The sequence below is a fragment of the Anser cygnoides genome, chromosome 32, assembly GCF_040182565.1.
Source record: "Anser cygnoides isolate HZ-2024a breed goose chromosome 32, Taihu_goose_T2T_genome, whole genome shotgun sequence".
In the NCBI taxonomy this organism is placed as follows: domain Eukaryota; kingdom Metazoa; phylum Chordata; class Aves; order Anseriformes; family Anatidae; genus Anser; species Anser cygnoides.
This window is the reverse complement of record NC_089904.1, coordinates 2345481-2411826: the sequence shown is the minus strand read 5'-3', so window position 1 is coordinate 2411826 and position 66346 is coordinate 2345481. Positions and strand designations below refer to the sequence as shown.

General features: G+C 68.0%; 4 protein-coding genes across 36 annotated transcripts; 3 read left to right on the top strand and 1 right to left on the bottom strand.

The window, feature by feature from the left end:
- Window positions 1–2886: 2886 nt before the first annotated feature.
- On the top strand, window positions 2887–20517 carry SP1 (Sp1 transcription factor). 3 transcript variants are annotated; one of them, XM_066985582.1, is made up of 7 exons: window positions 2887–3042; window positions 4610–4704; window positions 5346–6596; window positions 6678–6879; window positions 15643–15811; window positions 16532–16731; window positions 16846–20517. In XM_066985582.1, exons 1-7 carry the CDS (start codon window positions 3036–3038, stop codon window positions 17163–17165), a joined length of 2244 nt encoding a protein of 747 aa, XP_066841683.1. In that variant the 5' UTR covers window positions 2887–3035; the 3' UTR covers window positions 17166–20517. The 3 variants fall into 3 exon arrangements, with proteins under 3 accessions (XP_066841683.1, XP_066841681.1, XP_066841682.1); XM_066985580.1 differs by having other exon boundaries at window positions 2888–3042; window positions 5346–6879; XM_066985581.1 differs by lacking the exon at window positions 2887–3042 and adding an exon at window positions 4171–4234 and having other exon boundaries at window positions 5346–6879.
- A 1812-nt stretch (window positions 20518–22329) lies between these two features.
- Window positions 22330–30073, top strand: AMHR2 (anti-Mullerian hormone receptor type 2). Its single transcript, XM_066985583.1, is given in 14 exon segments — window positions 22330–22487; window positions 22610–22773; window positions 23355–23526; window positions 24042–24131; window positions 24470–24579; window positions 25301–25525; window positions 26223–26303; window positions 26305–26338; window positions 26428–26588; window positions 27310–27457; window positions 27541–27668; window positions 28622–28784; window positions 29843–29882; window positions 30002–30073. Coding segments are annotated over 12 exon segments (1494 nt in total). The 5' UTR covers window positions 22330–22462; the 3' UTR covers window positions 28778–28784; window positions 29843–29882; window positions 30002–30073.
- Window positions 30074–33923: 3850 nt separating this feature from the next.
- Window positions 33924–50593, top strand: PCBP2 (poly(rC) binding protein 2). Of its 31 annotated transcripts, none has more exons than XM_066985616.1 (17): window positions 33924–34068; window positions 36287–36399; window positions 36798–36821; window positions 36926–36958; window positions 37264–37380; window positions 38793–38924; window positions 39555–39683; window positions 40075–40149; window positions 41980–42066; window positions 42307–42372; window positions 42531–42590; window positions 43328–43369; window positions 44417–44489; window positions 44907–44945; window positions 45818–45870; window positions 46780–46949; window positions 48047–48387. In XM_066985616.1, the coding sequence occupies exons 2-17, from the start codon at window positions 36331–36333 to the stop codon at window positions 48372–48374; spliced, it is 1497 nt and encodes a 498-aa protein (XP_066841717.1). In that variant the 5' UTR covers window positions 33924–34068; window positions 36287–36330; the 3' UTR covers window positions 48375–48387. The 31 variants fall into 31 exon arrangements, with proteins under 31 accessions (XP_066841717.1, XP_066841716.1, XP_066841718.1 ...); XM_066985615.1 differs by having other exon boundaries at window positions 45815–45870; XM_066985636.1 differs by lacking the exon at window positions 48047–48387 and adding an exon at window positions 50000–50593 and having other exon boundaries at window positions 33926–34068; window positions 45815–45870.
- Window positions 50594–51188: 595 nt separating this feature from the next.
- Window positions 51189–64847, bottom strand: MAP3K12 (mitogen-activated protein kinase kinase kinase 12). The gene is given in 17 exon segments (XM_066985689.1): window positions 51189–51329; window positions 52882–53081; window positions 53084–53139; window positions 54397–54467; window positions 55075–55392; window positions 55394–55526; window positions 56130–56267; window positions 57432–57548; window positions 58195–58304; window positions 58852–58960; window positions 59406–59564; window positions 59879–60037; window positions 61633–61824; window positions 62898–63081; window positions 63534–63625; window positions 63627–63693; window positions 63696–64847. Coding segments are annotated over 17 exon segments (3045 nt in total). The 5' UTR covers window positions 64543–64847; the 3' UTR covers window positions 51189–51236.
- Window positions 64848–66346: the final 1499 nt, after the last annotated feature.

Sequence of the window (66346 nt, the reverse complement as noted above, 5' to 3'; positions counted from 1 at the left end):
ACACCGGGGCACGGGGCCAGGCAGCGTCACCGACCCTGGGGACAATGCTCCGGGCAGGCTGGGGACAAACCGGCCACGAAACCCCGCGTTTGTCCCCTCCCCGGCGGCACGGCGCGAGCCAAGGGGAAGGGGGGGGGGAAACTGAGGCACGGGCTGCGTCCCCGAGTGCCACCACCAAGGGGAACGGCGAGAGGGGACGACGTCCCCGTCGGCAGCTGGGACTGGGGGAAAGGAAGAAAAACGGGGTTGAGCCCCCTCTGTGTCGTCCCCCCATCAGCTGTGACTTCAAGGCCACAGCAGGGACCGTGGGGACACGGCGCCACGAAGACCGGCAGAGGGGACAGCCAGCGGGGAAAGGGACACGTTTCAGCCACCTCTGCAGGGAGGGGACAGCCAGTCCCTCTCCCGTCTTGCGAAATCCCTTTTTTTTAATTTATTTATTTATTTATTTCCCCCCTCTTAAACGCTGGGTTTGGAGGGGAAAGGCTCGGCTTTGCCCCTGCCAGGGGGGGAAACTGAGGCAGGGGCGAGCCGCGGCACCTGGGGACGAGGGGAGCGGGGACCCCCGCTGCCGTCCGCGCCTTCCGACCACATCCTCGTTTTTTTTCTGCTGCCATAATTAGCTAATGCGATAATCGCCGCCCCGGTTACACCCAGATGGCAAAGAGGCGAGGGCTGCGCTGGAAAACGTGCGGGACGACGGTGCCACCGAGTCCCCCGTCCCACCGATCCCCCGTCGCCTCCCCTCCCCGCCGCCGGGGTTTTGGGGGGAAAACCCCGCGGATTTGTTAACGTGAGCGGCTCCGTGCCAGGACCGGGGCCGGATGATGGTCCAAAAAAACTCGCGGGCCGTGTTGTTTTGCCTCCTGGGGGGGGTTGCTCCTCCTCGAGCCCCCCCCTCCCCGCGGGCCGTGTTATTTTAATTACTCAGGGGCTCGCAATCCGCCAGCGGGGTCGGTCGGTGCCGCGCGCGCGGCGAGCGCCGGGAGTGGAAAGCAAAAATAAAACAGTTCCGCTTGGAAGCGGGGGTGAGATCATGGGGAGAGACGGCAGAATTTTCCAGCTGCCGGACGAGGGGAACGAGGCAAAAAAAAATTAAAAAATAAATAAATAAAAAGCACAAAAAAGGAGGTCACCGGGAAGGCAGCGCGCTGGGGGACGGCTGGGGGGACAGCGAGGGGCTCGCCCCGAGTGGCGGCGAGGTGACTTCGGGGCTTCCAAAATCGACTTTGGGGCCTCCAAAATCACAAAACCAGCAGCGGGGAAGGGGGCCCCGCGGCACGGCCACCGCCGGGCCGGCGTCACCGCCGCTGTCACCGCCGCACATCAAAGGGACGTGGCCGGCGGGTCGCCGGCCCGCCGAGTCGCAGCGCTGGTTTTGGGGTGGAATCCTGCCTTTTCCTGGCCGCTCTTGAGGGCTTTGATGCCGGGCCCAGGCACTGGGAAGCAAAAAGAGAAGGGAAAAAAAAAAAAAAAAAAAAGGAAATAAAACGTCAGCGCTCGCCCCCCGGTTCTGTCACCTTCCGTGCCCTTCTCCCACCGCCGGGGTGGCTGCGCGGCCATGTCACGGCGGGTGCCTCGGTGCTCGTTGGTGATCAAAAACCTCATTTATTTAATAAACGGGGCTTTTTTTTTTCTTTTTCTTCTTCTTCTTTTTTTTTTTTTTCTGTGAAAGTCCCCAAATTCCACCACCACGCGCTCCCTCGATGCCTTCTGGGCCAGGACAAGGTTTCTCGTGCCAGAGGAGGGGACGCCGAGTTGTCGGGGTGCTGACAAGTCCCCGTCACGACAGGCATGGGCACTGTCACATATTGCGGCACGACTGAAGGACTCGCTGTCGTGACAGGGCTCTGGGGGTGTTTGGGTTTTTGACAGGGCTCTGGAGCTGTTTATATTGTGACAAGGCTCTGGGGGCGCTTGTGTCGTGACAGGGCTCTGGGGGTGTTTGTGTCGTGACAGGGTTTTGGGGGTGTTAACATCATGACAGGGCTTTGGGGTTGTGTCACGACAGGGCTCTGGTGCTGTTAACACTGTGACAAGGCCCCACCAAACCAGGCCCGATGCTGGATGGCAGCTGTCACGACAGGTCTGAGATGGCTTTGCAGCGTTGTGACAAGGGGCTGGGGACGGGACTGCAGCACTGTCGCGACATGGCCCGCGTTACTAAGGCAGCGGGACAGCGGTAGGACCCCCCCGGGGCGCCGCCCGGACCCGGGGGCTGCCGGCCGACGGCACAGCGGCGGCCGCGGCCGGGGCGGAGCCAGCCCTAAAATGGCGGCTGTTCCACCACCTTCCCTGCGTCGCCGAGCCGTCCCTCCAAGGGCGCAGCCAGGCCGCGCGCCCCGCCTCCCGACACCGCCCATTGGCCAGTTTGAGACCGTCCGCCTCTCCCATTGGCCCGCAGCCCGACCGCGGCCGACGCCTCCGAGCGGCGGTAGGCCGCGGCGCCCGTCAGTTTGCGAGCCCGCCTTCTCGGGCGGAGAGCCCCGCGCGGCCGATTGGCCGCCCGCCCCGCCCGTCACGCCCCCGCCCCGCCTCCCCCTCGCCTCCTCCTCGCTATTGGCTGCGCCGCGCGCCCATCACGCCGCCTCGCACGCCGCCGCGGCCGCTCCCATACGGGGTCTCCCTGCGAGCCCGCGCGGCCTCCCATTGGCCGCCCGCTCGGGCCTCCCCCCCTCCCCTCTCCCCATTGGCCACCGCCCTCAACCCCCCCCCCTCCCCCCCGGGGCGGGGCGGCGGGGGCGGCGCGCGGGCCGCCCCCCTCCCCCCGGCCTCCCCCCGGCCTCCCCCTTCCTCCGACCCGCCCTCGCTCCCCATTGGCCCCGGCCGCCGTCGCTCAACCACCCGCGGCGCCCCGCTATTGGCCGGCGGGGCCGCGGGGGCGGGGCGGCGGGGCCGGGGCCGCGGCGCGCGGCTCCCTCCCTCGGCAGCCCCTCGGCGGTCACCGGCGGGGTTAGGCCGCGGCCTCAGCGCGCCGGGCGCGCCCGCCCCCTGCTCCCCGCCCCGCCGCCGCTCGGGCCCGGCCCCCGGCCACCATGAGCGGTAAGGACTGGGCCCGGTGTAGGGGGGCGAGGGGCTCTGCTCCCGCCCGCCCGCTCGGAGGGGCCAAGCGGCGGCCCCGCCCCGCAGCCGGGCCGGGCCGGGCCCCGCCGAGGCCGGGCCTCGCCTCGCCGAGGCCGGGGGGGGGGGGGGGGGTGGGGGGAAAGCCCTGTGCTCGGGGGGAGGGACCCGGGGGAGGGGGGCGGCCTCGGGGGAGGGACCCGCAGGGCCCGGGGGCGGGCGGCGGGGATCGGCTGGGGACGGGGACGAGGGGGGGGGGCGACGAGGGGGGGGGGGGGCGGGGGGGGGCAGCGAGGGAACCCCGGGGGTCGGGGGCGTAACGGGGAGGGGGCACCGGGGGCAGCGAGGGGGGCAGCAGTGGGAGCCCCGGGGGTCGGGGGGGGGCAATGGGGAGGGGGCAACGGGGGGGTGGAGAAGGGGGGGGGGGGAGGACCGGGGGGGTGGGGGGGCAGAGGGGGTCGGGGGGGGCAACGGAGGCAGCGAGGGGGGGCAGCGATGAGAGCCCCGGGTTTGGGGGGGGGGAAACGGGGGGTGGGAGAAGGGGGGGGAAACGGGGTTCGGGGGGGGGGAAGCACCGGGAAGGGGGGGAAGGGGGTTCGGGGGGGGCAGAGGGGGTCGGGAGGGGCAGAGGGGTTCGGGGGGGGGGAGGCGAGGGGGGCAGCGAGGGGGGGGCAGAAACGGGGACCCCGGGGTTTGGGGGGGGGGGGGGCAACCGGGAAGGGGCGCTGGGGTTTGGGAAATAGGGGGGGGGGCACCGGGGAATGGGGCACTGGGGTTTGGGGGGCGGGCAGGGGGGTTCCGGGGGGGCCAGCGGGGATCGGGGGCCGGGGAAGGCAGTAGGGTTTCCGGGGGGGGGGGGGAGCAGCAGTGGCACGGGCTTTTGATGCGGGGGGGGGCACCGGGGAAGAGGACACCGGGGTTTGGGGGGGGGGCACAGCAGGGAGGGGTCGGGGACCGTGCGGGGGGGGGGGGGGGGGATTTTTTAACCGGGGGGGGGGGGAAATATCCTTGGGAAGGGGCGAGGCACGGGGGGGGGGCGTTGTGTAGGGGGGGCGCAGGCGGCGGGTTTGGGGGCAGCGAGGGTGTTGTCGTGGGGGGGGGCGGGGGGGGATCCTGGCCGAAGAGGCTCCCGGAGGATCCCCGGGGCTTGGAGCTGCCCGGGGGAATCCCGGGGGTGGATCCCGGGGGTGGATCCCGGGGGGGGGGGTGGTTGGGGGGCGGGCTCCCGGTCAGCGGGGAAGGGAAAGGGGAGGCTCAGGGCGGCCGGGGGGGGGGGGCCGGGGAGTGCCCCGGGCCGGGAGGGGAGGAGCCGGGGCCTGGAGCCGGGCCGGGGCCGCCGCCTCTTCCTCCTCCTCCTCCTCCTCCCCCCCCCCCCCCCCCCCGCCCCGCTGCCACCTCCCCTTGGCAGCGCCCTCTGCTCGGCGCCCGGCAGCACCCCCGCCCCCTTCCCCGTGCCCCCCCCCCCCTTTCCCCTGTCCCCCCCCCGTGTCCCCCCCCCCCCCCCCCCAGACATGTCTCTAACTCCCGCTGTCGCCTCCCTCCCGCGCAGACCAGGAGAGCCCCGATGAGATGGCTGCGGTGAAGCCCGAGAAGGGCGAAGGCGAGGGCAGCAGCGACGGCAGCACGGCCGGCGGCGAGGGCCAGGTGAGTGCGAGGCCCGACAACGCCGCCGCCGCCTCCTCCGCCACGGCCTCGCGGCTCCGCTCTGCCCCCGGCACAAAGTCCAGGGCCGGGGCCGAGCCGCGCTGCTTGCCCGGCCCAGCCGAGCGTGGCGCCGGCTCCTCTCCCCGGGGAGAGAAGCGGAGGGCGAGCGCCTGCCCCCGGGGATCCTCACGGCGCCCCCAAAAACGTGCCCCACGCACCCCCCCCCCCAACACACACACTCCCAGCGGACACCGCAGCCCCGGCCGGCCCTTCTCCCGGTTGCCCAAGAGCGGTTGCGTGGCCCGGGAGCTGTTTTCCCGCGGGGAGGTTCCCCCGCGCTGGGGCGGAGGAGCCGTCTCCCCGTGCTGTGCGTGCCGGGCTCCCTCCCCTGCCCTCCCTCCCGCGGGGTTTTGCTCTGCGGGTTGGGTCTGTCCCGGCCTGACAGCCCGGCGGCTGGCAGTTGTATTTTTCCGGCTGTGGGTGGGTTTTCTCAGGAAGGAGTGTTTATCTTTTCCAAGTACGCTCCTCCCTGCCTTCTTCTCTCTTTTTTTTTTTTTTCCTTTCCGATTTCTCTTTTTTATTTTCGGCCTGCCCGCGGCGCCGCCTCCCCCGCCCTTAACTCCTCCTCCTCTCCCTCCCAGGAGTCGCAGCCTTCCCCGCTGGCCCTGCTGGCGGCCACCTGCAGCAGGATCGAGTCTCCCAACGAGAACTCCAACGGCTCCCAGGGCCAGCAGGGCGGGAGCGGCGGCGAGCTGGACCTGACGGCCGCCGCCGCCCAGATCGCCCAGTCGGCCAACGGCTGGCAGATCATCTCCGCCGGCTCCAGCACGCCCACCTCCAAGGAGCAGGGCAGCAATGGCGGCAACGGCGGCAACGGCGGCGGCGACGCCTCCTCCAAAAGCCGGCCGGTGAGCGCGGGGCCGTACGTGGTGACGGCCGCCTCCAACCTGCAGAACCAGCAGGTGCTGACGGGGCTGCCGGGCGTCATCCCCAACATCCAGTACCAGGTCATCCCCCAGTTCCAGACCATCGACGGGCAGCAGCTGCAGTTCGCCGCCGCCCCCGCCCAGGTGAACGTGCAGCAGGATGCCTCCGGGCAGCTCCAGATCATCCCCGGCGCCAACCAGCAGATCATCACGAGCCGAGCGGGGACGGGCAACCTGATCGCCATGCCCAACCTGCTGCAGCAGGCCGTCCCCATCCAGGGCGTGGGCCTGGCCAACAGCACCCTCTCGGGGCAAACCCAGTACGTGGCCAACGTCCCCGTGGCCCTCAACGGCAACATCACCCTGCTGCCCGTCAACAGCGTGGCCGCCAGCCTGGCCCCCACCTCGCAGACGGTCACCCTGAGCGGCTCGGGCTCGCCGGACAGCAGCTCGCAGCCGGCTGCCTCGGGCGCCACCGCCGCCGCCGCCATCAGCTCGTCCAACGGCGCCACGTCCCACGCCAGCTCCGGCTCCTTTTTCACCACCGCCAACAGTTACTCGGCCACCACCACCACCAGTAACGTGGGCATCATGAATTTCTCCACCGGCGCCGCCGTGGGGACCAACGTCCAGGCGCAGCCGCCGCAGAGGGCCAGCAGCGTGCCCAGCTCGGACTCCCTGCAGAGCCCGGTCTCGGCGGTGGCGTTGCAGCCGGGGCAGCAGAAGGAGGGCGAGCAGAGCCAGCAGCAGCAGCAGCAGCAGCAGCAGCAGCAGCAGATCCTGATCCAACCGCAGCTGGTCCAAGGCGGGCAGACGATCCAGACCCTGCAGACCGCCCCGCTCTCCGGCCAGACCTTCGCCACCCAAGCCATCTCGCAGGACGCCCTGCAGAACCTGCAGCTCCAGGCCGTGCCCAACTCGGGGCCCATCATCATCCGAACGCCCACGGTGGGGCCCAACGGGCAGGTGAGCTGGCAGACCATCCAGCTCCAGAACCTGCAGGTGCAGAACCCCCAGGCGCAGACAATCACCTTGGCCCCCATGCAGGGAGTTTCGCTGGGCCAGACGGGCAGCACCAGCACCACGCTCACCCCCATCGCCTCCCTCCCCAGCGGCACCGTCACGGTCAACGCCGCCCAGCTCTCCTCCGTGCCGGGCCTCCAGACTATTAACCTCAGTGCCTTGGGAGCTTCTGGGATCCAGGTGCACCAGCTGCCGGGGCTGCCGCTGGCCATCGCCAACGCCGCCGGTAAGTGCTGGCGGCTCGCTGCCTTCCCGTAAGCCACGGGGGGGGGGAAAAACGGGAGGAGAAACCGCGCAGGCCCCAGCGCCGGCGTCGCTGGGGCCGGGATGATCGAGGCGGGGTCGAGCCGGCAGGTGGCCTGGCGCTTGTGCCGGCCCCAGGAAGGAAGCGGCGAGGCTGTGCCGATGGCTCGAAGACCCCGAAAGCGATAGTTTGGGGTAGAATTGGCTTTTTTGGGGGGGGTTGAGCAGGTGCGAGGGGAGCCCGGGGGGCGGCTGGGAGCGGGGAAGGAGAGGAAAGGGGAGGGACGCCGCCAAGCGGCCTCGACGCAGGGCTGAGGGGGAAGAGCAGCGCGGGCTGGTGCGAGGCCCCGGCGGCCCCCCCGGGGGGTCCGGGCAGCGGGGGGGCGGCGTGGGGAGGGCGGGGGGCACGGGGCTGGGCTGCAGGGAGAGCCCCGGCTGCGCGGGACCCGGGGAGAGGCGGCGAGGAACTTCAGCCCCCGCCGCCCTCCTGCAAGCAAACAACCGCGGCAAGGCCCTGGGGAATTGCCTCGAGCGGCCGCTTTATTTTTAGCCTCCAGCTGGGGGCCGGGAGGGAGGGGGGGGGAACGGCGCGTTCCCACCGCTCCCCCCGAAGCTCTCCCCCCATCCCAGACCCCGCGGCTGCCACGTGGAAGCGCCGAGACGGGGCCGAAACCGCGGCCGTGAAGTCTCCGCTCGCTCCTGCGCCGGGCGGGTTCGTTTCTTAGGCTCCTTTTCCTTTTATTTTTTATTTTTTTCCACCGTTCTGGCTGCAGCCGAAAGGCCCGCGGCTGGATTTGGTCCCGGCCGAGAGGCCGCGAGGAGCGTCGCTCGGACCCGCCTGGCGCTCCCCCTCTCGCGAGAGGCGCCGCCGGGTTTTTCCGCGGCGCTATTTGGGGCCGTGGCGGCGGCAGCCCCGGCTCGCGGGCGGCTCTGTCGCGGGCAGCGGCGTGCTGGGGCTGAGCCTCATGGCCCCGAGCCTCACGAGAGCCCCACGGGCTCTGTCCCCGGGACAGGGGGGGGCTCATTTCTTTGCCCCCCCCCCCCCCCCAGGGTTTGCCCGGCTGGTTGTAGGCACTGAGAAGCGCCCGGGCACCTCCCGGTTCCTGTATCCGCGCCTGGCTCTGCCCTCGGAGGTGGGGCGGGGAGGATCGCCGCCGAGACCACCCCCCCCAAGCTCCCCGCCGCCTCCTCTTCCTCCTCCTCTTCCTCTTTCTCTCTTTTTTTGGGTTGTTTTCCTCCTCCACTTCGGCCCGGCAGCGCGTTCAGGCGCCGAGCCGCAGCCCGCCGAGCCCGGCAGCTGCCCCCCCGCCAGGACGGGGCTCCTCGGCGTCCTTCGGCTCGAGGAACGGAGCGGGGCTGCGGGTCCCAAAGGGCCCGCGGGGACCCGCTGGGGCCCACGGGGTGGCCCCGGGGGCTGGCAGGCGCCGAGATTTCGGGCGCGGGGCCGGGGCCGAGCACCCCGCTCTGCCCCGCTCCCTCCCCGGCGTCGAGCTGCGCGCCTCGGATCCAGCCTGGACGAGGTTTCCCGTGCTCGCTGGGGGGGGCTGCAAACCTTTCGGGTCCCCTCTGGTTTGGCCGCTGGTGGCAGTTTAAGGGAGTGGCTCCTTTCGGCCTCTCCCCTGCTGGTCAAACGTCCCCGAATTTTCCGCGCCGAGCTCCGCGCTTGGCCTCCGACGGCTCCGCGAGCGCCCACCGCCTGCGCCCGGGGCTCTGCGTGCCCGCTGCCCGCTCGAGGCAGAGGCTCGGGAGGGTTTTTTTTTTGGGGGGAGCAGGACGAAGCTCCTCCGCTTCCCAGGGAGGCGAGGGGGGGGGAAGCGAAACCCTCGCCGAGGTCCGGCCGGGGGAACGGCAGCGGGTCGAGGAGGCTCGGCACCGTCCCGGCCCCTCGCGGCGGGGGGAAGCCTCTCGGTGTCCTCCCCGCAAAGCGAGGAGGGGAAGGACCCCCCCAAAAAAAACAGGGGGGCTTTTAGAAGCAACCTTTGGCCTGTGGGAGCGAGGCAGCGCCTGGCGCTGTAATTAGCCCGTGGCGTCCTGCTCGAGCCGCCGCCTCCACGGCGCTCGCTGGGCTGTGAACTGGGAGGCGATGGGAGTTAACTGGGAGGCGATGGGAGTTAACTGGGAGGCGATGGGAGTTAACTGGGAGGCGATGGGAGTTAACTGGGAGGCGATGGGAGTTAACTGGGAGCTTGGCGGCCCAGCTGGGACGGCACGCGGCCCGACAGGCCCCGCAGCCGGCTCGGCGAGGGGCGGCACGCCGGGGAGGGGACGGCCCCGCTGGCCTTGTCCCAAAATCCCGCCCGGTGCCGCCGCCGCTCCCCGAGCCCAGCGGGGTACCAGGACGGCGTTGGGGCGAAAAAAGGAGGTTTTGGGTGCCGTGGGGGCTCCGGGTGCTGCGGTGCTCAGGTGCCTGCTCTCTGTAGGGTCACCGATTGCCCCCCCCCGGTGCTGGGAAGGGGACATCCCGCGTCCTGCGTGGCTCCGCAGGGCGGGGGGAGCTTCGGGGAAGCTCGCGGTGCTGCCGTTTCTCTTCCCCCTTCTGAGCTCGTTGTAGGGGAGGAGGAGCCGAGGGAATTCTCCGGTGTCCTCGAGCCGTGGCAGCCGGGCGGCTCGGCCCCAAATCCCGGTCCCTGCCCTCCTCCAGCCCCCGGCACATACGGGGCCCTGCCCGGCCCCGGTACGTGCTGGGCAGCCGCGGCTCCCGGTGGGGCAGCGCTGCAGCCGAAGCCCTCGTCCGAGGCCCTGGCCTGGTGTCAAGCCGCCGAGCCCTCGGAAGGGGCTCCTCCACCCCGGGGAGGGTCCCTCGGCCCCGTGGCTCTGTCGGGGACGCGGAGAGCGAGATTTTGGGGTCGCTCCCGTGCCGTGGCACCGGGCACGCCGCCGTGGCACCGTGCTCGTCCCGCCGCCGAGCCCGGTCTGTCCCCGCCGGCGGGCGAAGACCGAAGCAGGCGGCCGTCCCCGCGCCGCGCACGGATCCTGCTCATCCCCGTGCCCCCGAGGGACAGCCCGGGACACCGAGGGACCGGCCCCGCCGCGGTGAGCCCCCCACCCGGAGCCACGTTCGCGCCGAGCCCCGGATATCGCCCGCCCCGGGGCCTTTCGGCAGGAGCAGCCCCGTTCCCAGGCTCCGGCCGGCGCTTGGATGGGGGCTGGTGGCCGAAGCACGGCGTCGAGCGTCGCGGGGACGCCCTTGGGAAAGGAAAAAGCCCGGGTGAAGGAAGGAACCCCGTGAAACCCGGCTGCCGAGCGCGGCCCCGGCCCCGGGCGGTGCCTTCGTGCTCCCGGGGCTGTTGGCGGGCGGCGGGGCGCCGCCACAAGGCCCCGATTGTCCCCCGCCCGTCCCCGCTTGCCGCTTTTAAGGGCGGCTTTGTAGCAGGGCCCCGGCGAGCCACCCGCGTGGCATCGGCTGCGGAGGGGAGGGGAAAATCAGAGTCGGTCTCGGGCCGGCGAGCCCGGACAGGATCTCTCCTCGAGGCGCTGGAATTGTTTTCGTTTCGCTCCCCCCCCCCCCCATCCCGTGACATCACTTCAGAAAATAATTATCTTGTGAAATTTCCTCCTCTAAACCCAGGCCGGGCTGGATTTGAAGCGCCCCCCCCCGGCTTCCTCGGCTGAGCCCTGTCCTCGCCCCGATAGCGAGTGGTGCCGGAGGGGCGCGCGGGTCCCCCGGGGGTCCTCGGCCCCGTCACGATAGGAGCGATCCCCCCCCGGGGGCTGCGGCCCTCCTGGGGGGCTCGTGCCCCCCGCAAAGCTGCCGTCGGCACGGCGAGGGGCTCGGGGGTGGCTCTGTGGGGCGGCCCTGCTCTTCCTCCTCCTCCTCCTCCTCCTTCCTCTTCCTCCTCCCCACGGTGGGGCTGGGAGCGCGCTGGCAGCGGTGCTGGTCGGACTGGTTGGGTGCCGCGCACCGGCAGCACGGGACTCCCTGCCACAGGGGCTCCCCGCCCGGCTCGGGGCTGTCGCACGGCACTGCCCTCACCCTCCTCTTCCTCTTATCCTCGTCCTCCTCTTCCTCTTATCCTCACCCTCCCTTTCTCCTCTTCCCCCCTCGCCCTCCCCTTCCCCTTTTCCCCTCGCCCAGGGCCTCTGGCTGGGCCGTGGCGCAGGGCACGGGCACGAATCCCCTGCTGCAGGTGGGACCGGAGGTTCGGAGGTTCAGGAGCGGGGATTTCCCCTCTCCGCAGCCTCCCTGGGTGTGCCCCGGCCCTCCTCGCGCATCACTAGGGCCGTTTCTGCTTCCCCTTACCCAACCCCATCTCTTTTTCGGCGCGCTTCGGTGTAGGATTCGCTGTGCCACAGGGCAAGGACGCTCCGGCAGGGCCGCCCCTTGGGCACCGGGGCACCGGCTTTGGCAGGATTAGGGGCAAAACCCCAATTTCACAGCAGCCCAGGGGGGGAATTCGGAGGGCGGAGGAGCGGCGTGCTTGGGTTCGCAGCGCGCCGAAGGTGGTCGGTGAGTCCTGGGGGGGGGGCCACGGCTCTGCGGACGGCAGGAGGTGGCTTCCAGGCTGGCCCAGGGCTGGGCGGCCGCAGACCCGCGGCCCCGTGCGGGGTTAGTTCCTCCTCCCGAAGGAAGCGGGGCTTGCTGTGACGCGCAGAAACTGCCTCCGGGTAAAGGAGCTGCGGAAATCCCTGCGTGGCTTCGCGGGTCGTTAAATCCCAGAGCGAGGCGCGATCGCTCGGGGTGCCGCAGCCTGACCTCGGAGCTCCCCACGTGGAGCCCGTGGCCCCGAATTGCCAAGCCAGAGCCCGGCGAGTTCCCGCGAGCAGCTTCCGCTGCGGATGAACTCGTTTGGCGAACGAGCGAGGAAATCAAACGAGAGAAAAACAGGGGGGGGCCTGCCTCCCCAAACCGTACTTCGTTCCGTTCAATTCTCCTCCGTCCGCCTGCAGGACGGCGCTGGGGTGCCCTGGGGAGAGCGGCGAGCACCGGCCCACGGCAGGCTCTGCCGGAAAAACAAACGAAGGAGACGAGGAGGAGGAAGCGGGGAGGGCTGCGGAGCTGCCGGGCAGGTTGGGTTCCGGCTCTCGCAGGCGCGTGCCCGCCGTCTACCCTCCGCCGCCAGGAAGCACGGGAGGGCTGCCGAGGCCCCGGCTGCATGCCGCAGGGCTGTGCTGCCCCGGCCCGAAAACGGCCTCTGAAAACTTCGCGTCGCGCCTGGGAGCTGGTTTGTGGTGCGCGGGGGTCATTTACACCCCCCAGAAGCTGGTTTTTGGTGTGTGGTGGCGATTTTTCCCCCCCCAGAAGCTGGTTTGTGGTACGTGGTGGCGATTTACCCTCCCCAGAAGCTGGTTTTTGGTACGTGGTGGCGATTTACCCCCCCCAGAAGCTGTTTTTTGGTACGTGGTGGCGATTTTTTCCCCCCCAGAAGCTGGTTTCCTCCCCAGAAGCTGGTTTTTGGTACGTGGTGGCGATTTACCCTCCCCAGAAGCTGGTTTTTGGTACGTGGTGGCGATTTTTTCCCCCCCAGAAGCTGTTTTTTGGTACGTGGTGGCGATTTTTTCCCCCCCAGAAGCTGGTTTTTGGTACGTGGTGGTGATTTATCCCCCCCCAGAAGCTGGTTTTTGGTACGTGGTGGTGATTTTTTCCCCCCCAGAAGCTGGTTTTTGGTACGTGGTGGCGATTTACCCTCCCCAGAAGCTGGTTTTTGGTGCGTGGTGGCGATTTACCCCCCCCCTCGAAGCTGGTTTCTGGTGCATGGCAGCGATTTATCCCCCCGCCTTTCCTCTCGCGCTCGGCGGGGCTGCAGCTGCCAGCGCTGCGGCGTTTGCACAAGAAACCATTTTTTTTCCCCCAGCTCCTCCCTGCGCCTGACCGTCCGCCTGTCCCCCTCCGCCTGGCCCCCTCCCAAGGTCACCCGGGGTGGCCCTAAAACCGCCCCGTCCCGTGCCCGCGGGGCGTTTCTCCCCTCCTTTCGGTTTGCTAAATACAACCGCTCAACCCGAGCGGTTTTTTTTCCCTCCAACGAGCGGCCAGAGGACAAGAAGCACCTTGTCTCAGGGACGTGGCGAGCCAGGAGCTCAGCGCTTTGGCCTTTTAATGCCAGCCAACAGCAGCGAGCCGGGGCCGAGCCGCACACGGGAGCAGAGCGGGAGCAGCCCCTGCCCCGTCCCCTCGCAGGCGAGTCCATCCTGGCCCTGCGCCCCCCAGGGTCTCTTCGTTTTAATCCTCACCGAACCCCCTCGCTCTTGCTGCTCGTCGATTTTTTTTTTCAGGGCTTCATTGACCCGAGCGGGGACCGGGGGCCTTGGCAGCCCTCACAAAAGCTTTAGTCTTAGAAGTAATCTATATTAGTGGAGATAATAAACATAAATTATCCGGCTGGGCGCTTGCCGCCAAGTTTTCTCCTGGAGCTGCGATATTCTGGAGGCTTCGGCGCGTCCCGGTACGTGAAGAATGAAGCGTGTACGTACAGGATCTGTCTTCCCCTGCCGTAATTTATTTATACCTTAATTAGATGCGAGCCGTAGATTAGCAGAAGGAAGACTTGGGCTTTTTCCCCCTCCGTATGACGTGCCAGCAGACGGTAAAACGCTGCGTAGGCTTTTGCCTGTTGGAAGACGGAAGCGGTTCCAAGGTACCCGTGCTGGATTCTCCCCCTCCGTATTTTTTTTTTGGGGGGGGTGGCGCGCGTGTCTCCCCTTCCTTTTGGCAGCAGCTCGCCCAGGGCGGTGCGTGTGCAATGGGAAATCTCTGGTCTGGTAGCTGCGAGGCTTAGAAAGCTGTCAAAAAAAAGAAAGAAACCAAACCCCAGCCCTGCTGCGGGTGAGCAGGACGAGGGCAGAGCTCTCCTCCCGCCGGACGAGCACGGGTCCTCGCGGGGAGCATCGGAGCCGGGGCATCGCAGCCGCTGCAGCTGCTCCCATCTCTTTTTTGGGTGCTTTTTCTTCTTTCCGGAGCCTCCCCGGGGCACCACTGACACCTGCTGGTAACGGAGCTCGGCCCCGAGCCTCGCCGGGTTGTGGAGCTCCCTGCGGGTGCAGGAGGAGCGCCCGGCGCGCGGCCACCAGAAGTCACAGGCGGCTCCTTCGTCAGCGCCAGCACCTCTTGGCGTGCCACCTGGAGAAAAAAAAAAAACCAAAACAACAGGATTTTAGAGCAAATTTCGCTGCTGAAGGTACCGGAGAGAGGAGCTGGAAGCCGGTCCCCGTCCCTGCCCCACGTGGGGTGAAGCGGGGCACTGCCACGTCCCCGGCGTCCCCAGCAGCCTCTCGGTGACAAAGCCGTCCCCGCGCGGCTCTGCGCAGCGCTGGCCGCCCCGCTCCGTCCCCTTAACGCCTCCTCGGAGCCGGCCAGGAAAGCCCCGGCGGGGTATTTTGGGGGGAAGGACCAGCCCTGACGGCGTCGGGAGGGGATTTTGGGGGAAGAGGGGCAGAGCGCGGCGCCGTCTGCTCCCGGGAGCGAGGCCGCCCGTGTGCCTGCGCGTGCCGTGGCTCGGCCACCACCGACCGCACGCTGCCGCCTCCGCCCCGCCTGCTGCGCGCAGGAAATTCGGGAGGAAAGAGGCGAATTCGGAGCAAGCCGAGGATGCTGCGGCCCTAAATCGTGCCGCCAGCCCGCTTGGCGTGTGTTAATCGCTGCCGAAAAGCGATTACTCAGCCCGCCGTCCCCGCGCCCGCCGCAGCTTTGCGGCGTGAAAATAATGGAGCAGCGGAGCTCGAAGGGAAATCAAACGCTGGCGAAGCGCGCGCGGGGCTGCTGGGGAAGCAATTAGGCGCCAGCAGAGGCGCAGGGCGATAAAACAGCAATGAAAACTGGTGGGCTTAAAAACTCCCCCCCCCCCCTAAAAAACTTCCCCCCACACCCCGACGGCTTCTCTAATTGGGAATTGCTCCTCGGGAGGGGGGGGGACGCCCTCGGTGAGCGGCGCCAGCTGATTTTTCAGCTTTATCTACGTCTCTGTCTCCCGCTCGGTAATCGCGGTAATTCACGGGGCGCGTGCCGGTCCTGGCTGAGCTGCTGGGTGCTGCCGAGGGCCGGGCTGCTGCGGCCTCATTTATTCATCGATGTCTTTTTTGGGGGTCTGCCGGGGGGGGCCTGCGTCTGCTCCGCGTGTTTGCTGCTGTCGGTCGTTGCTTTCGTCGGGTTTAAAGCGGGGAGGTGTCAGGAAGGGCGAGCCGGCTCGCCCAGCCCAGAAATCGAGGGGAAAAGAGGCGGTTTAGGGGAAAAAACGAAAAGAGGAGGCGCGTCCCGGGGCTGCCTGCGGGGAGAGGAGAGGGCAAACGGCCCCGGCCGGGGGAAGGCGAGGGCGGGAGGCGGCGAAACGCGGGCGCAGGTGGCACGGAGGGCGCTGGGCAGGAGGCAGCGCTGCTGGGTTTACAGGTTTGTTTGGTTTTTTTGCTCTTTTCTGTGCTCGGGGAACCGAAATAGCTGAAATAGTTGGCAGGTGGCGGGCGTGACGTGCGCTGTCCGTCCGTGCCGGGAACCCGGCTCCTGCCTCGGACGCGCTCGCCGGGCGTGGGGCGGCGCGAGGGGGGGGGGCCGAGCTGGCGGTGGGATTCCCAGGGCTCAAATCCCACGGGGAGCCGAGGGATTTACAACCTCCCGCTGCTCCTTCAAGCTGGCAAGGCGAAGGGGTTCCCCCTCTTGGCCCCGCGGCTGCCGCCGGGAGGGTTTGCGGGCGTGGGTGCTGCCCGTCGCTGGGTGCTCGGCGTCGGGCACGAGGTCCGGGCACGGGGGGCGCCTCTCGTCCCCCTTGTGCCGCTCGGGGACGCGGCCGGAGCCCGCAGCAAGCCCCGTGCTTCCTTCCAGGTGACCACAGCGCCCAGCTGGGCCTCCACGGCGCCAGCGGGGACGGGCTGGGCGAGGACAACGCGGCGGTGGAGGAAGGAGAGACCAGCCCGGACCCCCAGCCCCAGCAGGGCCGCAAGGTGCGGAGGGAAGCCTGCACCTGCCCCTACTGCAAGGACAGCGAGGGAAGGTAAGGGGGGGCCCCCTCCACGGCCCCAAAACGCTCTGCGGCCCCACCTGGGAAGGGGGAGCCGCGTTTAGGGGCGCATCTCGGGGGCGAGGGATGGAACCCGGGGTGTGGTGGCACGGCTGCTGGCCGCTCCCCTTCGTTGGGGGTGGGTTTTCACAGAGGCACAGAATTGTAGGGGTCAGAGGGGACCTTGAGAGGTCATCGGGTCCAACCCCCCTGCCAAAGCAGGTTCCCTACAGCAGGCTGCCCAGGCAGGCCTCCAGACGGGCCTTGAGTATCCCCAGAGAAGGAGCCCCCACAGCCTCCCTGGGCAGCCTGTCCCAGCGCTCCGTCACCCTCACCGGGAAGAAGTTCTTTCTCATGTTCGTGCAGAACTTCCTGGGCTCCATTTTGTGGCCGTTGCCCCTTGTCCTGTCCCCACAGACCTCTGAAAAGAGGTTGGCCAAACCCCTCCGTCTCCCGCACTTCAGGTATTTACAAACATCGATGAGATCCCCCCTCAGTCTTCTTTCCTCCAGGCTGACCAGCCCCAGGTCCCTCAGCCTCTCCTCCCAGGGGAGCTGCCCCAGGCCCCGTCTCATCTTTGTGCCCTCCTCGGGACTCTCCCAAGAGATCCCCGTCCTTTTTTCCGGCGGTGACGGGAACGCGGGGCGCAAAGCACGTCGTCCGATCCCCCCTCGGCGCGTTCGGGGGCCGTTGTAACCCTCGGACTCCTTCCAGGAGCTCTGGGGATCCGGGTAAAAAAAAGCAGCACATCTGCCACATCCCGGGCTGCGGCAAGGTGTACGGCAAGACCTCGCACCTGCGGGCTCACCTGCGGTGGCACACGGGCGAGCGGCCCTTCATCTGCACCTGGATCCTCTGCGGGAAGCGCTTCACCCGCTCCGACGAGCTGCAGCGGCACAAGCGCACGCACACGGGTAGGGCTCGGGGCAGCGCCAGGGCTGCTGCCTCCCTCCCCCTGCTCCGGGTGGGATGGGGGGGGACCCTGTAACCCCCCTCCCCGTGACCCCTTCCTCCTTTCTCGCTCGCAGGGGAGAAGAAATTCGCCTGCCCGGAGTGCCCCAAGCGCTTCATGCGGAGCGACCACCTCTCCAAGCACATCAAGACCCACCAGAACAAGAAGGGAGGCGCGGCCAACAGCGTGGCCATGAACGTCTCCGCCGTCCCCATGGACACGGGGGCGGCCGCGGAGGGCAACGGCGGGCCCACCCCCTCGGCCCTCATCGCCACCAACATGGTGGCCATGGAAGCCATCTGCCCCGAGGGCATCGCCCGCCTGGCCAGCAGCGGCATCAACGTCATGCAGGTGGCCGACCTCCAGTCCATCAACATCAGCGGCAACGGCTTCTGAGGGCCCGGGCGGGACGCGGGCACCGGCGGCGGCGCCGGGCGGCGCGGGGCCGAGAGGCGAGCGGGGACGGAGCCGGCGGCGGCGGCGGCGGCGACGCTCAGCGCGGGGGCGACGTCCGGGCGCGTCCCCCCGCGCCCCCCCAGCACTATAACGCCCAGCTCCTCCTCCCCGGGATCGCAGCCCTCCGTGAGCTGGCCGACCTCCGGGGCCCGGTGACCACGCACGAAGGCCAGAGCTATATATATATATATTTTTTAATTTCGGCTTGACCCTCTTATTATTATTATTATTATTATTTTCCCTCCCCCCCCCGCCCTCCCTCCCTGAGGTCCATCTGCCCCTCCGTAGCTAGCCTTCGATGCCATCATGCCTTTGGTAAAAGCATACGATCATTGGAATACATTTTTAGCAAAAAAAAACAAAAAAAAACCAAAAAAAAACAAAAAAAACCAACAAAAGCAACAAAAAAAACACAAAAAAAAAAGAGGGAGAAAAAAAAAAGAAAGAAAAAAGATTCTATATTATTATTATATATATAAAAATATAAAATGTCTTCGTTTGAGGGAGGAGAGGTTTTGCTGCGACCATGGCTTGGTCCCTTTGATGCCTTATCTCGGAACAGGTTGACCCTCTGGGGCGGTTCGGACAGTGCCCGAGCCGCGGCTCAGACCCGCCGTTACCTTCGTTGTAACCTTAAAAAAAGAGAAAAAAAACAAAAAAACAAACAAAAACCAACCAACCAACCACCCCCAGGTCTTTTTTTGTACGCTTTGCTTTTAGGTTGTTCTTTAATTTCCTTGTAATTATTTGGGTGAGGTTTTGCTTTTTTTTTTTGTTCACCCCTTGTAAAAACCAGCTGCCCTCCCTCCCCCCCCGCCCCTTTTTCCCTGGAAGTTCTGATTTTTGTTTTGCAGCGAGGAACCTTTTCCTCCTTTTTTTTTTTTTTTGGTCTTTTTTTTTTGTTTTTTTTTATCCCCCGAGCGCGCGGAAGCGCTTCGGAAAGGATTTCGTGCAGGTTCACTCGAGCTGTCGGAGAGGGGCTGGGACCCGGGAAGGGGCTGGGGGGGGGGGACACGGGGACACAGGCTGGGGGGGGCCCTCCGGGACCTCAGGAAATGCATTTTTTTGTTGTCCTCGCTCCCGGGAATGCCGATAACCCCCCCAAAATCCGTGCCCGCGGGGGGCCGGTGGCCGAGGGGCGCTGCGTTTCCGCCCCGGGGGGGGGCTGTTTCCTCCCCCCCTTTCCAGCCGCGCTTCCTCGAGGCTTGCAAAAACGGGTGTTCGAAATGGGGATGATTTGGGAAAACCCTTTTTTTTCCTTTTTTTTCCTTCCCCCCCCCCCCCCCCCCGCCTGGCTTTTTCCGGCTCGCTCCCCTTCCTTTCTTCCTCCCCCACCCTCCTCTTCCTGCTGGCAGCCCCTCGCTGCCCTTCCCCTCCCTCCCTCCCGGCCAGGAAGGAGCCCCTGGGGGGGGGGGGGCCCGGCTCCTTCCCCCCCCCCCCCCCCAAAACCAGGCGGCGGGGGGGACGCGGAGCTGGAGCACCCCCGGCTCCCGAGGCGGGAGCTTTTTTTTGGGGTGAAATCTCTTTGTTTCCGAGCAGAGGAAGGCGAGGCGCGGACAGCGAGCAGGTGGCGGCGGCGGGGGGGGGGGACGACCCCTGGGAACCCCCCCCCGGAGGTGGGAACCGGCCCCAGTTTGGAGGTGGGGATGGTTTGGAGCTGAGGTTACTGGGGGGGGGGGGAGAGGAGGGGGCCGCGGGCAGCCCCGGCACCTTCCCCCTCCCGGCCCGTGCGTGGGGGGCGTTTTCTGGGGGCTTTTTGGGAAGAATTTCGTGCCCCCCCCCTCCCCCCCCAGGACCACCAGGGGACCGCGCTCAGCATCACCCGGCGAGCCCCCCCCCCCCGCTGCCCCCAGCCCCGTCCTCGCTTTTCGGGGTCTGCCCCGCGGCGGGGGCGCGCTCCCGGAGCCGGGGACCCCCCCCCCCAAATTTATAGCGGGGGGGGCCCCCCCCAAATCCACGCCGGGCCCCCCCCTGGGGCTGGAGGAAACGCAGCCAAACTGTGAAGCGTGAAGGCCTCCTTACCCTCTTTCCTTTTTTTTTTTTGTTTTTTTTTTCTGTTTTTTTTTTTAAATAAAGCCCTGCAGGGAGGGAGGAGGCGAGCGAGGCGCCCCCCCCCCCCGCCCCCCCCGGCCGGCCCTTCCCCTCCCCTCCCCACCCCCCCCCGATATTATATTTTTGCATTTGTATATTTTTATATAGGAAACTTTACGCATTTGTATTTTAATAACCTGTGAAGCACTATGAGGCCCCCCCGGCGCCTCGCGGCCCTCCCCTTCCCCCCCCCCCCCGATACTGGAAGCTACAGAAAATCAGTAGAAAGCAGGATTTGGTTAATTTAAGCGTCGATTTATTCCCCCCCCCCCCCCCCCAGCCCTGGGGGGGCCCCCAGGACCCAAGTGCCAACCCCATCCCGCGGCCCCCAGCTCCAGCGGGGTTTTGCCGTCAGGTTTTTGGTGTCCCCCCCCCCCAAAGCCGTGGCAGCACCCCGGTGCCGTGTCCCCCCCCCCCCCCCCTTGTCCCCCCCCCTTTTGCTTTTTTGGGCTGATGGAGCTTAATTTTCCTATGGAAACGCGGCCGGCAGCGAGGAGACGCCGGGGGCAGGGGGACGCTGCCCCCCCCCCCCCCATTATTTTGGGGTCCCGGGGGGGGGGGTTTTGGGGTGGGGGTGACGCTGCTGGAGCTGTCGGTGCTTCCATCGCTGGGGAGGGGGCAGCTGGACCCGGTCGTCCCAGTTTGTCCCAGTTTGTCCCAGTTTGTCCCAGTTCGTCCCAGTTTGTCCCATTGAGGCTCTGCGGCACCCAGGTCCCAGCCCCGTGTCCCCCCCCCCAAAATGCCTCCGGTGACCGCGGGGAGCAAAACGTGCCTTGATCCGGGGGGGGGGGGGGCGGGGGGTCTGGGGGGGGGGGGTCCAGCTCCCACCCCGCCGCCCCCAGCCTGCGCTGCCCGCCCGGGGTTGGGGTTTTGGGGGAAAAAACGGGGGTTTTGGGGCCGCCCTGCCGGCTTTAACCACCCGCGCCGGGGGGGGCGGCACGGGGGGGGTGGGCGCAGGATCGGGCCCTGTGCCCCCCCCCCAGCTGGCAATAACCCCCCCACCCCCCCAGTGCCCGGACTGTTCCCTCTGGCCGTGGCCGAGCTTTTTTCTACTCCGGTGGCCGCCGTCCCGAGCCCCCGTTTTCAAAGTGCTATTTTTTTGTACAAAGAGACTAGATGAAAATTGTAGTTTTTTGGCTCCTTTGTAAAAATCCGGGGTGACCGACTTCTTTTGTAATAAACACGAGTCGCTGGCGTTGTCTGGGCCGTCTGCGGGGGCTTCACTTGGGGCGCGGGGCCGGGGACGCTTCGGGGACCCTGGGGACGATCTGGGGCCGCCTTTGGGGACCCTGGGGCCACCTTGGGGACCCTTGGGCTACCTTGAGGACTATGGGGCCACCCTGAGGCCACCTTTGGGGACCCTGGGGCCACTTTGAGAGCTGTGGGGACAATCTGAGGCCACTTTGGGGTCCCTGGGGCCACTCTAAGGCCACTTTGGGTTCTGTGGGGCCACCCTGAGGCCACCTTTGGGGACCCTGGGGCCCCTTTGGGAGCTGTGGGGGCAGTTTGAGGCCACCTTGGGGTCCCTGGGGCCACCTTGGGGACTATGGGGCCACCCTGAGGCCACCTTGGGGTCCCTGGGGCCACCTTGGGGACTATGGGGCCACTCTGAGGCCACTTTGGGTTCTGTGGGGCCACCCTGAGGCCACCTTTGTGGACCCTGGGGCCACTTTGGGAGCTGTGGGGACAATCTGAGGCCACTTTGGGGTCCCTGGGGCTACCTTAGGGAGCCTCAGGCTACCTTGGGGACTATGGGGCCGCTCTGAAGCCAATTTTGGGATCCCTGGGGCCACCCTGAGGTGACATTTGGGGACCCTGGGGCCACTTTGAGGACTATGGGGACAGCCTGAGGCTACCTTTGGGGACCCTAGGGCCACCTTGGGGACTATGGGGCCACTCTGAGGCCAACTTTGGGATCCCTGTGGACACCCTGAGGTCACCTTTGGGGACCCTGGGGCCACTTTGGGAGCTGTGGGGACAATCTGAGGCCACTTTGGGGTCCCTGGGGCCACTCTGAGGCCACTTTGGGTTCTGTGGGGCCACCCTGAGGCCACCTTTGTGGACCCTGGGGCCACTTTGGGAGCTGTGGGGACAATCTGAGGCCACTTTGGGGTCCCTGGGGCTACCTTAGGGAGCCTCGGGCTACCTTGGGGACTATGGGGCCGCTCTGAAGCCAATTTTGGGATCCCTGGGGCCGCCCTGAGGTGACATTTGGGGACCCTGGGGCCACTTTGAGGACTATGGGGACAGCCTGAGGCTACCTTGGAGTCCCTGGGGCCACCTTGGGGACTATGGGGCCACCCTGAGGCCACCTTTGGGGACCCTAGGGCCACCTTGGGGACTATGGGGCCACTCTGAGGCCAACTTTGGGATCCCTGTGGACACCCTGAGGTCACCTTTGGGGACCCTGGGGCCACTTCGAGAGCTGTGGGGACAATCTGAGGCCACCTTGGGGTCCCTGGGGCCACCTTGGGGACTATGGGGCCACTCTGAGGCCACTTTGGGTTCTGTGGGGCCACCCTGAGGCTACCTTTGGGGACCCTGGGGCCACTTTGGGAGCTGTGGGGACAATCTGAGGCCACCTTGGGGTCCCTGGGGCCACCTTGGGGCCACCTTGGAGACCTTGGGGCCACCCTGAGGCCACTTTGGGGACCCTGGGGCCAGTTTGGGAGCTGTGGGGACAATCCAAGGCAACTTTGGGGTCCCTGGGGCCATCCTGGGGACTATGGGGCCACTCTGAGGCCAACTTTGGGATCCCTGGGGCCACCCTGAGGCCACCTTTGGGGACCCTGGGGCCACTTTAAGGACTATGGGGACAGCCTGAGGCCACCCTGGGGACGCTTTGGGGCCCCTGGGGCCACGCTGGGGACCCTTCAGCCCCCAAAGGGGAAACTGAGGCAGGGAGCGGCGCGGGGAGCCCCCCCTTTGCCACCCCCAGATAAACGCTGGGGGCCAGCCCGGGGGGGCGGGGGGGGGTTGGCCAGCCCCCAGCCCCCGCTCCTCCCCACCGCGGAGGCTGCCCTGTCCCCCCCCCGGCCCCGAGCCTTCGTCCTCCTCCTCCTCCTCATCCTCCTCCTCCTCCGTCCCGGCGCTCCGCAGCCCCCGCACGCATCCTGCCAGCTCCCTGCCTGCGGCCGGAGGCACCCATGGGGCTGGCGCCGGGGCCACCAGGTGGGTGCTGACCCCCCCGCCCTGCACCCCAGGGGGTTGGGGGGGGGATTTTTTTTTGGGGGGGGGGCTGGGAACCACCATCACCATCCCCGTGTCCCCCCCCCCCCCGCGATGTCCCCTAGGTGCCACCGGGCACAACCTGAGCTGCGTGTCCTACAAGCACCCCAGCGTGCGGGGCAGCCTGGGGGGGGGCACGGAGGTGGGGGGGGGGGGCCCAGCACCGTCCGCTGCCCCCCCCGGCAGTGCTGCATCGGCATCTGGAACCGCAGCCAGGCGCTGGTGCAGGGTGAGGGCCCCGGGGGGGGCTTACTGGGGGGGGGGGGGGGGAGGAGAAGGGGCTGGGGGCCTGATCCTGCCCTGGGGGGGGAACCAGGGAGGGGGGAAGGGGCTGGGCCTGATCCTGCCCTGGAGGAATCAATGGGGGGGGGGGGAAGGAGCTGGGCCTGATCCTGCCCTGGGGGGGGTTCCAGAGAAGGGGGGGGGAAGGGTCTGGGGGCCTGATCCTGCCCTGGGGGGGTACCGGTGGGGATGGGGAGGGGCCGGGGCTGGGCGCTGGGGCCCGATCCTGCCCTTTCATCGCAGCTGGGGGGGGGGATGAGGGGGGGGCCGGGTCCGTTCCCAGCTGCCGCCTGACCTTGGCCTTGAGAAGTGGCTACGGCGGCGCTGGGCTGGATCCCAGCCTGGGGGGGGGCGGGGGGGGGGGGGGGCAGGGGCTGAGGGGGGGTCCCGGGGACAGGAGGGGTCCCAGGGAGGGGGGGGGGTCCCAAGCTGGGGGTCCCCTGCAGCAGGTGGAGGAGGGGAGGGGGGGGTGTTCCTGGGGGGGGGTCTCTGGGGGGGGGCCCCCAGTGATGTCGCCGCTGTCCCCAGGGTGCTGGGGGGGCGGGGGGGCCGCCTGCCCCTCGCCTTGGTGCGCCCCCAGCCCCGCCGGCCCCCCCGGGGCCGCCGTCCTCGTCTGCCTCTGCCACGGCCACCTCTGCAACGGCAACGCCAGCGGGAACGGGGGGGCCCTGGGGCTGGGGGGGGCCCCCCCCGGCCCCCGGTACTGGGGGGCGCTGGGAGGGTGCTGGTGGGGGGGGGGGGGGAGTGGGATCCGTGGGAGGGAGCCTGGGAGCTGCGGGGGGTCTGGGGGGACCCTTGGGGGATGGGGGGCACGTGGGGGGGGTCAGCTGGGGGGGGCAAGGGGGGGACCCATGGGAGATGGGGGACGCATGGGGGGGGCTCAGAGCTGGGGGGGTATGGGGGGGACCCATGGGGGACCTTAAGAGCTTCAGGGGACACGTGGGATGTTGAGGGGGGGCCCTTGGGTTGTGGCACCCATGGGGGGGTGAAGACCCACGGTGGGGGGGCGCAGGACCCAGTTTGGGGAGGGGGGGGGGACCCCTGAGGGTGACCCGGGACCTGCAGGGGACATCCACGGGATGAGGGGACCCGTGGGTGGCCCCAAAGCTCGGGCACTGGGGTCCCCGCCAGGCTGGGGGGGGGGGGGGGGCTGGGGAGGGGGGGTCCTGGTGGTGGGGGGGGGGGTCGCGGTGTCACCCCGGTTTCTGTCCCCAGCTCCCGGCCACGTGGCACCCGCGGGGACGCTGTGGCTGTGGGGCGCGGGTCCCCTCCTGCTCCTCTTCCTCGCCTGCCTGGCCGTGCTGGGTAGGGCTGGGGACATTTGGGGGGGGCCCCCCGGGGGGGGGGGGGGGGCTCTGGGGCACCGCATCCCCTTGGGTGCCCGTGCCCCCCCCATCCCTGGGTGCGGGTGTCCCCTGCTGTCACCTCCCGGTGTCCCCAGGGCGCGGGGCGCCTCGGGCACGGGGGTCCCCACGTGCCACGGCCCTTGTCCCCTGCTGCCACGGCCCCAATGTCCCCAGGGTGGGGGGGGCTCCTGAGCGTCCCCAGGTCCCGCACCCTTGGGTGCCACGTCCCTGGTGTCCCCGTGTCCCCAGGGTCCCCGTGTCCCCACGGTCCCCATCGTCCCCCTGTCCCCATCCCAGGGCTGCGACGGGCGAGGGCGCAGACGGAGCGGCCCCCCCGGGGACGTCGGGGACTTGGGGCCCCCCCAGCGCCCCCCAGCCCGGAGCTGCCCGCGCTGCGCTTCCTGCAGGTGGGGGGCACCCACGGGGTGGGGGGGCACCCACACGGGGGGGGGAGCAGTTTGGGGGGGGCCCGATGAAGGCCAGGACTGGGGAGATGGGGCTGGGTGACGCTGGGGCTGGGGACACCCGTGGGTGCCTGGGGACAGGGGGTCCCTGAGCGTGGGGGTCCCCAGGGATGGGGGGAGCCCATGGGTGCCCAGGGGCGAGGGGACCAGGGCATGGGGTTCCAGGGGCTGGGGACACCCGTGGGTGCTTGGGGATGGCGGATCTGTGGGGTGGGGGTGTCAGGATCCATGGGTGCGTGGGGCTGGGTGACCCCTGGGCTCAGGACACCCATGGGTGCAGGGAGTGGGGTGACCCCCAGGATCAGGACACCCATGGGTGCTTGGGGATGGGGGATCCCTGGGCTCAGGACATGCATGGGACTGGGTGACCCCCGGGCTCAGGACACCCATGGGTGCATGGGGATGGGGGATCCCTGGGGTGGGGGTGCCAGTACCCATGGGTGCATGGGACTGGGTGATCCCTGGGATCAGGACACCCATGGGTGCAGGGGGAAGGGGAATCACAGGGGTGGGGGTGCCAGCACCTACGGGCGCGTGGGGCTGGGGAGCCCTTGGGCACAGGACACCCATGGGTGCCCGGGGACCTGCAAACACCGGCGGGAGGCTGGGTGCTGGGCTCCCCGGCGGCGCGAACCGCCGGCACCCATGGGTGCTGGGGGCGCAGGTGCTGCAGGCGGGGCGCTTCTCGGCGGTGTGGCGGGGCACCCTGCAGCAGCGGCCGGTGGCCATCAAGGCGTTCGCGGCGGGGGCGGCCGGGCGCTTCGCGGCTGAGCGGGCGGTGCACGCGCTGCCGCTGATGGAGCACGAGAACGTGGCGCGGCTGCTGGGCGCCCGCGGTGCCGGGCCCCGCGCCCGCGGGGGGCTCCTGGTCCTGCAGCTCTACCCCGCCGTGAGTGGGCACCCGTGGGTGCTGGGCTGGGCGGGTGGGTGGGGTGCTTGGGATGATGGGGGGGCGGTTAATGGGTGTGCGAGGTGCTGGGGGTGCGTGGGATGGTGGGGGGGGTGCAACATGCTGGGGGGTGCATGGGTGTGCAAGGTGCTGGGGGGGGGGTGCGGGCTGCTGGGGGTGTTTGTGCATGGGTGTGCAAAACAGTGGGGGGGTGCAAGGGGTGCTGGGGGTTGTGCATGGGTGTGCAACATGCTGGGGGGTGCATGGGTGTGCAAGGTGCTGGGGGGGGGTGCGGGCTGCTGGGGCTGTTTGTGCATCGTGTGCAACACAGTTGGGGGGGTGCAAGGGGTGCTGGGGGTTGTGCGCATGGGTGTGCAACACGCAGGGGGGGTGCACGGGTTGCACACGTGTGCGTGAGTTGCTCAGGGTGCATGCGGGTATGCACCGGCTGCTGTGGGTGTGCACGGGCTGCGTGGGGTTCCCGTGGGTGTGCAAGGGCTGCTCGGGGCGCACCCCTACGTGTGCACAGGCTGCTGGGCACGCACGCACGCGCGAGCACCGCCGCGGACACACGCGGCCGTGCCCGAGCCTGCTCCTGCAGCTGCACACTCGATGGGGGCTGCGGGCTGGGCTGCGCACCCACGGGTGCCACCCGCGGCCCCGTCCCCGTCCCCAATCCCTGTCCCCGTGTCCCCAGGGCTCCCTGCGCCACTTCCTGCGCCAGCACGTGGGGACGTGGGCCGGCAGCGTGCGCCTGGCGCTCTCGCTCGCCCGCGGCCCTCGCCTTTCTGCACCAGGAGCTTTGGCGCGACGGTGAGCGCCCCGCGCAGCCCCCCCGGCGTCACCGCGCCCCCCACCCCCGTGACATTTCTCTGTGTGTCCCCCCCCACCCTGTTCCCCAGGCCTGTACAAGCCCAGCGTGGTGCACCGGGACCTGAGCAGCCAGAACGTGCTGGTGCGCGAGGACGGGACCTGCGCCATCGGGGACTTTGGGCTGGCGCTGGCGCTGCCGCCCCGCGCCCAGGCTGGCAGCGGCGGGCACCGCGCCGTGCCCATCCGCAAGGTGACGGGGACGGGGACGGGCACCGGGACGGGGACGGGCACCGGGACCCCCCCCTGCGCTGCAATTTGGGGTGTCGGGGGGGCAGAGTGCGAGTGCAAGCACGGCCCTGGTGCAAGCCGGGACCTGCGAGCGCGGTGCTGGTGCAAACGGGGAGCTGCGTGCAGGCAGAGCGGTAGCGCAAGCTGGAGCCTCCCGCGTGTGCGAGCACGGCCTTGGTGGACGTGCGCTGGGTGCGCGTGCAAACTGTGCACATGTAAATTGTGCACGTGTAAATTGTGCATGTGCAAATTGCACTTGTGCAAACGTGGCCCCTGTGCAAGCTGCGCCCTGATGCGAGCGTGGCACTGGTGCGAGCCAGGACCTGGTGCACGTGGCTGTAGTGCAAGCCGTACTTCTGCGCACGTGCAAGTGCGGGCCGGGTGGGAGACGGTGCAGGGTGGGCCCTGGTGCGTGTGCAAGCACGGCCCTGGTGCAAGCACGGCCCCAGTGCATGCATGGCGCCGATGCAAGCACAACCCTGGTGCAAGCATGCACCTGGTGCAAGCACGGCCCTGGTGCATGCACAATCCCAGTGCATGCACGGCCCTGGTGCAAGCACGGCCCCGGTGCATGCACAACCCCAGTGCATGCACGGCCCTGGTGCAAGCACGCCCCCGGTGCCCGCCCGCCCATGGCGCTCGTGCATGCACGGCCGTGGTGCGAGCGGCGTGTGCGGGCGCAGGCGGGCACCCAGCGGTACCTGGCGCCCGAGATCCTGGACGAGAGCCTGGACCTGCGCTCGTGGGGCCGGGCGCTGCGGCAGGCCGACGTCTACGCCCTGGCGCTGCTGCTCTGGGAGATCCTCTCGCGCTGCCAGGCCCTCAGCCCCGGTGAGCACCCTCGGGTTCCCCCCACCCCACCCCAGGACCCTCTCCCCGCCCCGAGCCCCCCGCTGACCCCTGGCCCCCGCCAGGAGCCCCCGTGCCCGAATTCCGGCTGGCGTACGAGGCCGAGCTGGGCGCCAGCCCCACGGCGGCGCAGCTCCGGCGCTTGGCCGTGGACGAGCGGCGGCGCCCGCTCATCCCCCCCGCCTGGCACCAGGTGAGACCCCCCCCCTCCCCCTGCACCCATGGGTGGGGGGCCCTGGGGGTGTCCGTGCATGGGAAGGGCCCTGCAGGGTGCCCGGGGTGACCCTACAGACGGGGGGGGGGGGGGCTGCCCAGGGGGGCACATGGGTGCTGGGTGCCCGCTGGGTGCCAGTGCCCAAAGGTGCCCGGGGGGTCCCGGGGGTCCCTATTTGGGGGTCCCTGCCCATGGGTGCCCACATGTGGAAGGCCCCTGCTGTGTTCCCACACCCATGGGTGCTCCGGGGGGGGGTTCCTATTTGGGGGTCCCTGCCCTGGGGTGTCCTGGGAGTGTCTGGGGTGCCCAAGGACTGGGGGGTTCCCTACCCAGGGGTGCCCTTGGGTGCTGTGTCCGCAGTGGGTGCCCACACCCAGGGGTGCCCCGGGGGGTCTCTACTGGGGGTCTCTGCTCAGGGTGTGCTCAGGGTGCCCAAGGACTTGGGGAGGGGGGTCCCTACCCAGGGATGCCTGGGGGTGCCCATGGGTGCTGTGTCCCCACTGGGTGACAGTGCCCAAGGGTACCCCAAGGTGCCCCAGGGTGCCTGGGGGTGCCCCAGGGGGGTCCTTGTTTGGGGGTCCCTGCCCTGGGGTGTCTTGGGGGTGCCCAAGGACTGGGGGAGGTTCCCTACCCAGGGGTGCCCTTGGGTGCTGTGTCCCCGCTGGGTGCCAGTGCCCCAGGGTGCCCCAGGGTGCCTGGGGGTGTCCTGGGGGGTCCCTATTTGGGGGTCACTGCCCAGGGGGTGCCTGGGGGTGCCCAGGGTTGCCCCAGGGGGTCCCTATTTGGGGGTCCCACCCTCGGGCCCCCAGGGGATGCCCTCAACCCGGGGGCGCCCTGCACCTGCTGGGCGGGGGTGGGGGTGGGGGGTTGCCCACCCCGGTGGGTGCCCCCCCTGAAGCGGGCCGTGGGGGGGGGGGGGTGGTTTCGGGCAGCCCCCGGGGGCGGTGCAGGAGCTGCTGGAGGACTGCTGGGACCCCGACCCCGAGGCGCGGCTCTCGGCCGAGCGCGCCCTGCAGCGCCTGCAGCGCCTGGCCGCGGCGCCCCCCCCCCCGCCCGAGGCCGCCCCCCCGCGGCCCCCGAGGAGCTGACGAGGAGGTGGGGGCCCCCCCCGACCCCGCCGACCCCCCCGGCCCCCCCCCCCCCCCGAAAAAACGGGGAAACTGAGGCACGGGGGGGGGGGGGGGGGGGAGGGAGGCGAGGCCACGCCCACGTGGGAGGAGCCAGCGGGCGAGGCCACGCCCCCTCCCGCCCGAGGCCACGCCCCTCCCACCCGAGGCCACGCCCCGCCCTCAGGCCACGCCCCCGCCCTCAGGCCACGCCCCCCGTCCTCCGAGGCCACGCCCCCGCCCTCATGCCACGCCCCCGCCCTCAGGCCACGCCCCCGCCCTCAGGCCACGCCCCTCCCACCGAGGCCACGCCCCCGCGCTCAGGCCACGCCCCCCCCCGCCGCTTCCTGCCGGGAGGGGCCGCGCCCGGAGCGGAGGCGGCGGAGGTGGGAGCGGAGCCGCCGGGACCCCCCGCCCCCCCCAGCGCCCCCCTCCCCCCAAACCCCCTGCACCCCCGAATCCCCCCGTGCCCCCCGAATCCCCCCGCACCCCCAGATCCGCCCCGTTTGCCCCCAAGTCCCCCGCACCTTCCTGTGCCCCCCCCAAATCCCCCCGCGCCCCCAAATCCCCCCTGCCCCCCCGAATCACCCCCCCGCACCCCCAAATCCCCCGCCCCCCCCGGGCACCCCCGTACCCTCCCTCGCACCCCAAAATCCCCCCGTGCACCCCCAGCCCCCCCCCCCGTAGCCCCCAGCCTCCCCTGAGCCTTGACCCCCCGTGCCCCCTGCACCCCCAAATTCCCCCCAGCCCCCAACCCCCCCCCGGGACCCCCAAATGCCCCTGCGCCCCCCCGTGCACCCCCTGCGCCCCCCCATGCCCCCCCCATAGCCCCAATTTCCCCTAACCCATGCCCCCCCCATGCCCCCTGCACCCCCAAATCCCCCCAGCCCCCCTAAAGCCCCCAGGACCCCCAAATCCCACCCCCCCCCCCGTATCCCTCCAAGGGGTGTGGGGGGGGTCACAGCTGCCCCCCCCCCGACCTCCCCTGACTCAGTTTCCCCCTGGAGGCCGGGGGGCCCCACTCACCCCCTGTCCCCCCCCCCCCAGGTCCCGGAGCTGCCCCCCGCCATGTGGGACCCCCACGCAGGTAAGGGGGGGGGGGGCACCAAAACTGGGGGGGGGGCTTCACCCCCTGCTCCTGCCCCCCCCCCCCATTAATAGGGGGCGTCGGGACCCCCTTAACCTTCTCTTTCCCCCCCCCCCCAGGGCAGCCGCCCCCCCAAAACCCCGTGTACCCCCCCCAGCCCCCCCCCTCCAACCCGGCCTATCCGCCCCCCCTCCTCCTACCCCCCCCGTGGCCCCCCCCTACCCCTCCGGGCAGCCCCCGTACCCCCCGGGACCCCCGTGTGCCCCCCGGCGCCGCCCCGTACCCCCCCGGCGCCCCCCGTACCCCCCCCGGCGCTCCTCTGCCCCCCCGGGGTGCCCCCCCTGCAGCCCCCCCCTTCGGGGTGCCCCCCTGGTCCCCCCGGCGCTGGACAAGAAGGTGGCGAAGAAGCTGAGGAAGAGGATGAAGAAGGCTCAGAAGAAGCACAAGGTGGGGGGGACGACGACACGGGGGGCCGGCGGGGGGGGGGGATTTGGGGACCCCCCGGTGTTCACGGTGTCCTGGTGGGGGCGGGGGGGGGATTTGGGGACACCCCCCCGGTGCTCACGGTGTCCTGGTGGGGGCGGGGGGGGGATTTGGGGACACCCCCCCGGTGCTCACGGTGTCCTGTTGGCCCTGCAGCGCTCTTCGTCGTCGTCCTCCTCCTCCTCCTCCAGCAGCGACTCCGACTGATGCCACCTGGGGCCACCCGGAGCCACCTGGGGCCACCCACATCCAGATGCGACCACTTGGGGCCACCCGTGTCCTCCTGTGACCACCCGTGACCACCCACGTCCTCCCGTGGCCACGCAGGACCACCCGTGTCCTCCTGTGGCCACCCATCTCCAGATGTGACCACCCCTGACCACCCACGTCCTCCCGTGGCCACCCGTGTCCTCCTGTGGCCACCCGTGATGACCCGTGGCCACCACGACCACCTGGGACCTCCCGCGACCACCACGATCCCGTGGCCACCACGATGTCCATGACCACCTGGGACCTCCCTTGACCTCCTGCAACCACCTGTGGCCACCCACGACCACCTGGGACCTCCTGTCACCACCCATGACCACCGTGATCCCTGTGATCCCCGTGGCCACCTGGGACCTCCCAGGACCACCGTGACCACCCGTGACTACCCATGACCACCTGGGACTTCCCATGACCTCCTATGACCACCCATGGCCACCCATTGACCACCCATGGCCACCCATTGACCACCCATGACCACCCATGACCACCCGTGACCACCCGTGACCACCCATGGCCACCTGGGACCTCCCGTGGCCACCCACGACCACCACGATCTCCGTGACCACCCATGACCACCTGGGACCTCCCGTGGCCACCCACGACCACCACGATCTCCATGACCACCCATGACCACCCATGATGACCCATGACCACCCATGGCCACCCGTTGACCACCCATGACCACCCATTACCACCTGGGACCTCCCGTGGCCACCCACGACCACCACGATCTCCATGACCACCCATGACCACCCATGATGACCCGTGACCACCCATGGCCACCCGTTGACCACCCATGACCACCCATGACCACCCATGACCACCCGTGACCACCCATGACCACCCATGACCTCCTATAACCACCCATGGCCACCCGTTGACCACCCATGACCACCCGTGACCACCCATGACCACCCGTGACCACCCATGACCACCTGGGACCTCCCATGACCACCCATGACCACCACGATCTCTGTGACCACCCATGACCACCCATGACCTCCTATAACCACCCATGGCCACCCGTTGACCACCCATGACCACCCGTGACCACCCATGACCACCCGTGACCACCCATGGCCACCTGGGACCTCCCATGGCCACCCATGACCACCCATGGCCACCCGTTGACCACCCGTGACCACCCGTGACCACCCATGGCCACCTGGGACCTCCCGTGGCCACCCGTGACCACCACGATCTCCATGACCTCCCATGACCACCCATGCCCCCCAACCCCCCCCGACCCCCGTGCTCACCCATGGGTGCCCCCGCGCCCCGTCATGCCCATGAGGTCCCCATTCCCATGCCCCCCCCCCCCGTGTCCCCTCCCCCTGTGGGCCTGGGGGGCCCTGGGGGGGGGGGGTTGGGATCGGGGGGTGCCGGTGGGTGCCACGCGGTGCGACGGGTGCCCCCCTCTGCCCCCAATAAAGCCCTGGGACCCCCCAAATTGTGTCAGCGCCTCCTTTGTGCCGGGGGGGGCGGGGGGTGTTGGGGGGTGATGTGCACTGACCCCATGAGGGGGGGGGGTTGGGGGGGGTTGGGGGAGCTGCCCCCAAACTGCCCCCCCCATTGCCCCCTCCCCTTCCTGCTCCCCGTTGCCCCCCCTTTGCTGTCCCAGCCCCTGTTGCCCCCACCCTCCATGGCCTCCCCCTCCCCTTATTGCCCCCCCAGCCTTGTTTCACCCCCCAATTCTTATTGCCCCCCCAGCCCCCTTATTGTCCCCCACCCTTTATTGCCCCCCTCTTATTGCCCCCACCCCCTAATTGCCCCCCATCCTTATTGTCCCCCACCCCTTATTGCCCCCTTTATTGCCCCCACCTCTTAATTGCCCCCCATCCTTATTGTCCCCCATCCCTTATTGCCCCCTCTTATTGCCCCCTTTCTTTACTGCCCCCTATTATTACCCCCCACCTCTTCTTGCCCCCCCTTCTTGCCCCCCTTTTTGCCCTCCTTAATGCCCCGTCTTATTGCCCCCCACCTCTTATTGCCCCCCTTCCTTTACTGTCCCCCCTTCTTGCACCCCTTCTTGCCCCCCTCCCTATTGCCCCCCCTTCTTGCCCCCTTTCTTTACTGTTCCCCCTTTATTGCCCCCCTTTCCTTATTGCCCACCCTTACTGCCCCCCCTTATTGCTCCCCACCCCTTATTGCCCCCCTTTCTGCACCCCTCCTTATTGCCCCCCTTTATTGACCCCCTTTCTTTATTGCCCCCCTTATTGCCATTTTTCTTGCACCCCCACTTTTTGCCCCCCCTTATTGCCCCCTTTCTTTATTGCCCCCTATTGTTGGGGGCAATATGGGCCCCTCATTGGCCCCACCTCTTATTGTCCCCCTTATTGCCCCCCTTTTCTTTATTGCCCCTCTTCTTGTCCCCCTTCTTGCCCTCTTCCTTCTTGCCCCCCCTTCCTGCCCCCTTTCTTTCCTGCCCCCCTTTATTGCCCCCCTTCCTTATTGCTCCCCCCAATTGCCCCCCTTTCTTTATTGCCCTCCCTCGCTGCCCATCTTCTTGCACCCCCTTATTGCCCCCCTTATTGCCCCCTTTCTTTATTGCCCCCCTTATTGCCCCCCATTCTTTATTACCCCCTTATTGCCCCCCATTCTTTATTGCCCCCCTTCTTGCCCCCCACCTCTTCTTGCCCTCCTTCTTGCCCCCCTTTCCTTATTGCTCCCCTTACTGCCTCGCTGTTATTGCCCCCCTTATTGCCCCCTTTTCTTATTGCCCCCTATTATTGCCCCCCTTACTGCCCCCCATTATTACCCCCCACCCCTTCTTGCCCCCCGTATTGCCCCCCTTTCCCTATTACCCCTCTATTTGCCCCCCTTTTTGCCCCCATTCTTTATTGCCACCCTTATTGCCCCCCTTCTTTATTGCCCCCCTTATTGCCCCCTTTCCTTATTACCCCCCTTTATTGCCCCCCTTCTTTATTACCCCCTTATTGCCCCCCGTTCCTTATTACCCCCCTTTTGCCCCCCTTCCTGCCCCCCGTTCCTTATTGCCCCGTTCCTTATCGCCCCCCTTCCTGCCCCCCTTCTTGCCCCCTCCCTTACTCCCCCCTTCCTGCCCCCCCCCCCCCGCTGCCTCTCTACCCCCGGCCCCTCCTCTCTATGCCCCTGGCGGGCTCGGCCCCGCTCCCGACACCGCCCCGGGGGGGGGGCGGGCCGCTCTAGCCCCTCCCCCGCTCGCCTCGCTGGTTACGCGCCGCCGTTTCCGGGTCGGGGCGGGCGTAGCGGCCGCTCCCGCCGCCCCCGCCCAGAGCCGCCGCGGCCGCCGCAGCAGGAGCAGCCGCCGCCCGCCGCCGCCCCCCCCCCTCCCCGCCGCCCGCCGCCGTCCCGCCCGCTCCCTCTCCCCCCCACCTCCCTCCCCTCCTCCCCCCTCCTCCTCCTCCTCTTCCTCCTCCTCCTCCTCCCGTTACCGGCGCCGCCGCCGCCGCTCCAGGTAGGCCCCGCACCCCCCCCCCTTCCTTTAACCCCCCCCGCGCGCCCCGTCACGATCGTTTCTCGCCGGTTCTCCCCCGCTTCTCCCCCGCTTCTCCCCCCGCCCGCCGAGCCGCGGCCTCGCGTGGCGCCCCCTGCCCGCACGGCCCCGGCCCGAGCCCGGCCGCGCCCCGCCGCCAGCCCGGGGCCTGCCCGAGGCCTACTCGCGGCCTAGGCCGCGGCCTGCGCGCGCGGTGCGCGGGGGGGGGGGGGGGGGGGGCTGCCCCTCCCCCCTTCCCCTCCCCCACCCCCCGGTTACCGGAGCTCCCCTCCCCTTTTTTTTTCTTCCCGGGGGGGGGGGCCCGGACGTTTTAAACCTATATTTTATTTTAATTTTTTTTAAAACGATTTTTTTTTCCGGAGCTTTTTTTTTTTTCGGTTTTTGACCGTTTTCGTTGTTTTTTGACGTGTTTTTTTTTGGCCGGTTTCCCTTTTTTTTACTAGTTTCCCTTTTTTTTTCTTTTTTTCGCCTAGTTTCCTTGTTCTCCCCCCTCCTCCCCCTCCTTTTTTTTTTTTAATGAAGGATCCGGGCCGGAGGCGCTGCTACGGGGGGGGGGGGAGTGGAGCCCTGTGCCCCCCGCCCCCCCCCGTTCGGGCCCAGCCCCGAGTCCCGGTTTCCCCCCCGGGGGGGGGGCTCCCCGGGACCCCCTTTTGGGTCCGAGCCTCGCTCCCAGCCCCCGCTTTCCCCTAGGCCTCTCCCCCCCCTTACCCCCGGGGCCTCCCCCCGTTGTTTTTAAACCCCCCCCCGGGATCTCTGCTCCCCCCCCCATGGGGACCACTCCCCCCAGCCCCCATTCCCATCCCCAGCACCCCCAGCCCCACCCCCCCCCCTAAAAAAAAAAAAACCCGGCCCCAAACTGGGAGCAGGATCCGGCCCCCACGTGCCCTGCCCGGGGCCGAGGAGAAGTTTGGGGGAAGTTTTCCCAGCAGGGCCCCCCCGGGCTCGGGGCCCCCCCGGGGTCCGCCTGCAGCTTTTTGTCCCCACGGACGCGGGCCGGACCGGCCGCGGCTCGTTGGACCGGCAGGACGGCTGCTGGGCCGGCTAATTAGCGCTAACGAAGGCGGCCGAGCGGCTGCCGGGAGGAGGAGGAGGAGCGGGGCTGCAGCCCAGCGAGGCTCCCCCTTTTTTTTTTTTCGTTTTGGGGGGGTCTCTCCCCTTTTTGGGGGAGGCCCCCCTTTTTTTGGGGGGCATTTCCCCCTGTTTGGGGGAATTCCTCCTTCTTTAGGGAGCCCCCCAACTGCTCAAATTCCCCCCCTGCCAGGCTCGGGGCTCTCCGGTCCCAGCCCCGCTCCCCCAAACGAGGCTCGGGGCTGATCCGGTGCCAACTTTTATGGGGCCAAAAGGAGCCGATTCGGTGAAAATCACCGGTGCCGGCGATTTTCCCCTAAAAGAGCGTTCCCCCAGAGCTCGGCACGGCCCCCGCAGGATTAATCCCTCCGCCCGGCTCTTTTATTTTTTCCTTCCCCGGCCTTGCTTAAACTTGGAGGCGCCGACGGAAGCGGAGAGCGGCCCAAACGGGGTTTATTTGGGGTTCAGCTGCTTGGGTTTTATTTTATTTTTTATTTTTTAGGGGGTGGGGGGGGGATTTTTTGGGCGGTTTGCCGAGCCCCGCCGCGCTGTTTTGCAACCGCTCCGGTCGCAGGTTGGTTGAAACCCGGCCGGGCGCTCGCGTGGCCTCGGCCTGCCTGGAGGAAATGGGCTGGGAGCCGGCCCCAGAGGCCGCTCAGCACCTCCCGCGGCACGGAGAAGGGATTTTTTTTAAGTTTTTCTCTTTTTTTTGGGGTTTTGTTTTAACCCCGAGTGGGTTAAACCGAAGGGAAGCGGGGCCGTGGCTGCCGGGGGTGTGGGGGAGCCCCTCTCCGGGTTGAGGTGCGGAGGCTTTGAGTCGGGGCAAGTCCCGGGGCTGCAGGAGAAGCCCCCAAAGCAGGGGACGAGCGAGGGTGGCCCTTGGGGGGGGCAGGTGGGGGCGCAGCGCCTGGCCTCAAACCCCCCCCGCCGTGGGGGCGAGGAGCAGCCTGCTGGGGCTCTGCCCTCTCCCAGGCACCTTGGGGTGGGGAACGGGCCCCAGAAAGTGCCGGGGGGGAAAAAACCAAACTCGGGGGCTCGAATCTCTTCGGGATGGGGCCTGAAATGGCCGGGGGGCGCCTCAGAGCCGACCCTTCTCTCCCCCCCACCCCAGCTCCCGCTGCCCCGCCGTCGCAGCCCGACCCTCCGCAGCGCAAGATGGACACCGGCGTCATTGAAGGGGGATTAAATGTCACGCTCACCATCCGGCTACTCATGCACGGAAAGGTACGGTGCCCCCCCAAACAGCCCCCAGCCCCCAAACCCTGGTGGGGGGGGGCAAACCCCTCCGGCCCCGCTGCCGCAGCTCCCCGCCGGCCCCGGCGCTGCCGCCATTAGGCGAGGAATGCGCTCCTTGGCACCCGGCCGGGCCTCGGGCAGCTCGTGACGGCCGCGGCAGCGCTCCGAGAGCGCGGCAATAAAAATAACCACGGGGAAAGGGGGTGGGGGGGGGGTTGGGGGGGGGGGGGGGGCTGCGGGTGGTGCTGGGGGCCCCCGAAATGAGCCCCGCGTGGGCTGCGAGGCGGGGGCTGCCCCCCAGTTGAGACTTTGTGCTCTCGGGGATGTTTTATCCCCCCACACACACACACCGAGCGCTCCTAACGCTGCTTTTGTTTCCCCCCCAGGAGGTCGGGAGCATCATCGGGAAGGTAAGCGAGCAGCAACCCCCCCCCGACCCCCCCCACTCCTCTTTTTGCCTGTTTTTCCCCCAAAACAGCCGCGCTAACCCCTCTCCCTTCTCTCCCTCCTGCAGAAAGGGGAGTCGGTGAAGAAAATGCGCGAGGAGGTGAGCGCCAGGGGCTGGGAGGGGGGGTGCCCGGGGGGTGGGGGGGGGCCGGGGGGCCGCGGCGGCGGCGGCCTTGAAAGGAATTTTCCGGCGCGCGTCCCCGGCAGCAGATGGAGCCGGCGGCGGGCGCGGGGCGTGCTGGGAGTTGTAGTCCTGGCGGGGCGGGGAGGCGGCGAGGCTAAGATGGCTGCCCCGCGCCGCGGGGAGGGCCGGGGCTCGGCGCTGGCGCCGCCGTGCTTCTGTTTTAGTTTTGTTTTTAATTCTTGGCTTTTTTTTTTTTTTTCGTTCCTTCTCCTTCCCCGCAGAGCGGCGCTCGCATCAACATCTCAGAAGGGAACTGCCCCGAGCGGATCATCACCCTCGCCGGCCCCACCAACGCCATCTTCAAAGCTTTTGCGATGATCATCGACAAACTGGAAGAGGTGCGTCGCCGCCGTCCCTTCACTGCCTCCCTGCACGGGTTTCTCCCCGTGAAGACGCCGGGCAGGGCTGGCTCTGCCCCCCCTGCAGCTCCTGGGGGGCCGGGAGCACGAGGGGAAGCTTTGTTTTTTTTTGGGGGGTGGCCGGGCTCCGTTCCGCACGGGCTGGCGGCGTTGGCCCGGCCGAGGCAGATCTTTGCCCTGCCCCATGTGGGGTCAGGGTGCAGGGTACAGGCAGCGGCGCTTCCCTCCTGCCTGCTCGCTGTCCCTAAGCGCCTGCTGGCCGAGCCCTGGGGCCCCGTGGGGACTCGTGGGGCTTGCAAACGCCCTGTGGCCACCGCCGAGATGGCTTCAGACGGGAGCAGGGCTTCGGAGCCATGCTTGCTTTGTTCTCCTGGCCTGCCCTGCTGCCTCCCCGCCCGCCTCGGGGTGCGGCGGGGGCTCAGCTTCGCCTCCGGCCCCGCTGAGGAGGGCCCCGGGGGTGCCGTGGCGCTGAAGGAGGAGCCGCATCCTGCCCCGCTCCCGTGGAACCGCAGGTTGAGTTGGGGGTGCTGGTCCCAGAGGGCCCAAATCCCGGCTGCGGGCGTTAAAGCCCTCGAGGGCTGCGGGGTGAGGAGCTTTTGGGCTTCTCCACGGCCGTTGGAAGCGGGGAGCTCCCCTCGCCTGCTGCGGGTATGGCCCCTTGCCTCTCCCCTCTCTTGCGGGGCGCAACTCCCAGCGCCCTCACCCCCATTTTAATTTGGGGCCCCTCTTTGGAGGAGGCAGCCTGATGCTGGCAGATGTCCCCACCCCCTGTTGCTCGGCTGGATACCGAAAATTTCTGAGCCCTGAGCTGCTGCCGTGTCCCGGGAGCCCTCCCGCGGGCTCAGCCCCGTCCAGGCGCGGCTCTTGCTGCCGCCGCTCGGCTTCTCCTTTAGTAGGTCAGCTCAGCCCTCCTGGCCTCCCCTCCCCCTGCGCCCACGGCTGCTGCTCTCTGCGCAGGGCTCGTTTTCCCCCGGCTGCTCCTGCCCTCACCCTCGTTACTGCTCCTCGTTACGGGGGAGGCTCTGAGATAAAAAACAGGAGCTGTCTGCAAGGGGGGGGGGGCGCTGAGCCCCCAGCCCCGTGTCCCTTCAGCGCAGCGGGTTCCCGCTCGGCTGTGGCCGACCTCTCTGGTGGCCAAAAACCTCCGCGGTGGTTTACAAACCCCGCGTTTCCACAGCCGCAGCGAGCAAAGGGGTTCAGCTGCCTGCTCCCACCCCAAAAACGTGGCTGTGGGGATTCCACAGCTGACAAAAATCCCCGAGAAACGGGGCCCGGGGAGCACCTGGGGGTGCTTTGGCCTAGCTTGCCCCTTGTATCTCCTTCCTCCCCGGCCCTCCGGCGAGGGTCCTGAGCCCGGCCGGCCCCCCTGAGCGCCTCCCTCTTCCTCGCAGGACATCAGCAGCTCCATGACCAACAGCACGGCCGCCAGCCGGCCCCCGGTCACCCTCCGGCTCGTGGTACCCGCCAGCCAGTGCGGCTCCCTCATCGGCAAAGGGGGCTGCAAGATCAAAGAGATCCGAGAGGTAGGTGCTGGCCCCCCCTTGGGGGGTGCAGAGGGGGCAAATCCTCGCGTTGGCCCCCCCCCCCGGGGCGGCGGCGCTTGGCCTTTGTGAAGAGCTCGGGGTATTTTTAGCGCTCGTGAAACTGAGACCCGGGGCACGGCCTCCGCTTCCTGGCAGCGCCCCTCGGAGCTGGGCGCTTGGGTTCCTGCCCCCCCCCCGTTCCCCCAGCTCTAAATTCCCCCCCCTCTCCAGGCCCTTTTCCCAGCTGGTAGCGGGGGGGGCTGCGTGCCATCAGCCTGCCAAGCCCCCCCCAGCTCCCCCCCCCTTGAGGAAGGCACGTAATGCCGCTCAGCGCCGGGTGCTGCTGACCTGCCGCCGGGATTAACCCCGGGCTCGGGTCCTGGGGAGAGGCTCCCGCCCTGTTCCTCCTCCTCCTCCTCCTCCGACCGAATTATTTCCAGCTGGGATTAACGGGCTTTATTTTGGGGGAGAAGGGCGAAAGGGGGGGGGGGCGCTTTGGGCTATGTATAACTCGGCCACGAGGCCGCCGCGCGCGGTGAGCTCAGCGCCCTGCCCGGCTCTCTCCCCGGCTGTTTTGTTTTTTTTTTACCGCGGCACTTTTTTTTTCTTTTTTTCTTTTTCTTTTTGCAGAGCACGGGGGCGCAGGTGCAGGTGGCGGGGGACATGCTGCCCAACTCGACCGAGCGAGCCATCACCATCGCCGGGATCCCACAGTCCATCATCGAGTGCGTCAAACAGATCTGCGTCGTCATGCTGGAGGTAGGGATGTCCCGCTGCCCCCCCCAGCTGATGGGAAAAAACCCCGAGGGCAGGGAGGAAACCCCCCGAGGGCGGAGAGGAGGCTGCCGGAGGGATAAGGGGGGGGTCGGGGGTTTAAAACACGCGGCTCGGAGCCCCTTAAAGCGGGCTCGAGCCCGGTCCTCGCGACCCGCTGCCCGCTCGCGGCTCTGTCCCGCGTGGGGACGCCGAGTGGCACCATCCTGCCGCTCCAGCGCCGTGCCCCGAGCCTCCCTCGCGTGCTCCCTGCTTGGAAAGGGGGGGAGGGGGGGGGAAATAGGATTATTTTGCGGTCCCGGGGGGTCGCGGGGAGGGGGGCGGCTGGCGGCGGCGGCGCTCGGTGCCTGACCTGCCTTCTCCGCCTGTCCCCCAGTCTCCCCCGAAGGGCGTCACCATCCCGTACCGGCCCAAGCCATCCAGCTCCCCCGTCATCTTTGCAGGCGGTCAGGTAAGGCCTCTCCTCTGCTCCTGGGGTGCGGGGGGGGGCCGGGGGGGCTGTTTTGGGGTGCCTGTTGGGGGCCGTCGGCGTGCACTCAGCCGCTCCGCGTGCCTTGCCCGCCCGCGCCGCTGCCTCGGGGCCTCCCCGAGCCCTGCTCCGAGCCTTCCCTGCTGAGCTGCGGGGCGCAGGAGGGCGGGGGGGGGGTGTGGGGGTGTGTGGGGGGGCAGATTTGGGGAAGGGGGGGTCGGGGGGGTGCTGGCAAAACCGTCCTGGAGCCACCGGGCCAAGTCCCGGCGTGGTGGTGGCTGGGGACGGGATTGGGCCGGGGCGAGCAGCGGCCGGCTCTGGTCTGTGCCCCCCCCCGCCTCGGTGGGGGCTCCGTGTGCCCCATGTGGGTGATGCCCCCCCCCCCAAAGCCTGAGGGGGGGGGGGGGGATTCGGGGTTCTGTGCTCTCCGGGGCTGGCTTTTGGGGTGTCCCGTGCCTTGGGGGGGGTGGGGTGGGGGGAGCTGAAAGGCCTCATCCTGACGGGGGGGGAGGGCGCCAGGTAGGGGCGTAGCCACCAGGGGAGGGGGGGCCCAGCCCCTCCTGCGCTGATCCAGGGGAGCCGCTCGCTCCTCGGGGGGGGCTGCCCCGTGCCACCCCCTGGCCGTGAGCCCCAGCGCTGCTTTCGCAGGCAACAGGGCCCCCTCGGGACCCTGCTGGAAAGCCCCGAGTGCCCCCCCCGGCCCTTTGGGGACGTGCTGGTCCCCGCTGGGCGAGACAGGAGGGTTTTTTTTTGGGGGGGGGGGGGGATTGGGGTCACGGCTCCCGGGGCTGCCGCACCGCTGGGAGCACCAGGGCGACTCGCAGACGCATCCGCTGCCTCCGTGTGCTGCCAGGGAGGGCCCCCCCCGGGGGTGGGGGCACGATGAGGTTGGGGATGGGATTGGGGGGGTGTAGGGGGGGGAGAGCCCGGAGTGCGCCCCCCCCCCTTGCTGCCAGCCCCGAGGGTCCTGCTAGGGCAGAGCCACGGCCACGCGGGCCGGATCCAGCGCTGTGGCCGTGGGCTGGGGGGGCTGCGGGGGGGGTGGGGGGGGGGACTGCAGCCAGCTCCGTAGGTGGGGGGCTGCCCACGGCGCCCCCCCTTCGCCCCCCCCCCCCTCCTTGGAGCCGGGCCTCTGCGTGCCACGCTCAGCCGGGGACGGAGCTGCTGCTGTCCTCCCCCCACCCTTCACACCCCCCCCCTCGCCCCGGCGCCCCCCCCCCCTCGCCCTCCCTGCCTCTTCCTTCCTCCCCTCCTCCTCCTCGTCAGCCCCCCCTCTCTCCGACAGCTTCTCCTGCTGCTCTGCCCCCAACGAGGGGGAGCGCCGGGCATCGCCCCCCACCCCCCCCACACCCCCGGTGCCTTTTTGCTGCCGGGGGGGTGGGGGCGAGGGCTCTGCCGTGCGCCCCCCCCCCCCCTCCTCCCCCCCCCCCAGCACGGGAGCCGGCTGCCGTTCCCCCTTAGAGCAGTGAGGAGCAGGCTCCCGCCGGCCACGCATCTCTTCCCTCCCCCTTCCCCCTTTTTTTCCGCCCCCCCCTTCACCCCCCCCTCCCCCCCAATCTTCCACCCCTCTCCCCCCACCCCCGGCCCGGGCCCAGCCCGCCTGGGGGTCGCGCTCCGTCCCCCGCAGCTCAGGGCCGTGCGTAGCTCAGGGCGACCCCCCCCCCCCCGCACCACCACCACCACCTCCACCTCCGAAAGCGAGAGCCGACGGGGGGGGGGGCGACGGTGACTTTTTTTTTTTTATTTTTGGCGTTAGCGGAAGGTTTTCGGATTGCCAGCCCTGGAGACTGAAGCCCTCTAATTTATCCACAGGACAGGTACAGCAGCGGCAGTGCGAGCTACCCCCACACCGCCCCATCCATGTGCCTCAACTCTGACTTGGAGGGACCACCTCAGGAGGTGAGAGGGGAGTTCAGTCTCCACGGCCCGTTCAATCCTTGGCCTCTCTGAGACTGCCAACAAGGGTGGCATTTTCCCCGTCCCTGCCCCCCCAAAATAAAAATCCGACGAAATGATGATGATAATTAAAAAAAAAAAAACGATAAAAAAGACCCCCCTCTCCCGGTGGCTTTTTGCGCTGCGGACTCCTGTCCGCGCGGGACCTCGGGCGCTGAGCCCACCAAACCTCTCCTCACGCAGGCCACCCGGCAGCCACTGCATGGCAACGAACTTGGGCCAAGTCCAGCCTGGGCTGCAGTTCTTCCGGTGACCTGGAAGTGAGGCTGTGTACCCCCCTCTCCCCCCTGCCTCTCCCGACCCCCCCCCCCAACCCCTACACCCCCCCCTTTTTTTTTGCCCGCCCCCCCTCACCCCCAACCTTAGCCAGCCAGGCCCCCAGCCAGTGACTCGCCCTTTCTGGGTAGCTGCAGGAGGACTCGGCGGTCCGTGGCTGTCCCCCTAACCTCGAGGCGTGGAATTGGCAGGTCAGGCACTCAGCCCCCGCCCCCCCCACGCCCCCCCCCCACGACCCCGAGCGCCTCTCTTTTGCCTTGAGCCGCCCCCCCCCCGACTCTTTGCCTCGTCTCTAGCAGCGGTAGCCAGCTCCGGCAGTAAACCTCTAGCTTGGCCCGGCGACGTTTTTTCCTAGGCGTGCGGAGTGACGAGAGGACTCGCAGCGGGACTGTTGTTGTTTTTTGTTTTTTTTTTTTTTGTGGGGGGGGCTGGGGGGGGTCGGGGGGACGCTGCTGGGGCCGGGGAAAAAGGACGGGGCCGGGAGCTAGCAGGGCTGGCGGGCGCTGGAGACCCTCCCCTGTCGGCGAGGCGGGGGGCGCAGGGCTAGGAGCAGTGTCGGACTCCACCACACCATACATCTTCCATCAAGATCCCAGCCGTTCCGTTCGTCTGCCACCTTTTGATTTATTTTATTTTTTTTTTGGGGGGGGGGACGGCGCCATCCTGCCCACTCCCCTCCCCGTAACCGCCACCTAAGGCCAATCCGAGCGATTTTATTTTTTTATTTTTTTCCCTCCCTCCCCCCCCCACCCCGACCCCGTCTAGAGACCGCTTGGTACAGCACTGTCCGTCCCCCTGCCTCTCCTGCCCCGCTCCCCCCGCCCCGGAGAAGTCTCCCCGTGGCTCTCCGCCTTCCTGGCTAGCTGAGATCTGCCCCTGGGTGGCTGTCCGATGGTCGTTAATAGGAACTCTTTTCCTCCTTTTGTAGGCCTATACCATTCAAGGACAGTATGCCATTCCACAGCCAGATGTAAGTTTTTGTTTACAACTTCTTGTCTCGAAATCCACCCCCCTTTTCCCTCCCCACCTTCCGAAATTTTTCTCCCCGCTTCGTCAGCTCGGCCTGAAAACTCCCCCCCCAAAAAAAACTCGCCGCTCGCCCTCCTGCAGCCAGCTTCACCCGGTCTCAGAGCTCTCCTCTTCCTCCTCCTCCGTCTTCTCTCTGACGCTCCCCTCCTCCTTTTTTCCCCTCTCTCTCTCCCCGGCTTGGCATTTCACACGAGCTCCGGCTTTCCCTCCCCTCCCGAATTCGGCACCGAGCCCCCCAGGGGGGAAAACAAAAACAAAATAAATAATAATAATTAAAAAAAAACCCACCACAGCGCATGACGGCGACAGGCCTCGCTGTCACCGTGGCTCTCCCGGGGCAGGGGACGGCTGGCCGCAGGTGGTAGCGAGGGGGGGGCATGGATCTGGCCCACCCCAGGCTGCTGCCAGCCTGTGGGGGGGCTGCTGGGGATGGGGGTGATGGTCTGGGTGCCCCCCCCACCTTTGGGTGCTGCCCCCAGCTTCTTTGGGGACCTCTGACGTTGTGCTCGTCCCTCGGGCTCGTTGCAGGCTTGGCGGGGGTCCCGTGGCAGCCTTAGAGCAGCGAGGGGGGGGCTTTAATGGGGGGGGGGTGGGCTCTGATGGGGGGCTGTGATGAGGGGGGGCTCTGCCAGGCCAGGAGGGGAGCCAGGAGGAAGCCGGGCTCGGGGCTGCGTCGTGGCTCCAGGCTCCATCCCCCCCCCCCCCTTCCATCGCATCGCTCTGCCCCCCCCCACATGGTGTGGTGCGAGCACCCCGCGGCCTCGGCCCTGCTGCTCCGCTCTGCTCAGCTCCCCCAGCTCCTCGGGGAGGGGGGGGGAAAACAGGGGGGTGGGCGCAGCCCCCAGCCCGCTCCCAGCCTTTTGGGGACACACACACACACACACGCTGCCTCGGTGCCCGCTGCGAGTCCCGGCCCCGCAGGGCTGGGGCAGCGGCTAACAGCAGCCTTTTTTTTGTTTTTTCTCTCTTTTTTTTCTCTCCCCTCTAGCTGACCAAGCTGCACCAGTTGGCAATGCAACAGTCACACTTTCCAATGTCTCATGGCAACACTGGATTCAGTGGTACGGAAACTCCTCCTCCTCCTCTTCCTCCTCCGTACGCTAGCGCGCGCCGAAGGCCAGCCCGGGAGCTTCGGCTCCCTTCTAGCGGGGTCTCTGCTTGGGGCTCTCAAAAAACAAAAAAAAACAAAAAAAACCCCCCAGGTAACGATTTTTGCCGATTTTTGTCGGGCCGAGCAGGCAGGGGGCCTCTGCGCCGCTTCCCTTCCTCCGCACCCGGAGCCGAGCCCGGCCCCGCAGCACCCTTTCTCTCGCTCCCCTCCGGCTGCTCCAGGCCCGAGCAGGCAGCTGCTGGGTTGTGCCAAATTCGCTGTAGGCTCGCTAAAAGACGGCTTTTTTTAAAAAAAAAAAACACGCCGCCCCCCCCGGGGGCTCTAAAGCTGAGGCGGCCCCAACTCATTGTCGCTTGTGTCTTAACAGGCATTGAATCCAGCTCTCCAGAGGTGAAAGGCTATTGGGGTAATGATTAAAACGCAAAATCCTGTAGTTCTTCTCCGGGGTGTCGGTGCTGACCGGGGTCTCCCTGCGAAGCGCCTTGCCCGCCTTGGGTTTTTTGGGGGGTGGGGGTGGGTTTTTCGGGGGGGGGGGACACGACACGACGGGGGGCGCAGGAGGGCTGCGGGTGCCGGCTGCCTTGGCCACGCACGCCCCAGGAGGAGTCAGCTCGGTCTCTGGACAGCGGAGAGCAGAATTGAGGTGGAGGGCTCAGCCGCTGGGCGCCCGATGCTCTTTTTTCTCTTTTTTTGGAAAGCTTTGGGCACCTGGGGGGGGGCCCAGCTCCCCTTTTACCCCCCCCCCAGCCAGCGGCTGACCCCTCGCGCCAGGGGGAGCGTCGCCCTCACCGGCACGGCCATGCCGCTGTGCACCCCCCCTACCAAAAACACCCCCCTCCCGGTGAGGTCTCGAGGTTCCTGCTGCCACCCCGTAGCAGGGGAGAGGGGGAGAAATTTATTAATAATAACAGCAATAATTAATTAAATGCCCGAGCAGCCCCGCCGTGCCCGCCCCGGTCGGCATAGCGCTGCCCCCGGGGGTGCTGCTCCGGGACCGTCGCCACGGGGAGGAAGAGCCCGTGGTGACAAAAACTGGGGGGGCAAGATGGGGGTGTGGGGGGGGTAAAAATTAGAGGGAGGGGGCGCTGGGGAGTTGGGGGGGGGCTCGAGTAACCTCACCGCTTGCTCTGCCCCTTCCCCTCCTGCCCGAGCAGCCCCGGAGGTAGCTGTGAGGCCAGCAGCGAGTGCTGGTGGTGTCGGTGCCCGTGCCCCCCCCGCCGTGCCCCCCCCTCACCTCACCCCCCCTTTTTTTTTTCCTCCCCTCTCTCTTTTAAGCAGGTTTGGATGCGTCTGCTCAGACCACCTCTCACGAACTCACCATTCCAAATGATGTGAGTGGCGGGCTGGGGGCGGCGGGGGGGCGCGCCGGGCCCTTGGGGGGGGGTCCCTGACGAAGGCAGGGCAGGATGCCCCCCCCCCACACACACACACTTCAAAGGGGGCTCGCGGCAGCCCCACAAGCGAGGGCCGTGCCCCAAACCGGCTCCTCGCACCCCTCTGCCGTCTCCTCCTCCTCCTCCCGGCCAGATTTAGGGCAGATTTTGCTCCTTTTCCTGCTGTTTTAAATCTTTTTGGGGAGGTTTTTAAACCCCCCAGCCCCGTCCCTGCAGGTGACCCCCCCCCGGTAGTGGGCAGGGGAGGGAGTCGGGGGTGCCCTGACGGGGGTCAGGGTGCACCTAATGAAGGTCGGGGTGCCCTAATGAAGGTGGGGGTGCCCTAATGAAGGTGGGGGTGCCCTAATGAAGCCCGAGAGGTGCCCTAATGAAGGTCGGGGGGTGCCCTAACGAATCGCTAATGAAGGTCGGGGGGTGCCCTAATGAAGGTCGGGGGGTGCCCTAACAAAGGTTAGGGGTGCCCTAACGAAGCGCTAATGAAGGTCGGGGGGTGCCCTAATGAAGGTTGAAGGTCGGGGGGTGCCCTAATGAAGGTTGAAGGTCGGGGGTGCCCTAATGAAGGTCGAAGGTCGGGGGGTGCCCTAACAAAGGTTGGGGGTGCCCTAACGAAGCGCTAATGAAGGTCGGGGGGTGCCCTAATGAAGGTCGAAGGTCGGGGGTGCCCTAATGAAGGTCGAAGGTCGGGGGGTGCCCTAATGAAGGTCGGGGGGTGCCCTAACGAAGCGCTAACGAAGGTCAGGGGATGCACCTGAAGAAGATTGGGGGTGCCCTAACAAAGGTCGGGGGTGCCCTAATGAAGCCAGCCGCTAACGAAGCCGCCTTCTCCCCCCCCCCCCCCCCCCGCAGTTGATTGGCTGCATCATCGGGCGTCAGGGCGCCAAGATCAACGAGATCCGCCAGATGTCCGGGGCGCAGATCAAAATTGCCAACCCGGTGGAAGGCTCTACTGACAGGCAGGTGACCATAACTGGATCCGCAGCGAGCATTAGCTTGGCCCAGTATCTAATTAATGTCAGGTGAGTCTCCTGCGACCAGGCGGCGGGGGGGGGGAGGGCTGGGACCCCCCTCGTGCCCCCCAGCATGAGGGGAAGGGGCTTCCCTCCCCGTTTTTTTTGTTTTTTTTGTTTTTTGTTTCAATCCCCCCCCCTTCCCCCTTCTCCGTGCCCTTCCTTCCCCCTTCCCCGCGCCCGCTGTCCCCGTGCGATCGCCTCCCGGGCTCCGGGAGGCCGCAGGCGAAGGCTGGAGAGGGCTGAGGCCGCGGGGCCGAGCGGGCCGTGCGCTTTGGATCCGTTGCTGGTGCCGTGAGGGATTATTATTATTTTTTTTACTATTTTTGTGGGGTGAGGGCTCAGGGAGCGCCCCGGGATCGGGGCTGGGTCCCCAGCACCTCGCCGGCGGGACGTGGGGATCCTGCGGATCCCGAGAGGTGCCCGCAGCGCCCGGCGCCGCTCTCCTGCGTGGGAGCAGCGGCCCCTGAGCCTGCGGGGGGGGCCCGTAGGGCTCTGGGGGGCCCCCCCAGGGCCGTGCTGAGGCCGTGCGTGGCGCGGACCCCGCTGTCCCCGTAGCAGCCTGGGCTGGGAGCGGTGTCGTGTAGGGGCAGCGGCGTCAGTCGGGTGGCCCCCGGTGCCCTCCCCGTTCCTCAGCCCCCCGGGGGGGGCTTAGGGCGGAGGAGCCGAGCTGTGGGCAAGCCCCGAACCCCGTGGGGGTGCTGGGGGCCGTGGGGGTGCTGGGGGGGGCCGCGAGCAGCGGCTGCCCTCCCCCTTCCCGGCTCCGCGTCGAGGCCCAGGGCTCGATGTGAGGCTGGGGGCGCGTGCGAGGGGGGGGGTCCCAAGGAGCTGGGGCCCGGCACGGACCCCCCAGGTACCGGCATCCCCCCCCAGGTACCAGTGTCCCCCCCCAGGTACTGGTGCCCCCTCGGGGTGCCATTTCCCCTGTCCCCCCCCCCCCCCCCCCGACCCCGTGCGGTTTGACGCTGTTTGTCCTGTGCTTCTCGCGCGCTGTTGCCAGCCACCCACCCTTTTTTTTTATTTCTTCTTTTTTTGTTTTGTTTTTTTTTTTGTTTTTGTTTTTTTGTTTTTTGTTTTGTTTTGTTCCTTTTTCTCCTCTGTTACAGTTTAGAAAGCGCTAAACCCTCCTCCCAGGCAGCCTCCGTCACGATCCCTGACCACCTCAGCATCAACCTCTCTCAACCCTCCACCCCTTCTTCTTCTTCCTCCTCCACCACCACCCCCTCGCTCGCCGCCGGGGGGGGCTCCGAAGCACCCGCCGGCCTCCCCAACCCTCTTCCGACCGCCCCTTGTGTCTCCAGTCTGCTTGGCATGAAACCTGTCCCTCTCCTGGCTCTAAATGTTGTGTCTGCTGCTAAGGGCGCCCCCGCCCCGGCCGTGCCGTGTGTCTCTAACAAACTGAAGGCGGAGAAGCAGAGGTTCTCTCCCTACTGAGCCCCCCCTGCCCCCCCCCCACACGCACCTCGGGCGGGCGGGGAGGGGGGCGCGACGCAGCGCGGAGCCCCCCCAGGGGAGACTCGGAAGAGCCAAAAAAAAAAGAAAAAAAAATTCCTTTTGGGTTTCCTTGCGGGTTTTTCCTCCTTTTTTCTTTTTTTTATTTTTTTCGGCTCCCCCCGGGGTGTTTTGTAGGCGTTTTTCTGCCCGGCCGATGCTTTTTTTTTTCCTTTTTTCTTATTTTTTTTAAATTTTTCTTTCCTTTTTCCCAGCCCGGTGACCCCGGTCAGCCCTCCTCGACTCCTCTAGCTCGTAGCCCTTGCTTTTTCCCCCCACCCGCCTCATTTTCCTCTATTTTCCTTTTTTTTTTAAGAGTTCGGTTGCAATCGCGGCGGGTCTGGGGGGCGGCGGCGGGGGGGGGTGGGGTGGGGGTTCGTTACGGAATAAACGAGTCTGGATTTAATTGCATTCCTGGGCGCGGGGCTCGCGGCCTCGCCTGTCTCTTTGCTGTCTGTACCTGTAATAAAGTTGCCACGGTGAGAATCTGCTCTGCTAGATCTGTGCCGCGGGGGGGGGGCCGAGCCCTGCGGGTGGGGAGGGGGGGGCCCAGCGGGGGTCCCTTCTTTTTTTTTTTGGGGGGGGGGGCTCGTTGGCACCCTCCTCAGGGGCAATGCGCGCCGCCCCCTCCCCTGGTTCCAGCGGGCGCTGCTGCTGTCGCCCCCCCCCCCCCTTTGCTTGGGGCTGCTGCTCTGTGCCCCCCCCGAACCTCCCTGTGCCCCCCTGAACCTCTTTGTGCCCCCCCCCACCCCCCCACCCTCCCCAAGGACCCCCCACGGGCTCCATCCCCCCCCCCTTCCCCGCCTCCCGCCTCCACTCGGGGTCCCTGGCGCCCCCCCCCATCCCCTCCCTCTCCCCCCACGGAGCTCCTGGTGCTGAGCTGGGGGGGGGGCCACAACCCCCACCCCCTCTCCCCCCCCCCTCCCCACGCTGCTTTCGCATAACCCCCCCAGCTTCGATTGCCGGGGGGGGGCCACCACCCCCACCCCCTTGGAGGGGAGGGGAACCCTTCCTCCCTCCCTCCTCATCCCTCCCCCAACCCATTTTTACCCCCTCACCTATTTTTTTCCTCCTCCAACCCTTTTTCCCTCCCACCTATTTTTTTCCTCCCCCGACCCATTTTCCCCCCCACCTCTTTTTTTCCTCCCCAACCCATTTCCCCCCCCCTTTTTTTCTTCCCCCAACCCTTTTTTTCCCCCCTCACCTCTCTTTTTTCCCCCTCCGACCCTTTTTTCCCCCCTCTGACCCTTTTTATTCCCCCCCCACCTCTTTCTTTCCTCCCCCAACCCATTTCCCCCCCCACCTCTCTTTTTTCCCCCTCCGACCCTTTTTATTCCCCCCCACCTCTTTCTTTCCCCCTCCAACCCTTTTTATCCCCCCCCCACCTCTCTTTTTTCCCCCTCCAACCCTTTTTATTCCCCCCCCACCTCTCTTTTTTCCCCCTCCAACCCTTTTTATTCCCCCTCCAACCCTTTTTATCCCCCCCCCACCTCTTTTTTCCTCCTCTAACCCTTCCCCCCCCCCATTTTTGGTCCCCCCCCGTTCTGACGCCCTCTTCTTCCTTGCAGGCTCTCCTCCGAGACCGGGGGCATGGGAAGCAGCTAGGGCCCCGGCGCCGCCCTCGGCCCCGCCTCGCCAGCCGCCCGCGCAGCCCCCAGCAGCCAGCCCCAGGTTTTAAACTAGTTTGTAAATTTTTTCGGTTCCTCCATCGCTCTCCGCGGCCACTCACGAGGTTGTTTCTCAGTTGGTTTCGTTTTTTTTTTTTTTTCCTCCTTCGTTTGTTTTTTTTTTTTTTAATTACAGCATTTTAATTCCTTTCTCCGCTCGGCCCTTAAGCGGCGAGCCCCAGATCTTAGTTTTATAAAAGCTTTTTCCTCTCTCTCCCTTCCCCCCCCCTCAAAAAACCCTTCACCCCCCCTCCCCTTCCACCCCTTTTTTCGGCTCATGAAGTTTCTGTTTTGTCATGAAATGTTAAAGAGTGGAAGAGAAGAAAAAAAACACACACACAAAAAAAAAAAAAGACACAAAAAAAAAAAACCATTTCAGTTTAGTTCTGTAACGCCAGGAGCAATTTTTCAAAAAAAAAAAAACAAATAATAATAAAAAGATGGACTGGAGCTTTTCCTTGTGAATAGAAACTGGAGGATATTTTGGTTAACGGACCTGCCTGTCTCCGTCTTTCTTTGCAACCTCTCCCTGTAGGGCCCCCCTGGGCTGGGGGGGGCACGGGGGGGGGTTCAGGGGTGTTTTGGGTTTAAAAATTGGGGATTTTGCTACAAATTGGGGATTTCTCCACAAATTGGGGATTTCTCTACTTTCCTTGCTGTTGGATACTGGTTCCCAGTAAGGCCCAGTACCTCCTTTTCTGCCCCCCCCCCTCTCCTCTACAAGGGTGGGGGGAGAGCAAGTGGCCCCCCCCACCTTGTTCCCCTTTGGGGGGGGGGGGTCCAGCAGTGAGTCCCTGCCCTCCCCAGTGCTCCCAGTTCCACCAGTAAGGGGGGTGGCGATACCCCCTGAAAGGGCTCAGCCCCTTGGCTCTGCCCCCCCCCAAATTCCCCCACCCCTCTTGGGCAGGTTTTCTTCCCCCCCCCACCCCAGCTATTACAGTAGGACCTACACCAACACAAGAAGGGGGTGGCCCCCCCAAATAGCCCCCCCTTGCCCCCCCCAGGCCCCAGAGACCGCACGGAGCTTTCTGTAGAGATCGATAAATATTTATATAAATATTTGGGGCTGTACAAGTGTGTGTGTGGGGGTGGGGGTGGGGGGGGGGGGAGTGGTGGAGGTGGGGGGGGGGGGTGCAGGTCACAGGCCGGGGGGGGCTGCGGGCCGGGGGGGCCCCTCGCCGCTGCCCGAGTGGTCGAGCTCCGCGCTGTCGCAGTCCGAGTCCTCGGAGACCTGGGGGGGGGGGGGGGGGGTCAGACACCCCCAGAGCCCCCCCCCCAGCCGGGCTGGGGGGCGGGGGGGTGTTGGGGACCCCCCCACGCTTTTAAACTGTTCCTGGGGGGTCCCTTCCCCGTGGGATGTGGCCTCGAGGTGCTCTGGGTCCCCCCCCCCCATGGGTCCTGGCCCTGGCAGGGGGGTGCTCCTGGCCCCCCCCCAGCGATGCTGAGAGCCCCCCCCCGGGGTGTGCAGTCCTGGGGGGGCTCTCCCCTGTCCCCTCGTCTTGGGGGGGGGGGGCACTGGACTCCAGGGGGGGGGGGGTCTGGGGGGGCCCCCCCTGGGTCCCCCAGGACCAGGTGGCAGAGGGAGACCCCCGGCTCAGGGGGGGGGAATGCTCGGGGGGGCTGCTGGGGGTCTCTGGGGGTAACCCTGAGACCCCCCCCCCCCTGTTTCCTATGGCACCCTGTCTTGGGGGGGCGGGAGGGCTCTGAGGGACCCCTTCCCTGGGGGACCCCTCCCCATCCACACCCATCCCTGGGGCACCCCACTGCCCCCCCCATACCCTGCCACCCACCCGGGGGTCCAGCACCCCCCCCATCCCCCATCCCTGGGGGCACCCCCCTCCCACCCAGGGGTCCAGGAGCCCCTCAGCACCCTCAGCACCCATCCCTGGGGGACCCTACTGACCCCCCCTCCCCACCCAGGGGTCCTGGAGCCCCTCAGCACCCGCAGCACCCCATCCCGCACCCATCCCTGGGGCACCCTGCTGCCCCCCCCCATACACTGCCACCCACCCGGGGGTCCAGCACCCCCCTATCCCCCATCCCTGGGGGCACCCCCCTGCCACCCAGGGGTCCAGGAGCCCCTCAGCACCCTCAGCACCCATCCCTGGGGGACCCTACTGACCCCCCCTCCCCACCCAGGGGTCCTGGAGCCCCTCAGCACCCACAGCACCCCATCCCGCACCCATCCCTGGGGCACCCTGCTGGCCACCCACCCGGGGGTCCAGCACCCCCCTATCCCCCATCCCTGGGGGCAGCCACCCAGGGGTCCAGGAGCCCCTCAGCACCCTCAGCACCCATCCCTGGGGCACCCCACTGTCCCCCCATACCCTGCTACCCACCTGGGGGTCCAGGAGCCCCCACCCAGGGGTCCAGGAGCCCCTCAGCACCCATCCCTGGGGGACCCTACTGACCCCCCCTCCCCACCCAGGGGTCCTGGAGCCCCTCAGCACCCATAGCACCCATATTTGGGGCACCCTACTGCCCCCCCCCCCATACCCTGCCACCCACCTGGGGGTCCAGGAGCCCCCACCCAGGGGTCCAGGAGCCCCTCAGCACCCACAGGGGCACCCTATGCCCCCCCCCCAAACACTGTGGTCCAGGAGCCCCCATCCAGCACCCCCCACCCAGGGGTGGGGCACCCATCACTGCACCCCCCCAACCCCCCCCCCCCCCCCCCCCCCATACCCTGCCACCCACCCGGGGGTCCAGCACCCCCCCATCCCCCCTCCCTAGGTGCCTCCCTCCCACCCAGGGGTGCCGGGGGTTGGGGGGGGGGGGGTTACCTTGGGGCTGAGCCCCCCGTGGCGGCGGCCGGGCCCTTCGGGGGGGGGGGCGTCCAGGGGGATCTCGGAGCCCTGCGAGAGGAGGTCCTCGGAGCGCTCGTCGGGGCGCTCGTCCGTGTTGGTGCTGCCCACGTCCGGGGTGGCGCTGTGCGAGGGCTCGCTCGTGTGCCCCTCGTCCCCGTCCCCGTCCCCGTCCCCGAGAAGTTCTCCGAGCTGAAGGTCGACAGCGACTGCCGCTTGCTCATGCCCGGGGGCCACCTGGGTTTGGGGGGGGGGTGAGGGGGTGGGTGGGCACCCACCTGCAGCCCAGAAACCCCCCCACCACTGATCCTGGGGGCTCAGCACCCGTGGACACCCCCAGGCCCCCCAGCACCCATACACAGCATCCCAGGCACCCATGACATGTGCCCAGCACTGATCCTGAGGGGGGGGGGGGGGGTCTGGGCACCCGTGGGCACCCCCCAGCACCCATTCGCAGCATCCCAGCACCCAGAGACCCCCAGCACCCATCCTGGGGGCTCAGCACCCATGGGCACCCGGGGGCTCAGCACCCATGGACACCCCCAGCACCCATCCACAGCATCCCAGCACCCACTGCACAATCCTCTCAGCACTGGGCATCCCCCAGCACCCATCCGAAGGGATGGGATCTTGGGGGCACCCACTGCCACCCCCAGCACCGATCCTGGGGGGCAGCACCATGGGCACGGCAGCACCATCCACAGCATCCTGTACCCAGAAACCCCCAGCACTGATCCTGGGGGCTCAGCACCCATGGGCACCCCCCAGCACCCATCCACAGCATCCCAGCACCCACTGACACCCCCAGCACTGATCCTGGGGGGGGTCTGGGCACCCATGGGCACCCACTGGCACCCACCGACAGCATCTCGGTACCCACTGACACCCCCAGCACCGATCCTGGGGGGCTCAGCACCCATGGGCACCCACCAGGCCCCCAGCACCCATCCACAGCATCCCAGCACCCACTGACACCCCCAGCACCGGGGGGCTCAGCACCCGTGGGCACCCGCCAGGCCCCCCAGCACCCATCCACAGCATCCCTGTACCCAGGGGGGTCTCAGCACCCATGGGCACCCCCAGCACCCATCCATAGCATCCCAGGACACCCCCAGCACATCCTGGGGGGGGTCTGGGCCCCATGGGCACCCACTGGCCACACAGCATCTCCGACACCCCCAGTAGCCCCGTGGGCACCCAAAACCCCCCACAGCATCCCATCCTGGGGGCTCAGCACCCAAGGACACCCCCCCAGCACCCATCTCGGGCATCCCAGCACCCATTGACACCCCCAGCACCGATCCTGGGGGGGGTCTGGGCACACAAGCCCCCCCCCCCCTTCCCCTTCCCCCCTTCCTGGGGGTCCAGCACCCACAGGTCACCACGTACCCCCCCCCCGGGGAGGGTGGGGGGATTCTGCCCCCCCCCCAAAAACGGGGGTCCAGAGTCCTGGAGGGGGTTTGGGGGGGTTTGGAGGGGGGGGGCAGCACCCACCTCTGCCGCAGCGGCAGCTCCACCTCGCTGTCCACTTCGCCCTCCTCCTCCTCCGACGAGACCCCCCGCTTCTGGGGGGGGGGGGGGGGCGTGGGGGGGGCGTGGGGGCCTCTGGCTGCCCCCAGGGGGGCAGAACCCCCCCCCCCCCAGACCCACAGGATGGACCCAGGGGTCCCGACCCCCCCCCCCTCCAGAAGGGACCCCTGTCTGTTTGACCCCCCCCCCCCAGTGCTGGGCTGGACCCTTGGGGGGGTCTTCTCCCCCACACACCATTTCCAACCCCCCCTAAAATAAGGGACCCCCCCCCCCCCAAAATAAGACACCCGCCCCCCAAAAATAAGGGACCTGCAAAAGGGACCCCCCCAAAACAATAAGGGACCCCATAAGGGACCCCCGCCAAAAAAGGGACCCCCCCCAAAACAATAAGGGACCCCACCCCAAAAAATAAGGGACCCCCGCCAAATAAGGGACCCCCCCCCCAAAAAAAGGGACCCCCCCAAAATAAAGGACCCTTCCCAAAAAATAAGCCCCCCCCCCCCCAAAAAAGGGACAATAAGGGACCCCCCCAAAATAAGGGACCCCCCCCAAAATAAGGGATAAGCCCCCCCCCCCAAAAAATAAGGGACCCCCCCCCTTCCCAAAATAAGGGATCCCCCCCCCCAAAAAATAAGCACTCACCTGGCCCCTCGTGACGGCCGCCCGGTACAGCAGCGCCGCGGGGGTGAGATGCTGCCCGGCCCCCCCTCGCCCCCCCCGGGCGGCCCCGCTGTCCCGCTCAGGCTCCCCGGGGGTGGGGGGCTGCGGTGGGGGGGGCCCTTGGGTGCCCTCTGCCCCCCCAGACCCCGCATCGGGCACGGCGGCCGGGGGGGCTCCCGCGACCTCCAGGGTGCCCCCGAGGAGGTCGGGGCCGGCGGTGGCCGGGGGGGGGCCGGGAAGGCCCCGGGGGGGTCCGGTTTCGGGACCCGCTTCCCCGCAGCCCCCCCTGGGGCCCCCCCGCTTTGCGGTGGCGCCCCTTGGCTCGGCGGCTGCGCCCCGGCGAGGGGGGGCCCTTGGGGCAGCCGGGCAGGGCCACCTGCGCCATGGCCGCATCCAGCTTGGGCAGCAGCACCTCCGGCTTCAGGATGTCGGGGCTGGGGGGGGGGGGACAAAAAGAGGGGGGGGCTGCAGGGGGGGACCCAGAACCCCCCCCCCCCCACCCCAACTCCCCCTTCCCAGGTGGGAGCCTGGGGGCCAGGTGCCCAAAATGTGCCCCCCTCCCCCCACCCGCCCCAAGGGTGTCTGCACCCATGGGACCCCTCCAAGGGACCCAAAGGGAGCAGGGCACCCAGGGGCCCAGAACTGACCCCCCCCCCCCCCCCCAAAAATGACTCTGGGCATCTGCCCCCCCACCCCCCCTACCTGCAACCCCCCCCCAAGGGACACAACCCCCCCCCCAGGGGACACTGCACCCCCCCCACCCCAGAGCCCATCCCCAGGGACCTGCACCCCCAGAGCCCCCCCCAAAGGACCGAGTCACCCAAGCCCCCCCCCCACCCCAATGAGACCCCGGTGTCCCACCTCCCCACCCCCAGCCCCCCCCAAGGACCCCCCCCAGCCCCCCCCCCCCTTACCGAACCCCCATTCCCACCTCCCCACCCCCTGAGCTCACCCCCTCCAGAGCCCCCCCCCCCCCCGGCCCCAATAAGAGGGGGATTCCCCCCCCCACCCCGTAACCCCTCCGGGGGGGGGCGCACCGCTTGCCGTGGGGGGAGAGCTTCTGGGGGACGTTGCGCTTCTTGATGAGGGTCTCGACGGCGTTCCCGTGCAGGAGCCCCCGCGGCGCCCGCGGCTTGAAGAGCCCGGGGTAGCGCTTCTCCAGCGCCTGCTCCCGCCTGGGGGGGGGGGGGAACGCATCGGTACCGACCCCCCCCGAGTGGGGAAGGGCTTGGGGTAGGGGTGGGGAAGGGCTCGGGGCGGCTACGGGGTTGTTATAGGGGTGGGCGTGAGCGTGGGGTGGATATAGGGTGGATATAGGGGTGGGCATAGCCATGGGGTGCATATAGGGTTGGTCAAGGCCATGGGGTGGCAAGGGGCATCGGGGGGGCCATGGGATGGATATAGGCTTGGCCATGACCATGGGGTGGCCATAGGGTGGGGATGGCCATGGGATGGATATAGGCTTGGCCATGACCATAGGGTGGCCATAGGGTGTATATAGGGGTGGCCATCACCACAGGGTGGATATAGGGGTGGCAAGGGGCATTGGGGTGGCCATGGGATGGATATAGGTTTGGCTATGACCATAGGGTGGCCAAAGGGTACATATAGGGGTGGCCATAGTCATGGGGTGCATATAGGGTGAGTCAAGGCCATGGGGTGGCTATAGGGGTCACAAAGGGCATGGCAGTGGCCTTGGGATGGATACAGGTTTCGCCATGACCACAGGGTGACTATGGGGTACATGTAAGGTTGGTCAAAACCAAGGGGGGGCTGCGGGGTGGATGTAGGTTTGGCCATGGTCATGGGATGCATATAGGGCTGGTCAAGGCCACGGGGTGGATATAGAACCGGCCATGACCATGGCGTGTCTATGGGGTGTGTATAAGGGTGGCCATGACTACGGGGTGTCCGTAACATGGATATAGGGGTGGCCATAGGGTGGATACAGAGGTAGTCATGGCCATGGCCATAGGATGGATATAGGGTTCCCCATGGGGTGCCCACAGGGTGGAAACTGGGAATGGCCACGGGGTAGCCACGGGATAGAGCTGGATGTGGCCACGGCATGGCTATAGAGCTGGCCGTGGCCACCGAGTGCAGGTAAGGGTTGCCCATGGGGTGGGTGTAGGGACCGTATAGCCATGGGCTGACCCTAAGGGGTGGCCGTGGCCATGGGGTGCCCACGGTGCGGGTAAAGGGGTGCCCGTGGGCTCGGGGGTGGCGTGGATGCGGCTGTGGCTCAGGGAGCCCCCTGCCCCACAGCACCCAGCTATGGGGGACGCTTGGGGTGTTGGGGGGGGGGTGCCTTGGGGGGGTGCTGGGGGGGCCCCGCGCACCTGAGCAGCTCCTTCTCCTTCAGCTCCAGCTGCAGCATCAGGGCGCTGAGCTCCATGTACAGGTTGTTGGCGCGCTCCAGCTTGCGCTCGTAGTGCTCCCGGATGTCCAGCGCGTGCCTGGCACCGGGGCACGCCGGGCGTCAGCACGGGAACCCCACGGGAATCCCACGGGAACCCCACGGGAACCCCACAGAACCTCATGGGATCCCCCCACAGCCCCCCCACCCCATGCACAGGCACCCAAAGGCTCTCCCTGTCCCGGCACCCCCCCGATACCCCAACCCCTGCTCCTGGCACCCCGCTGCCCCATGTCCCCGTGTCCCCACATCCATGTGTCCCCATGTCCCCACGTCCCCATGCCCTGTGTCCCTGTTCCCCATGTACCCATGTCCCTGTGCCCCATGTCCACATGTCCCCGAGTCCCCATGTCCCCATGTCCCCGAGTCCCCATGTCCCTGTATCCCCATCCCGCATCCCCATATCCCCACATCCCCACGCCCCCATGTCCACGTCCCCATGTCCCCTGAGTCCCCACGTCCCCATGTCCCCAATTCCCCATGCCCTGTGTCCCTGTTCCCCATGTCCCCATGTCCCTGTGCCCCATGTCCCCGTGTCCCCATATCCCCATGTCCCCATGTCCCCGAGTCCCCACGTCCCCATGTCCCTGTATCCCCATCCCGCATCCCCATATCCCCACATCCCCATGTCCCACGTCCCTGTGTCCCCACGTCCCCACGTCCCCAGGCCCCGCGGCCGGGCCCACCGCAGCTCCTCGCGCCGGCGGTTGATGAGCTCCTCCTCGAGGCGGTGCAGGCACGTCCCCTCCGACTTGATCTTCTCGAAGTGCAGCTTCACCTCCTCCCGCCACTCCGCCTGCGGCACGCGGCACCACTCACTGGGGGCACTGGGACGTACTGGGCACGGGCACCCGAGCACTGGGATGTACTGGGCATGGCCACCTGAGCGCTGGGATATACTGGGCATGGCCTCCTGATCACTGGGATGTACTGGGCTTGGATCCCCTGAGCACTGGGATATACTGGCTATGACTACTTAAACACTGGGATATACTGGGCATGGCCACTCTGGCCACTGGGATATACTGGACACAGCTGCCTGAGTACTGGGATATGGGCAGGGATCCCCTGGGATCCCCCCCTGGCAGCTGCACGCCATGGCTGCCCCCGCACCGGCCATGGGAGGTGGAGGGGGTGTCCCACAGGGCTTGGGGTCCCTGGGGTGCTGAGGGTCCCTGGGTACCCCCGTGGCACTGGGTGACCCTGGGGTGCTGGGTTTCCCTGTGGCACTGGGTGACCCTGGGGTGCTGGGTGTCCCCGTGGCACTGGGTGACCCCATGGCACTGGGTGACCCTAGGGTGCTGAGGGTGATGCTGGGGTGTCCCCAGGGTGCCGCCGGGTACCTGGGATTTGAAGTAGGTCTCCTGGGGGGTGGAGAGGACGTCGGCGGAGGCGATGTCGAGGTGCAGCAGGATCTGCCGGAAGGACGGCCGGTTCCGGGGCTTGCTGTTCCTGGGGGGTGGGGGCAGCACGGCGCTGGGTGCTGGGGGAGCCTTTTGGGGCCACGGGCGGGGAAGGGTGCACGGGACACGGCACCCACTGACGTGCTGGGTGCACCCCCAGCCTGGCACCCCATGGGCATGGCCCCCTGGTATGGGGACAGCCAGGGGAAGGGCAATAGGATGGGGTCCCCCATGTTGGGGTGCCACTGGAAGGTCCCCGTGGCGGTCCCTAAGGTGTCCGGGGGGGGGGGTTGCCCCATGGCATCACCCCCTGAAAGCAGGGGTGTCTCTGGGCATTGTCCCCATGGGGTGTCCTTGTGCAGGGTCCCTGTGGGATGTCCCCATTGGGTGTCCCCGTTCAGGGTCCCCATGGGATGGCCCCATGGTGTACCCCTGTGCCCACAGCGTCCCCACGGGGTGTCCCCACGGGGTGTCCCCCCCACGGGCGCACTCACCAGCACTGGCGCAGCAGCACCTTGAAGCCGTCGGGGCAGCCGGAGGGGACGGGCAGGTGGAGGCTGTTGCTGCCCACGCCCCAGATGATGGCCGAGGAGTCCACGTCCTTGTAGGGGATCTCGCCCGTCAGCAGCTCCCACAGCACCACCCCGAAGGACCTGGGCGCAGCGTCACCCACGGTCCCGGGCACCCCCGGTGGCCTCACCCTGTCCCTTGGTCCCCCTCCACTCGCCCCCGGTGTCCCCTCCCTGCCTCTGCCCATGCTGGTGTCCCTGATGGCCCTACAAAGTCCCCCTCAACCTCCCCATTGTCCCCATCCCCGTTCCCCTGCAGTGTCCCTGCTGCCCACCCCCTGTGTCCCCAGTATCCCCAGGGTTGCCACCGGTTCCCAGTAGCCCCCATGTTGCCGCGTCCCCAGTGCCACCACGGCTCCCTGCTGTCCCCGAGGTCCCCGGTGTCCCCGTGCCCTCACCAGATGTCGACCTTCTCAGAGACGGGCTCGTTGCGGATGACCTCGGGCGCCATCCAGGCCACGGTGCCGGCGAAGGACATCTTGGTGCTCTTGTCGATGAGCTCCTTGGAGGTGCCGAAGTCGGAGATCTTCACCACGTCGTCGTAGGTGATGAGCATGCTGGGGGGCAGCCACTCAGCGCCGTGCCAGTGCCACAGGCATGGCACTGTCACGGGCACGCGGCCGCTGTGCGCGTTGTCCCGTCGTGGACATGCCACCACCACGGGCACGGCACCACCATGGGCACAGCACCGCCATGGGCACAGCACCGTCACTGGCACGCAACTGCCATGAGCGTGGTGCCGTCATGGGCAAGGCACCACCACGGACATGCACCACTGCCACCACCACCACCACGGGCATGGCACCACCACCACCAGCACCATGGGCATGGCACCACTGCCACCAGCACCATGGCCATGGCACCAGCACCATGGGCATGCTACCACCACCACCACGAGCATGGCACCACCACTACCAGCACCATGGGCATGCCACCACTGCCACCAGCACCATGGGCATGGCACCACCACCACCATGAGCATGGCACCACCACCACCACCACCATGAGCATGGCACCATCATCACCAGCACCATGGGCATGCCACCACCACAAGCATGGCACCACCAGCACCACGGGCATGGCACCACCACCACCACGAGCATGGCACGATCACCACGAGCATGGCACCACCACCACGAGCATGGCACCACCACCACGAGCATGGCACCACCAGCACCATGGGCATGTCACCACCAGCACCACCATGAACATGGCACCACCAGCATCATGGGCATGGCACCACCACCACCACCACCATGGGCATGGCACCACCACCACCACGAGCATGGCACCACCACCACGAGCACGGCACCACCACAGTCATGCAACTGCCATGGACACGTCACCACCTTGGACATGCAGCTGCTGTGGTCATTGTGCCACCACTGCCATGGCACTGCCATGGCTATACAACTGTCACCTGCATGCAAGCACCACAGGCGTGCAACCATCCATGGTCATTGTACTGCCGGGGGCAGGCCACCACCATGTCATTGTCATGGACACGGCACCACCATGGGCACGGCACTGCCATGGGCATGGCACCACCATGGACATGTCGATGCCATGGACATGTCACCACTATGGGCCTGACAACCGCCATGGACATGTCAGTGTCATGGACATGTCACCACCATGGACACGGCACCACCATGAACACATCAATGTCATGGACATGGCAGCACCAAGGACACATCAGTGTCACGGACACATCACCACCATGGGCACGGCACTGCCATGGGCATGGCATTACCACGGGCATGTCGATGTCATGGACATGTCACCACCATGGACATGGCACCACCATGGGCACGGCATCGCCATGAACATCAATGTCATGTGCACCACGGACACGTGAACACATCAATGTCATGGACATGGCAGCATCAGTGTCACGGACACGTCACCACCATGGACATCAATGTCACGGACACGGCACTGCCACGGGCATGGCACCACCACGGATACGTCACCGCTACGGACACGGCACCACCAGGGACATGCAGCCACCACGGACAGAGCCCCACCGAGGGCACGGCCCCCCCATGACCACGCACCCGGCACGGCCACGGCCCCACCACCACCACCACAGGCACCGCCGCCACCACCCCAGCACCCGTGGGTGCTCCCTGAGCCCCCCGTCCCCGCTCACTTGGGCGACTTGAGGTCGCGGTGGATGATCTTGTGGAGGTGCAGGTAGTTCATGCCGCCGGCGATGCCCATGGACCAGTCGACGAGGAGGGAGGGGGTGACCTTGCGCCCGGCGCGCAGCACCTCGTAGAGCTGGCCCTGGGCGCAGAACTCCATGATGATGCAGTAGCAGGGCGCCTGGGTGCACACCCCCCTGCCGGCACAGCGGCTCCGTCAGTGCCCCGCGCCACACGTGGGACCTGTCCGTGTCCCCGTGTCCGTGCCGTGCCCTGCCCACCCGTGTCCGTGCCGTGGCGGTGTTCCCCGTGCATGCTGCGTCCATGGCCCCATGGCTGTGTCCATGAGGCCACCCCAAAACCATGCCTGTGGCTTGCCCGTGCCGTGTCCATGCCCCGTGCCGTGTCCATGCCGTGTCCATGCCCCATGCCATGCCCATGCCGTGTCCATACCCATGCCATGTCCACGCCGTGTCCATGCCCATGCCACGACCCCCATGCCCACGGCTGGCATCCCCTGTGCCACATGCCCGTGCCGTGTCCGTACCCATGCCCACACCGTGTCCGTGCCCCATGCTCACGGTGTTCCCCACGCTCCGTGCCTGTGTCCATGCCCCATCCGTGTCCATGCTCACGGTGTCCCCATGCTCCACGTCCACACCGTGCCCATGTCCCTACCCCATCCGTGTCTGTGCCCATGGTGTCCCCCATGCCCCAGCCATGTCCATGCTCTTGGTGTCCCCCATGCTCCATGTCCACAAAATGTCCGTGTCCATGCCCCACGCTCACCGTGTCCCCATGCTCTGTGTCCACACTGTGTCCATGTCCCTACCCCAACCATGCCCCATGCTCTTGGTCTCCCCATGCTCCACATCCACACCATGTCCATGTCCCTACCCCATCCATGTCCATGCTCTTGGTGTCCCCCATGCTCACGGTGTCCCCATGCTCTGTGTCCGCACCGTGCCCATGTCCCTACCCCCTCCACATCCATGGCCATGGTGTCCCCCATGCTCTGTGTCCACACCACGTCCCTGTCCATGCCCCATGCTCTCGGTGTCCCCATGCTCCATGTCCATGTCCCTGCCCCATCCATGCCCCACGCTCTCGGTGTCCCCATGCTCCACGACCCACACCGTGCCCATGTCCCTACACCATCCACGTCCATGCCCATGCTCTCGGTGTCCCCATGCTCCACGCCCACACCACGTCCGTGTCCCCGGTGCCCCCCACGCCCCAGCCGTGTCCCTGCCCACCCTGGGGCGCTCACTTGAAGGTGATGATGTTGGGGTGCTTGAGCTTGCGCAGGTGCTTGATGTCGGTCTCCTTCAGGTCCCTCACCTTCTTCACCGCCACCTCCTCGCCGTGGAAGCGGCCCAGGAAGACGGCGCCCTGCGCCCCGCTGCCCACCCACTGCAGGTCCAGGATCTCCTCGAACGGCACCTCCCAGGGGTCTGCGGGCACCCGCGGGCCCGGCACCCGCGCGTTGGCACCCGCGTGCTGGCATGGCCGGGGTGCAGCCCCCCCCCCCGCCTTGGGCACCCCAACCCTGCCCCACTATGCCCTTTATTGCCCCACTGCCCCCTTCTTTCCCCATTGCACCCCCCCAGCCCCTTTGCACGCTCCCTGCCTCATCGCACCCCGCTTTGCCCCACTGCCCCCCTCCTTTGCACCCCTTTTCCTGACCCCCCCCCCGTTCCCCCTTTTCCCCCCATTCCTGCCCCCCCCTTGTACCCTTTATTGCTCCACCGCCCCCTTGCATCCTCTCAGCCCCGTTGCGCCCCCAGCTCCCCGTGCACCCCCAGCCCCATTGCACCCCCCCCAGCCCCACTGCACGCCCCCAGCCCCGCTGCACCCCCCAGCCCCGCTGCACCCCCCAGCCCCACTGCGCCCCCCAGCCCCTCACCCTCGGGCGGGTGCTTGTGCTCGGCAGCGTAGGCCTTCCCGATCATGCTCCAGACGGGCTTGAGGCACCCGAAGAGCCCCTCCAGGAACCCCCGCCGCCTGGCACCGCAGGTGGGCGCCCTCGGCTGCCAGCGGCCCCGCGGCGCCGGGCTCGGGGGCTCGGGGGGCCCACGGCGAGGCCAGGCCTCGGGGGCGGCGGGGATGGGGGGCCCCTCGCGCAGGGCGCACTGGGTGGGCGTCAGCTCCTGCTCCGGGGTCCCCTCCGAGGCCACCGCCAGCGAGGGCGAGGGCGTCCGCGTCTCGTGCAGGCAGGCCATGGCCTGGAGAGGGGGGGGGTGTGGAAAGCTGCATGTGTCGGCACCCCCGCGGGTGCAACTGCACCCCCTGCACCCGTGTGCAACCCCCCCCCCGCACGCACATGCACCCCCCTGCATGCACGCGCACCCCCGTGTATGCACCCGCACTCCTTGCACGCCTGCACCCCCTGCATGCACCTGCATCCGTGGGCGCCCCCCTGCACCCCTATGCATCCCCTCACCTGCACCCGTGTGCACTCCCGTGCATGCACGTGCACCCCCGTGCATGCGTGTGCACCCTGCTACATGCACCTGCACCCAGCTGCGTGCACCGGCACCCCTCACACCTGCGTGTGCGCACATGATAACCCTGCACATGCGTGCACCCAGCTGCGTGCACCTGCACGGCAGCGCTTCCTTGCGTGTGCCTGCACCCACGTGCACCCCAACGCGTGCACCTGCACCCCCTGCATGCGTGCGGCACCCCCCGACGTGCACCTGCACCGCTTGCACACGTTTGCGCCCCTTGCACGTGTGCGTCTGTGAACCTGCACCCCCCTGTACCCGCTTGCGCACCGTGCACGCGCTCGCGCCCCGTTGCATTTGTGTGTGCAACCCCGTGCGTGCACCCTGTGCATGCACCTGCACCCCCTGCACCTGTGTGCACACTTTGCACGCGCTCACACCCCTTTGCATTTGTGTGTGCAACCCCATGCACGGTGTGCACCCTGTGCATGCACCCGCACCACCTTGCACCCACGTGTGCACTCCTTGCACCAGCACCCTCGCAGATGCCCCGGTCCCCGCGTGCAACCCCTGCACCCACGCGTGCACCCCCTTGCACCAGCGTGTGCAACCCCACGTGCAACCCCCCCCCCCCGCACCCGTATGCACCTTGCACACACCCGCGTGTGCAGCCCCCTGCCTGTGGGCACCCCTTGCACGCACGTGCAGCCCCTTGCACACGCGTTTGCACACCCGCACGTGGCTGTTTACACGCGTGCCCCCCCCCCCCCCCCGTGCCCCTCACGTTTGGGGGTCATCAGGACGGGGGGGCAAGGGGGGGGGTGCAGGAGAGGGGGCACACGAGTGTGCAAGGCCATGCACGAGCGGGTGCCAGGGGGCTTGGGGGGAAACTGAGGCAGGGCTGGGGGGGCGGGGGGGGCCCCCAGCTTCTGCTGGGTTGGGGGGGGCCGGGAAGGCTCCTCCCCCCGAAAATTTGGGGGGGGGGTTGGGGGTTGCCGTGGCAACCGGGGGCGGGCTGATGAGGTCATCACTAAAATTAGGGGGGGTGAGTCACCGGGGGGGCGGGGCTTCACCCCGGGGACCCCTGGAGGGGGGGGGGTCGGGGGGCCCCGCCCCTTCAGGTGCCCCCCCCCCCCCCCGTGGGGCCATCACGTCACGCGGTGACGTCATCGCGGCACGGGTGGAGCTCCCCCCCCCCCCCCCCGGGGTCCCCGCACGGGGAAACTGAGGCAGAAGCGGGGGGGGGGGTGGGGAGGGGGGGCAGCGGGGGTTCTGTCGCGACATGCGACGGGATCCGTGTCGCGACAGAGCGGAGCTGCGGGGGGGGGGGGGGGGGAGAAAGAGCGCCCCCGCGCCGCCGCGGCATGTCGCGACAGCGCGCCCTGTCGCGACACGGGGGCGGCGCACACGCGTGTGCCCCCCCCGACCCAGGGGGCCCAGGCCCGTGGGGGGGAAGGGGGGTCGTGCAGGGCTCCCCACGCGTGTGCCAGCCCGTGCACGTGCATGGGGGGGGGGGGTACGCGCGTGTTGGGGGTGCACGCGCGTGTGCAAGGGGTGCACGCGCACACCCACGCGTGCAAGGCCCCCCCCCCCCCCCCCCCGGGACAGGGGCGCCCACGCGTGTTCAAGGAGGGGTGCACCCCCTGGGGGGGGGGGCGCACGTCCCCGTGCCCACGCGTGCAAGGGAAAGGGGGGGGGGGATGTTGCTGGGGGGGGAGCGGTTTGCACGCCCCCACCCGCGCGCACCCGCCGTGCCCACGCGTGCCCGGGGCCGCCCACGCGTGTGCAAGGGTGGGGGGGGAGCACGGACGGGAGGGGGGGATGCCCGGTGCGGGGGCGCACGGAGAGGGGGGGGGAGAGGGGGGGTGCACGGTGCGGGGGGCCCCACGCGTGTGCAAAATGGGGGGGGCACACGCGTGGGCGAGAGGCCCCGGGCCTGGCCGTGCCCCCCACCCCCCCCCCCCCCCTCCCGGTACCGGGCCCCATCCACGGCGCCGCCGCAGCCCCGGTGCTGCCCCCCCCCCCTCCCCAGATGCCCCCCCCGCCCTCCCCGGCCCCCCCCGCCCCCTCCCGGTGCCGCCGGTACCTGGGGGGTGCCCGGGCCCCGCTCCGCCTCCCGGGGCCGGTGCCGGTGATGCTGCCGCCGGTAATCCCGGGCTAATCCCGGCCTAATCCCGGGCTAATCCCGGGGAACGGGGACAAGGAGGGGCGGGGGGGGGGGGTCACCGGGATGGGGGGAGGGGGGGGCAGGGGAAGGGGCGGGCGGGGGCCG

What these genes read in the sequence shown, in the direction of transcription:
- PCBP2 (XM_066985615.1), top strand. Translation starts at nt 36,331, where the DNA reads ATGGACACCGGCGTCATTGAAGGGGGATTAAATGTCACGCTCACCATC. An exon ending in TCATCGACAAACTGGAAGAG is followed by an intron (nt 37,381 to 38,792) that starts GTGCGTCGCCGC and finishes TCTTCCTCGCAG; the next exon opens with GACATCAGCAGCTCCATGAC. An exon ending in TGGAGGGACCACCTCAGGAG is followed by an intron (nt 42,067 to 42,306) that starts GTGAGAGGGGAG and finishes CTCCTCACGCAG; the next exon opens with GCCACCCGGCAGCCACTGCA.
- SP1 (XM_066985580.1), top strand. An exon ending in GGCCATCGCCAACGCCGCCG is followed by an intron (nt 6,880 to 15,642) that starts GTAAGTGCTGGC and finishes GCTTCCTTCCAG; the next exon opens with GTGACCACAGCGCCCAGCTG. An exon ending in TGCAAGGACAGCGAGGGAAG is followed by an intron (nt 15,812 to 16,531) that starts GTAAGGGGGGGC and finishes GACTCCTTCCAG; the next exon opens with GAGCTCTGGGGATCCGGGTA.